The sequence below is a fragment of the Equus asinus genome, chromosome 13 (genome assembly GCF_041296235.1).
Source record: "Equus asinus isolate D_3611 breed Donkey chromosome 13, EquAss-T2T_v2, whole genome shotgun sequence".
NCBI classification, from domain to species: domain Eukaryota; kingdom Metazoa; phylum Chordata; class Mammalia; order Perissodactyla; family Equidae; genus Equus; species Equus asinus.
The window spans coordinates 30,794,538-30,866,626 of NC_091802.1; the positions used below are offsets into that span (position 1 = coordinate 30,794,538).

At 43.0% G+C, this 72,089-nt stretch overlaps 1 protein-coding gene across 3 annotated transcripts; it reads left to right on the top strand.

Annotated features, from left to right (window-relative positions):
* Nucleotides 1–29,196: 29,196 nt before the first annotated feature.
* Nucleotides 29,197–50,036, top strand: LOC139039712 (E3 ubiquitin/ISG15 ligase TRIM25-like). Of its 3 annotated transcripts, XM_070482953.1 has the most exons (8): nt 29,197–30,134; nt 34,088–34,183; nt 37,205–37,438; nt 39,458–39,629; nt 43,695–43,721; nt 44,051–44,119; nt 44,199–44,297; nt 45,172–50,036. In XM_070482953.1, the coding sequence occupies exons 1-8, from the start codon at nt 29,496–29,498 to the stop codon at nt 45,693–45,695; spliced, it is 1,860 nt and encodes a 619-aa protein (XP_070339054.1). In that variant the 5' UTR covers nt 29,197–29,495; the 3' UTR covers nt 45,696–50,036. The 3 variants fall into 3 exon arrangements, with proteins under 3 accessions (XP_070339054.1, XP_070339055.1, XP_070339056.1); XM_070482954.1 differs by lacking the exon at nt 43,695–43,721; XM_070482955.1 differs by lacking the exon at nt 34,088–34,183 and having other exon boundaries at nt 29,353–30,134.
* Nucleotides 50,037–72,089: the final 22,053 nt, after the last annotated feature.

A 72,089-nucleotide genomic window follows, 5' to 3' on the forward strand; every position in this document is an offset into this window, starting at 1 on the left:
TGTGGCAGCAACCCACATAACAAAATAAATGAAGATTGGCACTGATGTTAGCTCAGATCTTCCTCATGAAAAAGAAAAATCAGGTCAACAGAAATGATGCTATCTGAAGAATAAAAAGAAAAATGATTAACAAAGCCTCCATAACCTATGGGACAATATCAAACAAGCTAACCCTGTATTTAATTGGAGAGAGAATGGGGACAAAATAATTAAAGACACAAAGTCCAAAAATTTGCCTAAATTTGGAGAAAAACATCAGGTTACAAATCTAAGAAGCCTAGAAAACCCAAAGCAGGATTAAACAACAAAAAAAGACAAGGGGCTGACCCCATGGCCAAATGGTTAAAGTTCTGCTTGCTCTGCTTTGGTGGCCCAGGTTCATGGGTTCCGATCCTGGGCGTGGACCTACTCCATTCCTCAGCCATGCTGTGGAGGCATCCCATATAGAAAATAGAAGAAAGCTGGCACAGATGTTACCTCAGAGATGTTAGCTCAGTTTGCTTCCTCAAGTAAAAAGTAGAAGATTGGCAACAGAGGTTAGCTCAGGGAGAATCTTCCTTACCAAACAACAACAAAAGGACACCTAGGCATATAATAGTTAAAATGTTGAAAATCATAGTTAAAGGGACAATCTCAAAACCCACCAGAGGAAATAAGATACATTACCTATAGAGGCACACCAATACAAACAACAGTTCCTGTCTCATCAGAAACAATGGAGGCCAGTAGACAATAGAATGACATCTTTAAAGTGTTGAAAGGAAAGAAAGTCAACCTAGAATTATATATCCTGTGAAATTATCCATCAAAACGGAGCATGAAATAAAAACATTTTCAGATAAACAAAAGCTGAAAGAATTCGTTGTCAGAAGGCCTGCACTACAGGGTATGCTGGAGTAAACTTGTATCCGTAGGAAGGAATGAAGGGTACGGGCAATGGTAACTATGTGGGGAATATACCTATCTTTTCACATATAACTATATTTTCTTCTTCTTCATTTTCTTCAAAAGTTAACAGACTATTTAAATTAAATGTAATAATATGGTACTGTTAAAAGATAAACCGAGGCACATTAAATTTTTGAAGAGCTTATTTGAGCAAACATCGATTCGAATCAGGCAATGCTGCACTGCAAATGGTTAGGGGCGCTCTACTGGTAGGAGGTAGAGGAAAGTCTTTTATTATTTAATTGGCTATAGCTTAAGCAGTTGTCTCGTTTGGGAAAGCCTGATTGGCTATTTGTGATTGTTTCTTCTTAAGTTTGCTTTCTTAAACTTGAGGCAGTTATAGGGTTTGACTCCGGCTGAGTTTTAGGCTTGCTTATGTTGGCTGCCAAAGCATTAGAGTCACTTCAGTCTATCACCTCCTTGTTAACGACTTTCAGAAGAGTATGGGGTTTATTATATATGTGCATGTAAAATATATGACAACGATAGCAAAGAGGTGGTAAATAAAATTTTAATGTAATAAGATTCTCATATTTTATATGAATTATTCAATACTAATTCTAAATAGACTGTAAGTTAAGATGCATATTATAATCCCTATAACAACCGCTAGAAATATAACAAAAAGAAATATAGATAAAAGGCCAATAAGAGGAAATAAAAATGAAATGTAAGGTGTATTTGATTAATCCAAAAGAAGAGTGGAAAAGAGGAAGATAGGAACAAAAACCAAAGAGCAAATAAAAAACAAGACTTAAAATCAATAAGTACATTAAATACAAATGGACTAAACACTCTAATTAAAATGCTGCGATTGTGAGACTGCATAAAAAAGCAAGAGCCAACTATATTCAGTCTATAAGAGACTCATTTTAACGAGAAGTTGAAAGTAACAGGATAGTAATAGGATATGTAAATAGAAAGATAAGAAAGCTACTGTGCCTATATTGCTATCAGACAAAATAGATTTTAAGAAAAAAGATTATTATGAGAGATAAAGGGAGACTTTTCATAACTATAAAAAGGTTAAATAGCAAGAAATACATAAAATCCTTAATGTGTGTGTACCTGTATTAGTTTCCTAGGGTTGCCTTAACAAAGTGTCTGAAATTAGGTGACATAAAAAAACATTTATCCTCTCACAGTTCTAGAGGCTAAAAGTCTGAAATAAGGCATCAGAAGGGCCATGTTCCCTCTGGAACCTGTAGGAGGGACTTCGTTCTTGCATCTTCCTGGATTATGATGCTTGGCCAGCAGTCTTTGGTGTTTCCTGGCTTGCAGGTACAGCACTTCAATCTCTGCCTCCATTGTCACATGGTGTTCTCTCCTGATGTGTGTTTGTCTTCACATGGCATTTTCTTAAGTCATATTCCATTAGAGTTCACCCTAATGACACCATCTTAATCAATTACATCTGCAAAGACTCTATTTCCAAATAAGGTCATATTCACAGATACCAGGTGTTAGCACGTCAACATATTTTTGGGGGGATACAATTAAACCCCTAATAGCACCTAATAACAAAGCTTCACAATACATGAAGAAAAAAGGGACAAATACAAAGTGAGAAATAGACAAGCTCATTATCACATTGAAGAAATTGACATGTCCTCTCAGAAATTGGTAGAACTACACAGAAAAGTTGAGAAGGATATAGAAGATCTGAACCTTGGTATAATCGAGATTTATACATTCAACAACTGCAAAACACATTTTTTTTTAAGGAAGATTGTCCCTGAGCTAGCATCTGTGCCCATCTTCCTCTATGTTATATGTTGGATGCCTGCCATAGCATGGCTTGATAAGCAGTGTGTGAATCTGCGCCTGGGATCTGAACTGGCGAAACGCGGGCTGCCAAAGTTGAGCACGTGAACCCAACTGGTATGCCACCAGGCCAGCCCCAACACATACGGTTTTTTTTTAAGTGCATTAGGAATGTTCACTAAGATAGACCAAATGCTGAGCCGTTAAATAAATCTCAACATATTTCAAAAGACAAACATCTTAGATAGTAGAGCTGACTAAAATGGAATTAAATTAGAAATCCATTACAATAAGATATCCAGGAAAGCTCCAGATTTTGGGAAACAAAGCTGTATCCTTCTAAGTAGCTAATGTATCAAAGAAAAGATTATACTCATGTGCTACATAATGACATTTCAGTCAATAATTGACACCATATATGATGGTGGTCCCATAAGATTAATACCATATAGCCTAGGTGTACAGTAAATGTTACCATCTAGGTTTGTGTAAGTTCACATAATGACAAAATCATCTAACAATGCATTTCTCAGACTGTATCCCCATCATTAAGTGATTCCTGACTATCCAATGGAAATTAGAAAATATTTTGAATGGAACGATAATGAAAACACTTGTGGAATATAATTAAAGCAGTGCTTAGAGAGAAGGTTATAGTTTTAAACACCTATATTAGAAAAGAAGAAAGTTTAACAATAATGATCTAATGTTGCAACTTAATAAACTTGGAAATAAGAACAAATTAAACCAAAAGTAAATAGAAGGAAATAATAGATAAGAGAAGCAATCAATGAAAAAAAGAGCAAATGACAGAGGAAATTAAAGCCAAAAGTTGGTTCTTTGAAAGAAGTAATAAAATTAATGATCTATTAGATGGATTAGTCAAGAAAAAAGAAAAGAAAACACAAATTCCTCATATCAAGAACGAAAGAGGAGTTATTACTGCAGATTCTACTGACATTAAAAGAATAATATGATGGGGCTGGCCCCGTGGCCGAGCGGTTAAGTTCGCGCGCTCCGCTGCAGGCGGCCCAGTGTTTCGTTGGTTCGAATCCTGGGCGCGGACATGGCACTGCTCATCAAGCCACACTGAGTCAGCGTCCCACATGCCACAACTAGAAGGACCCACAACGAAGAATACACAACTATGTACCGGGGGACTTTGGGGAGAAAAAGGAAAAAAATAAAATCTTAAAAAAAAAAAAAGAGGCTAATTAATAAACTCCAGCTCATTAACGTTCAGGAGGAAAAGTCACAACTGGGTATTGATATCGAACCTGAAGTGAGTTCACTTACCCGTTGCGCAGCAAGCCAATCTCTGACACCGGGTGTGGTGGAAGAATGTAGGAATTTTATTATTGCACAGCACTGAGCAAGGAGAGAGGGCAGCTAACGCTGAAATCCCAAACTCCCTGAAAAGCTAAAAGGAAGGGATTTTATTTGGGGTTTTAGGTAGGGGAGGGGGAGCATATGGCCTTGCTGGTCAGAGCTTTCCCACCAGCCTGTCTTTGGCCTTGAGACTACTTGATGAGAGGAGGGAGCCCGTGACCTTGCTGGTCAGCAGCTTTCCCACCAGCCTGTATCTCTTTGTGGGGAGGAGATAATGAATTCAGGTGCTTGTCCTTGGCGGTGTCTGTCTCCATGGAGGATGGTGGATTCTGGAGCCAGGAAGCCAGGGAGTAAGCAGGGAATGAGTGTTTTGGTTTTAACACCACATATGCCGGTTTAATGTAGGGAAACTGCTATCAGGGTCGGTATCAGTATCAGCGTGGGACAGTCTTCATGGTGGGTTCACTTCATGTTGCAGTTGATTTAGTCAAAGGGCTGTTTAAGTGATTCAGGTACCTCCATGGGAATGTGACAGCCATGAGAATATCAGCTCTCTGTGCCCCAGTGGACTCGGGGAGAAATAAAGCTCTGATCTAAACCGTGAGCCTTCACTGAAATCTCTGCATTCAATCTTTGGTCACTGTAGGGTCATAAAGTGTTAAAGCCAGAAGCCCTCTTTGAATAGTGAAGCCCAAGCTCCATTTTACTCTGAGACAATGGTCCCAGAGGAGGTGAAAGAACAGTGTGCAGTTAGAATGTGGGCTCTCGAGTTGGATGACCCGGGTGCAAATTCTGCCTTGGCATCTTAGTCACTTCACCTTGGACAAGTTATCTAACCTTTCTAAGCTCAGTTTCCCCATCACAGTACCCACCAATAGGAGTGTGGTGAGGATCAAACGAGATGATAATGCATGGGAAGCATTTAGCACAGGACCTGGCACATAGTAAGTGCTCAATGAGACATTAGTTATCATTTGTTTACATTCCTATTATGTAACTTGCCCAAGATCCCACTCCAAATTTTTGACAGAACTTGAATCCTCTTCTTTTTAATTTATTTTCATCTGTTAGAAACAGCTTGTGCCATATTTTGTATTATAGCTGCCATGTTTTAGACCTTCTTTAATTACATCTTTAGGTAGGAGGAAGTCAGTCACCTATTTCTCATCAGTGATGCTTTTATTCTAGAAGGCTTGGAGATTTTTGCTAATGACTCCATCCATCCATTATCTCCGAACCGTTGTGTCTTATCTTAATATTTAAGCCGTATATGACTCCCCCCCAGGGCTCTAGGCACTTACAACACAGGATCCCCCTTTCAAAGAGGTTCTATTAAGAAAACAACTTAGGTATTTTGTTTTTGTTTTTGTTTTTTTTCAGTTAATGGGATAAAAGTCGTTCAGAGATGAACTGGTGAGGGATTAGGAACATAAGTACGATGAAACCCCAGAAAAATGCATTTGGGATATAATGGGATTGGGAATCGGCTCCTGTCCTCTCTGCAAGACACTCAGCCTAGTGGATTTGTTAACCTTGCAGTAATGCCACCCTACGTGTTAAACGATTGGATTCGGGAACACTATTTATAGGGTTTTACCATATGAAATGTGGTTATAAGGTAATATTTGATTTATTAAAAAAACAAACCCACCATAACAGAGTCCAAAGGCCCTGGCATTGGTTGTGTTGGTTACATAGCTTGGCTAGCTCGTTTCCACTACTGCTGGTCAGTTTCACTGAGCTAACCCCGTGTTGTCAACAGCCCCTGCCAGCCCATTTGCTCCTGGGCTTTTCCCCTCGAATCTGCCTGGTGGAAAGACGCCTGGTTGAGCCTTAAGGGAAAGGGCAGGGTGAGCTAAGTCAGGACCTTGCTGCTCCAGTGGGTCTGCAAATCAGCAGCCACCACTTCCGGGGAGCTGATTAGGAATGCAAGGTCTCAGCCCCACCCCGGACCTGCTGGACTGGAAGCTACATTAACTGATCCCCAGGTGCCCATGACTCTGGGCAGCACCGAGTTAGAGGAGAACCCAGTTGGGACATTGGTGCTCTCCCTGCTCATTAGACTAATAAAAGTTACTTCTGCCTGACTAAACCTGGTCTCTGTGGAGCTTTTTTGCAGGGCTACCTGGCAAACCTGAGATTCTCTTTCACTGTAGAGGAAAAAGGGAGTGACACAGCCTCCAACTAGGGGCTGGCTCAGGGCTTTCAGGAGGCTGAAGGTTTTATTTGGGCTGGGACTGACACATTCAGTTGAGTACTGTAAGCAGCGCTTCCCAACCTTTTTCGTATCAGGGCACGCATAGAAAATGATATTTGTGGGGCACGTTGGGATAAGCAAATAATGCTATCAGTGGCCATAGGCCACCACCCATGGGTTCCGGCTGCCCCAGAGCTGGGATCAAAGTCTTGGAACACCGATGATATGAGCCGTTTGAGCCCGCGGTGTTTTATGACACGGCAGTTAGTTCAGGAGCAGGAAACAGACCCAGCAAGCCCTGAGCAGCCCTGAGCACGCCGACCTCCACGCTGGCCTGGTCACTGTCGTAGCCTAGTAAAACCACCACTGCCATTCTGGCTCCAGATCGAGACCCACAGCCGGAGATGAGATGATCATCACAAGGAAGCTTGGAGAACAGAAATGACAACAATAGCTATGTGCCAGCTGTTTTTCTAAGCACTTTACGTGTATTAATTCATTACATATTAACCTTGTTAGATAGGTGCTATTATCTCTCTTTTACAGCAGAGGAAATTGAGGTCCAGAGGTTAAGTTCCTTCATTCACAACTCGTGAATGAAGGAGCCTGGGTCCAAGTCCAGTTTCTCAGCTCCAGAGGCTGTTCTCTTAAGCGCCCTGCCCTGCCACCTCTCCAGCAGTAGAAGATTCTAGAGAAGAAACAGATGTAGCATTAAGTGAAAAAGCAAATTGTGGCATGTTATATATTTATAGAGTATATTTCCCATTTGCATTAAAAAAGAGGCTCCTTATATGGGATATGTATAGAAATGTTCTGCAAGGACATCTGTGAAACTCAATAGTGGTCACCTCTATGCAGAGGACTAATAGGGAGGGAGCTTTTTACTGTTTTATCTCTTTCTTCTCTGTAAATGTTTTGCTACATGCATGGTCTACTTTTATGATTTTGTAGTATGTTGTAAAAGGGGTATGGTATCAGTAGGAATGTTACTTAGGAAGACATCAGGAAGTAGAACCATCAGGCAACAAGATGGCTAGCCTGTAGAGTTGGAGGGTGAGGGGTGAGAAGAGGATGTAGAAACAGCGAGTGATACAGGCCCTGATGGCGTTCCAGGAAGAAATAAGAAATGTCCAGCAGACCTTGGCCATCATTGATATTTCTCTCTTCCTGAGGTTCCACAGTTATCTAAGGGGACTGAGGGGAAAGAATAAGGGATCTGCTAGTGCTCCAAAAGCATATCCCTTCTGTGGAGGTGGACAGGGTAAGGAGCCTCAAGGAGTCGCAACTCAGGGCCAGCATCTGCCTCAATCGTGCCTCCGCAGACATCCAGACCTGACAGCGGCCAGTCGGCCAGGTGAGAGGTCATCTGCTTCCGGGCTGGTGGGGTGTGGCCAAGCATGTAAGTTCCCACCTCCTCATCACCTGGTTAGTAACAGAGCAAGAGGAAACAAACACAAAATTCCACCATTAGGATTTGAGCAAAAGGCTTGGAGCTGAATCTCTTAAGAAGGTGTTCTTGCAAAATCATTAAGTGAAAAAAGCCAAACATAATTGAGCTCAAGAATGTGTTTCGGCTCATTGACAGATAATCAGAACCAGCTTCTCTGTCTGTGCAACATGAGTGATTTTTTTTTTAAGCTTCTTTATGGAAATGACCAATGCAATATTTTAAAAGTTTTTTTCCCCTTCAATATAAATTCACATGTATGTTGTTTCATTGCCTGGTCACATTAAGACTTTTAACAACTGCATATAGAACATCCTCCCCATTCCCATTTTTAAAAAACAAAAACTGTCTTACAAAAAACCTCTTGGAATTCCAAACACTTATTCCATTAATGCTACCAGTTTGCCAACCATCTTTGGATCTCCTTTTGGGCAACAATCTTGAGAACTCTTGTCGAATAATCATAGTAATAACATCAGTAGAAATATAGCTAATTGACTTTTTTGAATTCTCACCTTTTAAGCATAGATTTAATTTTGGGAAACAGCCAAATTTGGTGACTCCTAATCCATTTTTAAAAATAGACTTTATTTCTAGGACAGTTTCAGGTTCACAGCAAAATGGAACAGAAAGTACAGAGAGTTCCCATATACCCCTTGACACCTCCCCACCCCACCCCGACAACCGCAGTGGTACATTTGTTAAAATTGATGAACCTACATTGACACATCACAATCACCCAAAGTCCAGAAGTCCATAGTTTACATTAGTGTAACTAATTACTCTTGGAGTTGTACATTCTATGGATTTTGCTACTTGTATAATGACATGTATCCACCATTACAGTATCACACAGAGGGGTTTCACTGCCCTAAAATTCCTGTGCTCTGCCTGTTCATCTATCCCTTCCCACCTTGCCCCTGGCAACCACTGGTCTTTCTACTGTCTCCATATGTTTTACCTTATCCAGAATGTCATACAGTCGGAATCACATAATATGTAGCCTTTTCAGATTGGCTTCTTTCACTTAATAATATGCATCTAAGTTTCTTTGATGTCTTTTCATGGCTTAATGGCTCATTTCTTTTCAGCAGTGAATAACATTCCACTGCCTGGATGTACCACAGTTTATTTATCCATTTACCTACTGAAGGACATCTTGGTTGCTTCCAATTGTTGGCAATTATGAATAAAGCCACTATAAATATCCATGTGCAGGTTTCTGTGTGGACATAAGGTTTCGACTCCTTTGGGTAAAATGTCAAGAGCATGGTTGCTGAATTGTATAGTAAGAGTATGTTTAGTTTTGTAAGAAATCGCCCCACTGTCTTCCAAAGGGCTGTACCGTTTGGCATTCTCACCAGCAATGAATGAGAAATCCTTTGGCTCTGCATCCTTGCCAGCATTTAGTGTTGTTAGTGTTCCAGGTTCTGGCCATTCCAACTGGTGTATAGGGTATCCCGTTGTTGTTTTAATTTGTAATTCCTTGTTGACATATGTAACATCTTTTCACATGCTTATTTGCTATCTGTATGTCTTCTTTGATGAGGTGGCTGTTTGGATCTTTTGACCATTTTTTATTCAGGTTGTTCTTTTTTTTATTGTTGAGTTTTAAGAGTTCTTTATATATTTTGAATCACAGCCTTTTGTCAGATATGTCTTTTGAAAATATTTTCTCCCATTTTCTGGCTTGTCTTCTTATTCTCACGATCCTAATCCATTTTTAGGGTTAGGAGGCAGAGTCAAAAAAAGGAAAGAAATGGAATAGTGTGCAAGATAGAAAAACACCTGGACAAGGAGAGCAGATTGGTAGTTAACAGAGGGGAAGGGCGTGTGGGGGGGCAAAAGGGGTAAAGGGGCACATATGTATGCTGATAGATGAAAACTAGACTGTTGTTGGTGAACACGATGCAGTCTATACAGAAACTGATGTATAATAATGTACACCTGAAATTTGCACAGAGTTACAAGCCAATATGAACTCAATAAATTAATGTTTTTAAAAAAGAAATGGAGTAGGAGACAGCATGGTGCTGGATTACCCAAATGGAGGACTAAGCCTAAGTTCAGGGCATCACTAGAAAGGAGTGTCAAAAACATGAGAAAAAGAAAGTTTTGAAAGAATCTGATGTCAGGAAAACCTAATAACGTCCACCTTTGGTTATAACAGAGTAGTTGGCACAGGCCTTGCCTTCCTTCTAAGCAACTACAAACTGAAGAAAATATATGGTGTAACTGTTTCAGGCATTGGGCAAAAGGTAGCGTAGGACTACGATTGTGGAGAGGAGGGAAACGCAGGAGGTAAGCCTCACGATCACTCAAGATTTCCGCAGGGAGGTGGAGCCCAAGTGGAAAGGTGTCTTGCTGAGCTGAGGAGGCAGAGTCTGGATTAGTGGGCTGTTGAAGCAGCTAAAAATCGAGGGGCAGACAACTGAAGAAGAGGCAGCTGTGTGGGGGGAGGGGATGCGGGAAGTCTGCACGGGGGCTCTGAACGGGCCCTTGACTGAGGACTGCGCTGCACAGGCTCAGGGCAGGCTCTGCGAGGCCTCGCAGAGGTGATCTGTTGCGAGGCTGGGAGGCGAATGGTGATGCTAGGGACTGAGCAGTTGTGGGCGATGGTGGTGTTCTGGCCTAGCCAGAGAGGAGACACTTCCATGAGCAGCTTGGACTTTCAGGTGAAACTCCAGAAAAGACATGATTTAAGAGTCAGGAATATGTCTTCGTTTAAGGGCCGAGCCCTAAGATTAAAGCCCAAATGAAAATATGCCCATTCGAATAAAGACTAAAACCAAGGCTGACAGGGCCAAAAGGACATGCCTGTAATGTAACTGCCTACCAGAAAAACAATTAATGCCCTTTAAAGGAAGACAATATGATGCATATTTCCAAAACATATCACCCACAATGTCCAGCATACAATAAAGAAATGATTAATGTGAAAAAGCAGGGAGATTTGATCAAGCAAAAGAAAAAAATAATCAATAGAACAGGCTCCAAGATAACCTCAATGTTGGAACTAACAGAGAAGGATGTTAAAGCAGCTATTATAAATATTATTGAGGTCTTAAAGCAACATACTGTCATAAAGAGTAGATGTATGGGAAATCTCAGCAAAGCAATGGACACCACAAAAAGAACCTTGTGCAAATTCTAGAATGGAAAAGTAAAATATCTGAAATGAAAATTTAACTGTAGGAGATTAACTTCAAATTAGAGACTTAGGAAGAAAACATTAGTAAACCTCAAATCAGGGCAATCAATGGTGCTGGCCCCATGGTGTAGTGGTTCAATTTGCGTGCTCCCTCTGGCAGTCCAGTGTTCGTGAGTTTGGATCCCAGGTATGGACCTACACACCGCTCTTGAAGCCATGATGTGGCAGCAACCCACATAACAAAATAAATGAAGATTGGCACTGATGTTAGCTCAGATCTTCCTCATGAAAAAGAAAAATCAGGTCAACAGAAATGATGCTATCTGAAGAATAAAAAGAAAAATGATTAACAAAGCCTCCATAACCTATGGGACAATATCAAACAAGCTAACCCTGTATTTAATTGGAGAGAGAATGGGGACAAAATAATTAAAGACACAAAGTCCAAAAATTTGCCTAAATTTGGAGAAAAACATCAGGTTACAAATCTAAGAAGCCTAGAAAACCCAAAGCAGGATTAAACAACAAAAAAAGACAAGGGGCTGACCCCATGGCCAAATGGTTAAAGTTCTGCTTGCTCTGCTTTGGTGGCCCAGGTTCATGGGTTCCGATCCTGGGCGTGGACCTACTCCATTCCTCAGCCATGCTGTGGAGGCATCCCATATAGAAAATAGAAGAAAGCTGGCACAGATGTTACCTCAGAGATGTTAGCTCAGTTTGCTTCCTCAAGTAAAAAGTAGAAGATTGGCAACAGAGGTTAGCTCAGGGAGAATCTTCCTTACCAAACAACAACAAAAGGACACCTAGGCATATAATAGTTAAAATGTTGAAAATCATAGTTAAAGGGACAATCTCAAAACCCACCAGAGGAAATAAGATACATTACCTATAGAGGCACACCAATACAAACAACAGTTCCTGTCTCATCAGAAACAATGGAGGCCAGTAGACAATAGAATGACATCTTTAAAGTGTTGAAAGGAAAGAAAGTCAACCTAGAATTATATATCCTGTGAAATTATCCATCAAAACGGAGCATGAAATAAAAACATTTTCAGATAAACAAAAGCTGAAAGAATTCGTTGTCAGAAGGCCTGCACTACAGGGTATGCTGGAGTAAACTTGTATCCGTAGGAAGGAATGAAGGGTACGGGCAATGGTAACTATGTGGGGAATATACCTATCTTTTCACATATAACTATATTTTCTTCTTCTTCATTTTCTTCAAAAGTTAACAGACTATTTAAATTAAATGTAATAATATGGTACTGTTAAAAGATAAACCGAGGCACATTAAATTTTTGAAGAGCTTATTTGAGCAAACATCGATTCGAATCAGGCAATGCTGCACTGCAAATGGTTAGGGGCGCTCTACTGGTAGGAGGTAGAGGAAAGTCTTTTATTATTTAATTGGCTATAGCTTAAGCAGTTGTCTCGTTTGGGAAAGCCTGATTGGCTATTTGTGATTGTTTCTTCTTAAGTTTGCTTTCTTAAACTTGAGGCAGTTATAGGGTTTGACTCCGGCTGAGTTTTAGGCTTGCTTATGTTGGCTGCCAAAGCATTAGAGTCACTTCAGTCTATCACCTCCTTGTTAACGACTTTCAGAAGAGTATGGGGTTTATTATATATGTGCATGTAAAATATATGACAACGATAGCAAAGAGGTGGTAAATAAAATTTTAATGTAATAAGATTCTCATATTTTATATGAATTATTCAATACTAATTCTAAATAGACTGTAAGTTAAGATGCATATTATAATCCCTATAACAACCGCTAGAAATATAACAAAAAGAAATATAGATAAAAGGCCAATAAGAGGAAATAAAAATGAAATGTAAGGTGTATTTGATTAATCCAAAAGAAGAGTGGAAAAGAGGAAGATAGGAACAAAAACCAAAGAGCAAATAAAAAACAAGACTTAAAATCAATAAGTACATTAAATACAAATGGACTAAACACTCTAATTAAAATGCTGCGATTGTGAGACTGCATAAAAAAGCAAGAGCCAACTATATTCAGTCTATAAGAGACTCATTTTAACGAGAAGTTGAAAGTAACAGGATAGTAATAGGATATGTAAATAGAAAGATAAGAAAGCTACTGTGCCTATATTGCTATCAGACAAAATAGATTTTAAGAAAAAAGATTATTATGAGAGATAAAGGGAGACTTTTCATAACTATAAAAAGGTTAAATAGCAAGAAATACATAAAATCCTTAATGTGTGTGTACCTGTATTAGTTTCCTAGGGTTGCCTTAACAAAGTGTCTGAAATTAGGTGACATAAAAAAACATTTATCCTCTCACAGTTCTAGAGGCTAAAAGTCTGAAATAAGGCATCAGAAGGGCCATGTTCCCTCTGGAACCTGTAGGAGGGACTTCGTTCTTGCGTCTTCCTGGATTATGATGCTTGGCCAGCAGTCTTTGGTGTTTCCTGGCTTGCAGGTACAGCACTTCAATCTCTGCCTCCATTGTCACATGGTGTTCTCTCCTGATGTGTGTTTGTCTTCACATGGCATTTTCTTAAGTCATATTCCATTAGAGTTCACCCTAATGACACCATCTTAATCAATTACATCTGCAAAGACTCTATTTCCAAATAAGGTCATATTCACAGATACCAGGTGTTAGCACGTCAACATATTTTTGGGGGGATACAATTAAACCCCTAATAGCACCTAATAACAAAGCTTCACAATACATGAAGAAAAAAGGGACAAATACAAAGTGAGAAACAGGCAAATTCATTATCACATTGAAGAAATTGACGTCCTCTCAGAAATTGGTAGAACTACACAGAAAAGTTGAGAAGGATATAGAAGATCTGAACCTTGGTATAATCGAGATTTATACATTCAACAACTGCAAAACACATTTTTTTTTAAGGAAGATTGTCCCTGAGCTAGCATCTGTGCCCATCTTCCTCTATGTTATATGTTGGATGCCTGCCATAGCATGGCTTGATAAGCAGTGTGTGAATCTGCGCCTGGGATCTGAACTGGCGAAACGCGGGCTGCCAAAGTTGAGCACGTGAACCCAACTGGTATGCCACCAGGCCAGCCCCAACACATACGGTTTTTTTTTAAGTGCATTAGGAATGTTCACTAAGATAGACCAAATGCTGAGCCGTTAAATAAATCTCAACATATTTCAAAAGACAAACATCTTAGATAGTAGAGCTGACTAAAATGGAATTAAATTAGAAATCCATTACAATAAGATATCCAGGAAAGCTCCAGATTTTGGGAAACAAAGCTGTATCCTTCTAAGTAGCTAATGTATCAAAGAAAAGATTATACTCATGTGCTACATAATGACATTTCAGTCAATAATTGACACCATATATGATGGTGGTCCCATAAGATTAATACCATATAGCCTAGGTGTACAGTAAATGTTACCATCTAGGTTTGTGTAAGTTCACATAATGACAAAATCATCTAACAATGCATTTCTCAGACTGTATCCCCATCATTAAGTGATTCCTGACTATCCAATGGAAATTAGAAAATATTTTGAATGGAACGATAATGAAAACACTTGTGGAATATAATTAAAGCAGTGCTTAGAGAGAAGGTTATAGTTTTAAACACCTATATTAGAAAAGAAGAAAGTTTAACAATAATGATCTAATGTTGCAACTTAATAAACTTGGAAATAAGAACAAATTAAACCAAAAGTAAATAGAAGGAAATAATAGATAAGAGAAGCAATCAATGAAAAAAAGAGCAAATGACAGAGGAAATTAAAGCCAAAAGTTGGTTCTTTGAAAGAAGTAATAAAATTAATGATCTATTAGATGGATTAGTCAAGAAAAAAGAAAAGAAAACACAAATTCCTCATATCAAGAACGAAAGAGGAGTTATTACTGCAGATTCTACTGACATTAAAAGAATAATATGATGGGGCTGGCCCCGTGGCCGAGCGGTTAAGTTCGCGCGCTCCGCTGCAGGCGGCCCAGTGTTTCGTTGGTTCGAATCCTGGGCGCGGACATGGCACTGCTCATCAAGCCACACTGAGTCAGCGTCCCACATGCCACAACTAGAAGGACCCACAACGAAGAATACACAACTATGTACCGGGGGACTTTGGGGAGAAAAAGGAAAAAAATAAAATCTTAAAAAAAAAAAAAGAGGCTAATTAATAAACTCCAGCTCATTAACGTTCAGGAGGAAAAGTCACAACTGGGTATTGATATCGAACCTGAAGTGAGTTCACTTACCCGTTGCGCAGCAAGCCAATCTCTGACACCGGGTGTGGTGGAAGAATGTAGGAATTTTATTATTGCACAGCACTGAGCAAGGAGAGAGGGCAGCTAACGCTGAAATCCCAAACTCCCTGAAAAGCTAAAAGGAAGGGATTTTATTTGGGGTTTTAGGTAGGGGAGGGGGAGCATATGGCCTTGCTGGTCAGAGCTTTCCCACCAGCCTGTCTTTGGCCTTGAGACTACTTGATGAGAGGAGGGAGCCCGTGACCTTGCTGGTCAGCAGCTTTCCCACCAGCCTGTATCTCTTTGTGGGGAGGAGATAATGAATTCAGGTGCTTGTCCTTGGCGGTGTCTGTCTCCATGGAGGATGGTGGATTCTGGAGCCAGGAAGCCAGGGAGTAAGCAGGGAATGAGTGTTTTGGTTTTAACACCACATATGCCGGTTTAATGTAGGGAAACTGCTATCAGGGTCGGTATCAGTATCAGCGTGGGACAGTCTTCATGGTGGGTTCACTTCATGTTGCAGTTGATTTAGTCAAAGGGCTGTTTAAGTGATTCAGGTACCTCCATGGGAATGTGACAGCCATGAGAATATCAGCTCTCTGTGCCCCAGTGGACTCGGGGAGAAATAAAGCTCTGATCTAAACCGTGAGCCTTCACTGAAATCTCTGCATTCAATCTTTGGTCACTGTAGGGTCATAAAGTGTTAAAGCCAGAAGCCCTCTTTGAATAGTGAAGCCCAAGCTCCATTTTACTCTGAGACAATGGTCCCAGAGGAGGTGAAAGAACAGTGTGCAGTTAGAATGTGGGCTCTCGAGTTGGATGACCCGGGTGCAAATTCTGCCTTGGCATCTTAGTCACTTCACCTTGGACAAGTTATCTAACCTTTCTAAGCTCAGTTTCCCCATCACAGTACCCACCAATAGGAGTGTGGTGAGGATCAAACGAGATGATAATGCATGGGAAGCATTTAGCACAGGACCTGGCACATAGTAAGTGCTCAATGAGACATTAGTTATCATTTGTTTACATTCCTATTATGTAACTTGCCCAAGATCCCACTCCAAATTTTTGACAGAACTTGAATCCTCTTCTTTTTAATTTATTTTCATCTGTTAGAAACAGCTTGTGCCATATTTTGTATTATAGCTGCCATGTTTTAGACCTTCTTTAATTACATCTTTAGGTAGGAGGAAGTCAGTCACCTATTTCTCATCAGTGATGCTTTTATTCTAGAAGGCTTGGAGATTTTTGCTAATGACTCCATCCATCCATTATCTCCGAACCGTTGTGTCTTATCTTAATATTTAAGCCGTATATGACTCCCCCCCAGGGCTCTAGGCACTTACAACACAGGATCCCCCTTTCAAAGAGGTTCTATTAAGAAAACAACTTAGGTATTTTGTTTTTGTTTTTGTTTTTTTTCAGTTAATGGGATAAAAGTCGTTCAGAGATGAACTGGTGAGGGATTAGGAACATAAGTACGATGAAACCCCAGAAAAATGCATTTGGGATATAATGGGATTGGGAATCGGCTCCTGTCCTCTCTGCAAGACACTCAGCCTAGTGGATTTGTTAACCTTGCAGTAATGCCACCCTACGTGTTAAACGATTGGATTCGGGAACACTATTTATAGGGTTTTACCATATGAAATGTGGTTATAAGGTAATATTTGATTTATTAAAAAAACAAACCCACCATAACAGAGTCCAAAGGCCCTGGCATTGGTTGTGTTGGTTACATAGCTTGGCTAGCTCGTTTCCACTACTGCTGGTCAGTTTCACTGAGCTAACCCCGTGTTGTCAACAGCCCCTGCCAGCCCATTTGCTCCTGGGCTTTTCCCCTCGAATCTGCCTGGTGGAAAGACGCCTGGTTGAGCCTTAAGGGAAAGGGCAGGGTGAGCTAAGTCAGGACCTTGCTGCTCCAGTGGGTCTGCAAATCAGCAGCCACCACTTCCGGGGAGCTGATTAGGAATGCAAGGTCTCAGCCCCACCCCGGACCTGCTGGACTGGAAGCTACATTAACTGATCCCCAGGTGCCCATGACTCTGGGCAGCACCGAGTTAGAGGAGAACCCAGTTGGGACATTGGTGCTCTCCCTGCTCATTAGACTAATAAAAGTTACTTCTGCCTGACTAAACCTGGTCTCTGTGGAGCTTTTTTGCAGGGCTACCTGGCAAACCTGAGATTCTCTTTCACTGTAGAGGAAAAAGGGAGTGACACAGCCTCCAACTAGGGGCTGGCTCAGGGCTTTCAGGAGGCTGAAGGTTTTATTTGGGCTGGGACTGACACATTCAGTTGAGTACTGTAAGCAGCGCTTCCCAACCTTTTTCGTATCAGGGCATGCATAGAAAATGATATTTGTGGGGCACGTTGGGATAAGCAAATAATGCTATCAGTGGCCATAGGCCACCACCCATGGGTTCCGGCTGCCCCAGAGCTGGGATCAAAGTCTTGGAACACCGATGATATGAGCCGTTTGAGCCCGCGGTGTTTTATGACACGGCAGTTAGTTCAGGAGCAGGAAACAGACCCAGCAAGCCCTGAGCAGCCCTGAGCACGCCGACCTCCACGCTGGCCTGGTCACTGTCGTAGCCTAGTAAAACCACCACTGCCATTCTGGCTCCAGATCGAGACCCACAGCCGGAGATGAGATGATCATCACAAGGAAGCTTGGAGAACAGAAATGACAACAATAGCTATGTGCCAGCTGTTTTTCTAAGCACTTTACGTGTATTAATTCATTACATATTAACCTTGTTAGATAGGTGCTATTATCTCTCTTTTACAGCAGAGGAAATTGAGGTCCAGAGGTTAAGTTCCTTCATTCACAACTCGTGAATGAAGGAGCCTGGGTCCAAGTCCAGTTTCTCAGCTCCAGAGGCTGTTCTCTTAAGCGCCCTGCCCTGCCACCTCTCCAGCAGTAGAAGATTCTAGAGAAGAAACAGATGTAGCATTAAGTGAAAAAGCAAATTGTGGCATGTTATATATTTATAGAGTATATTTCCCATTTGCATTAAAAAAGAGGCTCCTTATATGGGATATGTATAGAAATGTTCTGCAAGGACATCTGTGAAACTCAATAGTGGTCACCTCTATGCAGAGGACTAATAGGGAGGGAGCTTTTTACTGTTTTATCTCTTTCTTCTCTGTAAATGTTTTGCTACATGCATGGTCTACTTTTATGATTTTGTAGTATGTTGTAAAAGGGGTATGGTATCAGTAGGAATGTTACTTAGGAAGACATCAGGAAGTAGAACCATCAGGCAACAAGATGGCTAGCCTGTAGAGTTGGAGGGTGAGGGGTGAGAAGAGGATGTAGAAACAGCGAGTGATACAGGCCCTGATGGCGTTCCAGGAAGAAATAAGAAATGTCCAGCAGACCTTGGCCATCATTGATATTTCTCTCTTCCTGAGGTTCCACAGTTATCTAAGGGGACTGAGGGGAAAGAATAAGGGATCTGCTAGTGCTCCAAAAGCATATCCCTTCTGTGGAGGTGGACAGGGTAAGGAGCCTCAAGGAGTCGCAACTCAGGGCCAGCATCTGCCTCAATCGTGCCTCCGCAGACATCCAGACCTGACAGCGGCCAGTCGGCCAGGTGAGAGGTCATCTGCTTCCGGGCTGGTGGGGTGTGGCCAAGCATGTAAGTTCCCACCTCCTCATCACCTGGTTAGTAACAGAGCAAGAGGAAACAAACACAAAATTCCACCATTAGGATTTGAGCAAAAGGCTTGGAGCTGAATCTCTTAAGAAGGTGTTCTTGCAAAATCATTAAGTGAAAAAAGCCAAACATAATTGAGCTCAAGAATGTGTTTCGGCTCATTGACAGATAATCAGAACCAGCTTCTCTGTCTGTGCAACATGAGTGATTTTTTTTTTAAGCTTCTTTATGGAAATGACCAATGCAATATTTTAAAAGTTTTTTTCCCCTTCAATATAAATTCACATGTATGTTGTTTCATTGCCTGGTCACATTAAGACTTTTAACAACTGCATATAGAACATCCTCCCCATTCCCATTTTTAAAAAACAAAAACTGTCTTACAAAAAACCTCTTGGAATTCCAAACACTTATTCCATTAATGCTACCAGTTTGCCAACCATCTTTGGATCTCCTTTTGGGCAACAATCTTGAGAACTCTTGTCGAATAATCATAGTAATAACATCAGTAGAAATATAGCTAATTGACTTTTTTGAATTCTCACCTTTTAAGCATAGATTTAATTTTGGGAAACAGCCAAATTTGGTGACTCCTAATCCATTTTTAAAAATAGACTTTATTTCTAGGACAGTTTCAGGTTCACAGCAAAATGGAACAGAAAGTACAGAGAGTTCCCATATACCCCTTGACACCTCCCCACCCCACCCCGACAACCGCAGTGGTACATTTGTTAAAATTGATGAACCTACATTGACACATCACAATCACCCAAAGTCCAGAAGTCCATAGTTTACATTAGTGTAACTAATTACTCTTGGAGTTGTACATTCTATGGATTTTGCTACTTGTATAATGACATGTATCCACCATTACAGTATCACACAGAGGGGTTTCACTGCCCTAAAATTCCTGTGCTCTGCCTGTTCATCTATCCCTTCCCACCTTGCCCCTGGCAACCACTGGTCTTTCTACTGTCTCCATATGTTTTACCTTATCCAGAATGTCATACAGTCGGAATCACATAATATGTAGCCTTTTCAGATTGGCTTCTTTCACTTAATAATATGCATCTAAGTTTCTTTGATGTCTTTTCATGGCTTAATAGCTTATTTCTTTTCAGCAGTGAATAACATTCCACTGCCTGGATGTACCACAGTTTATTTATCCATTTACCTACTGAAGGACATCTTGGTTGCTTCCAATTGTTGGCAATTATGAATAAAGCCACTATAAATATCCATGTGCAGGTTTCTGTGTGGACATAAGGTTTCGACTCCTTTGGGTAAAATGTCAAGAGCATGGTTGCTGAATTGTATAGTAAGAGTATGTTTAGTTTTGTAAGAAATCGCCCCACTGTCTTCCAAAGGGCTGTACCGTTTGGCATTCTCACCAGCAATGAATGAGAAATCCTTTGGCTCTGCATCCTTGCCAGCATTTAGTGTTGTTAGTGTTCCAGGTTCTGGCCATTCCAACTGGTGTATAGGGTATCCCGTTGTTGTTTTAATTTGTAATTCCTTGTTGACATATGTAACATCTTTTCACATGCTTATTTGCTATCTGTATGTCTTCTTTGATGAGGTGGCTGTTTGGATCTTTTGACCATTTTTTATTCAGGTTGTTCTTTTTTTTATTGTTGAGTTTTAAGAGTTCTTTATATATTTTGAATCACAGCCTTTTGTCAGATATGTCTTTTGAAAATATTTTCTCCCATTTTCTGGCTTGTCTTCTTATTCTCACGATCCTAATCCATTTTTAGGGTTAGGAGGCAGAGTCAAAAAAAGGAAAGAAATGGAATAGTGTGCAAGATAGAAAAACACCTGGACAAGGAGAGCAGATTGGTAGTTAACAGAGGGGAAGGGCGTGTGGGGGGGCAAAAGGGGTAAAGGGGCACATATGTATGCTGATAGATGAAAACTAGACTGTTGTTGGTGAACACGATGCAGTCTATACAGAAACTGATGTATAATAATGTACACCTGAAATTTGCACAGAGTTACAAGCCAATATGAACTCAATAAATTAATGTTTTTAAAAAAGAAATGGAGTAGGAGACAGCATGGTGCTGGATTACCCAAATGGAGGACTAAGCCTAAGTTCAGGGCATCACTAGAAAGGAGTGTCAAAAACATGAGAAAAAGAAAGTTTTGAAAGAATCTGATGTCAGGAAAACCTAATAACGTCCACCTTTGGTTATAACAGAGTAGTTGGCACAGGCCTTGCCTTCCTTCTAAGCAACTACAAACTGAAGAAAATATATGGTGTAACTGTTTCAGGCATTGGGCAAAAGGTAGCGTAGGACTACGATTGTGGAGAGGAGGGAAACGCAGGAGGTAAGCCTCACGATCACTCAAGATTTCCGCAGGGAGGTGGAGCCCAAGTGGAAAGGTGTCTTGCTGAGCTGAGGAGGCAGAGTCTGGATTAGTGGGCTGTTGAAGCAGCTAAAAATCGAGGGGCAGACAACTGAAGAAGAGGCAGCTGTGTGGGGGGAGGGGATGCGGGAAGTCTGCACGGGGGCTCTGAACGGGCCCTTGACTGAGGACTGCGCTGCACAGGCTCAGGGCAGGCTCTGCGAGGCCTCGCAGAGGTGATCTGTTGCGAGGCTGGGAGGCGAATGGTGATGCTAGGGACTGAGCAGTTGTGGGCGATGGTGGTGTTCTGGCCTAGCCAGAGAGGAGACACTTCCATGAGCAGCTTGGACTTTCAGGTGAAACTCCAGAAAAGACATGATTTAAGAGTCAGGAATATGTCTTCGTTTAAGGGCCGAGCCCTAAGATTAAAGCCCAAATGAAAATATGCCCATTCGAATAAAGACTAAAACCAAGGCTGACAGGGCCAAAAGGACATGCCTGTAATGTAACTGCCTACCAGAAAAACAATTAATGCCCTTTAAAGGAAGACAATATGATGCATATTTCCAAAACATATCACCCACAATGTCCAGCATACAATAAAGAAATGATTAATGTGAAAAAGCAGGGAGATTTGATCAAGCAAAAGAAAAAAATAATCAATAGAACAGGCTCCAAGATAACCTCAATGTTGGAACTAACAGAGAAGGATGTTAAAGCAGCTATTATAAATATTATTGAGGTCTTAAAGCAACATACTGTCATAAAGAGTAGATGTATGGGAAATCTCAGCAAAGCAATGGACACCACAAAAAGAACCTTGTGCAAATTCTAGAATGGAAAAGTAAAATATCTGAAATGAAAATTTAACTGTAGGAGATTAACTTCAAATTAGAGACTTAGGAAGAAAACATTAGTAAACCTCAAATCAGGGCAATCAATGGTGCTGGCCCCATGGTGTAGTGGTTCAATTTGCGTGCTCCCTCTGGCAGTCCAGTGTTCGTGAGTTTGGATCCCAGGTATGGACCTACACACCGCTCTTGAAGCCATGATGTGGCAGCAACCCACATAACAAAATAAATGAAGATTGGCACTGATGTTAGCTCAGATCTTCCTCATGAAAAAGAAAAATCAGGTCAACAGAAATGATGCTATCTGAAGAATAAAAAGAAAAATGATTAACAAAGCCTCCATAACCTATGGGACAATATCAAACAAGCTAACCCTGTATTTAATTGGAGAGAGAATGGGGACAAAATAATTAAAGACACAAAGTCCAAAAATTTGCCTAAATTTGGAGAAAAACATCAGGTTACAAATCTAAGAAGCCTAGAAAACCCAAAGCAGGATTAAACAACAAAAAAAGACAAGGGGCTGACCCCATGGCCAAATGGTTAAAGTTCTGCTTGCTCTGCTTTGGTGGCCCAGGTTCATGGGTTCCGATCCTGGGCGTGGACCTACTCCATTCCTCAGCCATGCTGTGGAGGCATCCCATATAGAAAATAGAAGAAAGCTGGCACAGATGTTACCTCAGAGATGTTAGCTCAGTTTGCTTCCTCAAGTAAAAAGTAGAAGATTGGCAACAGAGGTTAGCTCAGGGAGAATCTTCCTTACCAAACAACAACAAAAGGACACCTAGGCATATAATAGTTAAAATGTTGAAAATCATAGTTAAAGGGACAATCTCAAAACCCACCAGAGGAAATAAGATACATTACCTATAGAGGCACACCAATACAAACAACAGTTCCTGTCTCATCAGAAACAATGGAGGCCAGTAGACAATAGAATGACATCTTTAAAGTGTTGAAAGGAAAGAAAGTCAACCTAGAATTATATATCCTGTGAAATTATCCATCAAAACGGAGCATGAAATAAAAACATTTTCAGATAAACAAAAGCTGAAAGAATTCGTTGTCAGAAGGCCTGCACTACAGGGTATGCTGGAGTAAACTTGTATCCGTAGGAAGGAATGAAGGGTACGGGCAATGGTAACTATGTGGGGAATATACCTATCTTTTCACATATAACTATATTTTCTTCTTCTTCATTTTCTTCAAAAGTTAACAGACTATTTAAATTAAATGTAATAATATGGTACTGTTAAAAGATAAACCGAGGCACATTAAATTTTTGAAGAGCTTATTTGAGCAAACATCGATTCGAATCAGGCAATGCTGCACTGCAAATGGTTAGGGGCGCTCTACTGGTAGGAGGTAGAGGAAAGTCTTTTATTATTTAATTGGCTATAGCTTAAGCAGTTGTCTCGTTTGGGAAAGCCTGATTGGCTATTTGTGATTGTTTCTTCTTAAGTTTGCTTTCTTAAACTTGAGGCAGTTATAGGGTTTGACTCCGGCTGAGTTTTAGGCTTGCTTATGTTGGCTGCCAAAGCATTAGAGTCACTTCAGTCTATCACCTCCTTGTTAACGACTTTCAGAAGAGTATGGGGTTTATTATATATGTGCATGTAAAATATATGACAACGATAGCAAAGAGGTGGTAAATAAAATTTTAATGTAATAAGATTCTCATATTTTATATGAATTATTCAATACTAATTCTAAATAGACTGTAAGTTAAGATGCATATTATAATCCCTATAACAACCGCTAGAAATATAACAAAAAGAAATATAGATAAAAGGCCAATAAGAGGAAATAAAAATGAAATGTAAGGTGTATTTGATTAATCCAAAAGAAGAGTGGAAAAGAGGAAGATAGGAACAAAAACCAAAGAGCAAATAAAAAACAAGACTTAAAATCAATAAGTACATTAAATACAAATGGACTAAACACTCTAATTAAAATGCTGCGATTGTGAGACTGCATAAAAAAGCAAGAGCCAACTATATTCAGTCTATAAGAGACTCATTTTAACGAGAAGTTGAAAGTAACAGGATAGTAATAGGATATGTAAATAGAAAGATAAGAAAGCTACTGTGCCTATATTGCTATCAGACAAAATAGATTTTAAGAAAAAAGATTATTATGAGAGATAAAGGGAGACTTTTCATAACTATAAAAAGGTTAAATAGCAAGAAATACATAAAATCCTTAATGTGTGTGTACCTGTATTAGTTTCCTAGGGTTGCCTTAACAAAGTGTCTGAAATTAGGTGACATAAAAAAACATTTATCCTCTCACAGTTCTAGAGGCTAAAAGTCTGAAATAAGGCATCAGAAGGGCCATGTTCCCTCTGGAACCTGTAGGAGGGACTTCGTTCTTGCATCTTCCTGGATTATGATGCTTGGCCAGCAGTCTTTGGTGTTTCCTGGCTTGCAGGTACAGCACTTCAATCTCTGCCTCCATTGTCACATGGTGTTCTCTCCTGATGTGTGTTTGTCTTCACATGGCATTTTCTTAAGTCATATTCCATTAGAGTTCACCCTAATGACACCATCTTAATCAATTACATCTGCAAAGACTCTATTTCCAAATAAGGTCATATTCACAGATACCAGGTGTTAGCACGTCAACATATTTTTGGGGGGATACAATTAAACCCCTAATAGCACCTAATAACAAAGCTTCACAATACATGAAGAAAAAAGGGACAAATACAAAGTGAGAAATAGACAAGCTCATTATCACATTGAAGAAATTGACATGTCCTCTCAGAAATTGGTAGAACTACACAGAAAAGTTGAGAAGGATATAGAAGATCTGAACCTTGGTATAATCGAGATTTATACATTCAACAACTGCAAAACACATTTTTTTTTAAGGAAGATTGTCCCTGAGCTAGCATCTGTGCCCATCTTCCTCTATGTTATATGTTGGATGCCTGCCATAGCATGGCTTGATAAGCAGTGTGTGAATCTGCGCCTGGGATCTGAACTGGCGAAACGCGGGCTGCCAAAGTTGAGCACGTGAACCCAACTGGTATGCCACCAGGCCAGCCCCAACACATACGGTTTTTTTTTAAGTGCATTAGGAATGTTCACTAAGATAGACCAAATGCTGAGCCGTTAAATAAATCTCAACATATTTCAAAAGACAAACATCTTAGATAGTAGAGCTGACTAAAATGGAATTAAATTAGAAATCCATTACAATAAGATATCCAGGAAAGCTCCAGATTTTGGGAAACAAAGCTGTATCCTTCTAAGTAGCTAATGTATCAAAGAAAAGATTATACTCATGTGCTACATAATGACATTTCAGTCAATAATTGACACCATATATGATGGTGGTCCCATAAGATTAATACCATATAGCCTAGGTGTACAGTAAATGTTACCATCTAGGTTTGTGTAAGTTCACATAATGACAAAATCATCTAACAATGCATTTCTCAGACTGTATCCCCATCATTAAGTGATTCCTGACTATCCAATGGAAATTAGAAAATATTTTGAATGGAACGATAATGAAAACACTTGTGGAATATAATTAAAGCAGTGCTTAGAGAGAAGGTTATAGTTTTAAACACCTATATTAGAAAAGAAGAAAGTTTAACAATAATGATCTAATGTTGCAACTTAATAAACTTGGAAATAAGAACAAATTAAACCAAAAGTAAATAGAAGGAAATAATAGATAAGAGAAGCAATCAATGAAAAAAAGAGCAAATGACAGAGGAAATTAAAGCCAAAAGTTGGTTCTTTGAAAGAAGTAATAAAATTAATGATCTATTAGATGGATTAGTCAAGAAAAAAGAAAAGAAAACACAAATTCCTCATATCAAGAACGAAAGAGGAGTTATTACTGCAGATTCTACTGACATTAAAAGAATAATATGATGGGGCTGGCCCCGTGGCCGAGCGGTTAAGTTCGCGCGCTCCGCTGCAGGCGGCCCAGTGTTTCGTTGGTTCGAATCCTGGGCGCGGACATGGCACTGCTCATCAAGCCACACTGAGTCAGCGTCCCACATGCCACAACTAGAAGGACCCACAACGAATAATATCCAACTATGTACCGGGGGGCTTTGGGGAGAAAAAGGAAATAATAAAATCTTTAAAAAAAAAAAAAGGAATAATATGATGACATTAGCAGAAATGGTAGAAAAAGGACCTCTGAAAATTCTACCTCCATAAAACAAAAGTAACAAAAATTATCAGGATCAACTTTTTCAGAAATCGGGAAATTAGGAAAGAGCTTGCAACAATTCAGGGAACACTTATTCAAGAAAAGTGGCCAAATCTTGGTAAGAACAGCAAGCCTTGTGGTGTTTTAACTTTCCCTATTCTCATTGCCCCCACCCCAAACTCCATGGTGTCTTGAAAACCAACAGTCTGCAAACAACTCCAAGCCCTTGGGAAACTTACTGGCTCTTGGCATTTAAGGAAATGTCTATCCAGTCATTAGCCGATCACCAAATTAACTGAGTTAGACTTTAGTAGCGACACATGACATAGAAGACAGAGTTTACAGAATTAATTCAGCAAAGTCACTAAGCAAATAACAACAACAACAAACAGCCACCACCACAAACCCTGGGGAGAGGGGAATCTGGTGTCCACAGTGCTAAACTGTATTGTCTTAAGTGTCCAGTTTTGAACAAAAATTTGTGACACATACAAAGAAACAAGAAAGAATGGCCCATAGAAGAAGAAAGCAATCAGTGGAAACTGCCCCTGAGGAAGTGCTGATGTTGGACTAACTAGACAAAAGCTTTAAATCAGCTGTTCAAAGAGCATTAGGAAACCATGTCTAAAGAAATAAAGGAAAGTATGAGAATGATGTCTCTCTAAATAGAGAATAACAGTAAGGAGATAGATTTTTTTTAGAAAAATGAACCAAATGTAAATGCTGGAGTTGATAAGTACAGTAACTGAAATGAAAAATTCACTAGAGGGGCTCCACAGCACATTTGAGCAGGCAGAAGAAGGAATTCATGAATCTGAATATGGATCAACTGAGGTAATCCAGTCTGTGAAATGGAAAGAAAAGGAATAAAGAAAACTGCACAGAGCCCCAGAGACCTGGGCACACCAACAATCCTACCAACATCCACATGATGGGAGCTCCTGAAGGAGAGGAGAGAGAGGGAGGGCACATGGAATGTTTGAAGAAATAACAAAGGAATGAAATAGTAGACTAGAAAAAACTTAATACAAAAGAAGGCAGTAATGAAGAAAGAGAAGGGCGAAATGATGTAAGACATAAAAATAAATAGCAAATGGCAGATATAAATCCTACCTTATCAATAATTCAGTGTAAATGGGTTAAATGTTCCAGTTAAAAGGCAGAGATTGGTAGGATGCATAAAAAGCATGATCTGACCCTATGCTGTTGTTAAAACCAAAAGCAAATGGAGACCAGTCTTGAAGCTTCTCTGAGTCGACAAGTCAGTTTAGTCACTAATTTTCTTAATTACCAATTACTATGAAGACACTGCCTTCTCACTATACAAGCTGCTTTGTAACACTATACCTGTGGGCTTCATTCCATGTTTTGGTTTGAGTGCTGCCGGTTTGCAAACTATCTTTTTGGGGTGTGCACAATAAATTTTTACTAATTACTATTTCAGCAATTCCTTGGTTTTATTTTGGCTATTTCTGAACCTTTGATCCTGTCTATGAGGCATAATTTAGATTCAAAGACACTAATAAGTTGAAAGTAAAAGGATGGAAAAAGACATACCATGCAAACAGTAACTGATAACAAGAGAGACCATATTCGGGTAATAAAACGAGTCTCCATAAATTTCAAGAGACTGACATAACACCAAGTGCATGCTTTATCCACAATGGAGTGAGTGTAGCATGACAGGTCTTAGTAAATATCTACTGCATGGAATTTGAAAACATAGTCTGTCCCTCCTAGTCATCCTCACTGTCTAACCAGCGCTTCTGAACTTCTCCGCCTGGAGAGGGACTTCGAGAAACGTTCCGGCGCGCATCACCAGGCCACCTCACCCACAAAAGCTAGCTCACAGGGGACTTCATGGTCTTATTTCCTGGAAACTGCTCCATCCCTCCCCTTGGGAAGCAGCACTTTCTAGCAGGAAATGCTTGGCTTCTGGAAACAGATAGTTTAGATGCCAGTATTCATAGTCTTTGGCAAGTTATTTAGTTTCTCTAAGCCTCAGTTTCCTCATCTGTAACACGAGATAATGACACCCACCTCAAAGGGACTTAAAGGAGATACTGTGCCTAAATCCTAATTTCCTACTCTCCCCACCCCCACTCTCCTGTCTTCCTCCTCCCCATGCAAACACTACCACCACACTATGAGAGAACAGATGGGGTAAAGGGTCCTGGAGGAACAGAGGTAGGACAGCCAGGAGTTAGCATGCTGAGTAAAGCCATCCTGAGCTGGAATCCGGTCCTACTTTGTCTAAAATATGTGACACCACCCCCCCCTCCGTAAGATGGATGTAATGACTTCTGTCTTGTAGCGCTTATAGAGATTCTGAGAGAGAATATGTGTGACTTGTCTAGCACACAGTAGGTGCCCCATAAGTGGTAGCTGTTACCTTTAGTGGTAGTCTAAGACATTTTTTCTCATTTTTTGCTGCCCACCCTGTCCCCACTGCCAACTCCAGCTAACTCCTCCCAAAACACTGTCTTTTTCTTTGTCCCCCATCCCCTCTCTTGAACACTTCTCACCTCCTGTACACCCACTTTTCCTGCATCCAGGCCAGAGGGGGAAAACAGAGCCTGAAAAATGAAAGAAAAAAATCTATACATACAATTTTCAGAAAAATCTGTAATGCCAACATTATTTTTTGAGTGCATGTGTGTATAAATGCAAGTGTGTATGCTGAGAGAAAACCTTTGTTAAACCGGAAGGTCTCCAAACCGCAGCGAAGTAGAAATGGAGAAAAAAAGCCTGTTACATGGGAGTATGGAAAGAAATCACCAAGCTTAAGGATAAGTGTGTGATTATGTACTCCAGTCTATAGAGATCAGGGATCGTATGCCAATACGCCAGAGCCCAGGACCAGGAAACAGGAAGGAAGGATTTAAAAAGTAAGAGAAAGTTCGTCGTTTAACTGTTGCTCCGGTTATTTGATAAGGCGGGTCCTGATATGACAGCCTGGCCCGCGGGGGCGGTGGGACGTCTCCGGTCTGGCTGAGTTCTCCGAAGGAAGGGACTTGCTGCAGGCGCCTTAGTGCAGAAGCCGGGCTGGATCCTGCCTCTGACCCCGGGGATCCAGGGTTCTCCACCCGACGCGTCAGTTTCCTCATCCGCAGAGACACCCTAGGAAGCCTCCTGGGGGGTCGGAGGATCATCTGAAACCGTGCTCAGCGCCCCGTTAGTTCGACTCGGACCGCAGAACCTTGGCTCCCCGGGTACCCTGACAGGCCCGCCCCACCCCCTCGCCCATCCTTCCCCCGCCCCGGCCCGCCCTTTGCCCTCAGGTGACTTTCTGAAAGGTAGTGGGGACCTGCCCTCCGGTCGCTCAGTTTCATTTCCTGGCGACCCGGGTCGACAGTGCAGCAGTCGCGGCCGTGGTTCCAGCGCGTCCCCTCGTTCGCCCCAGGAGAACCATGACGGAGCTGTTTCCCCTGACCGAGGAGCTGTCGTGCTCCATCTGCCTGGAGCCCTTCAAGGAGCCGGTCACCACCCCGTGTGGCCACAGCTTCTGCGGGGCGTGCCTGGACGCGTCGTGGGCCTCCCGCGGCGCGCCGTACGGGTGCCCGCAGTGCCGCGCCGTCTACCAGGCTCGGCCGCAGCTGCGCAAGAGCACGGTGCTGTGCGCGGTGGTGGAGCAGTTCCTGCAGGCGAAGCCGACCCGGGAGGAGCTCCCCCATGGCTGGACGCCGCCCGCCGGTGGCGCCGCCCACACCCGGGTCAAGGCCGGCGCCAAGACCCCCGCCAAGGTCTCTGACCCCGTCGCCCAGGTGATCTGCGACCACTGCCTGAAGGAGGCCGCCGTCAAGACGTGCCTCGTGTGCATGGCCTCCTTCTGCCAGGAGCACCTGCAGCCGCACCTCGACAGCCCAGCCTTCCGGGACCACCCGCTGCAGCCGCCCGTCGGCGACCTGATGCGCCGCAAGTGCCCCCAGCACAACAGGCTGCGGGACTTCTTCTGCCCAGAGCACGGCGAGTGCATCTGCCACATCTGCCTGGTGGAGCACAAGAGCTGCTCGCCTGCGCCCCTGAGCCAGGCCAGCGCCGACCTGGAGGTAGGGGTGGTGGGTGAGGGCGCAGAGGGGCAGCCTGGGCCTGCTGGGCTTGCTGGGCCTGCTGGGTTGTGCCACTCTGGCATGCCGGCATACCCTGGATCGCCTGGGTTCCTCGCTGGGCCAGGAACATCCCCGATGTCACAGTGGAAAGGGGCTGGGAGAACATACAGCACTGCTCTCTCCCGCGTGGCCCATCCCCACCCTCTACTCCCCATTTTGCGGAGGGGACCAGCAAAGACACAGATGATGTTGCTTGCCTTAAGCCTGGTACTTGTCTGATGGTGGTTGGTAGAGGGTTTTGAACGTCGACTATGAGCCCTGGAGGTTCATGCCTCTGTTCCCTCATTAAAACCTGGCAGCACATGAGGTGGGTATAATTAGTTCCATTTAGCAGTTGAAGAAATGGAGGTCCAGAGCTAAGCCAGTAAGAGGCCATGTGGGCACTGGGACCCCAGCTGGTTCCACTCCAGTTTGCGTTTCTCCCCATGGACCAGCCTGCTGTCCGAGTGTGCAGAGTCCAGAGCATGGGACATTCCTGGAGGTTTGAGGTCACGTGAGCAAAAGCCTGTGGTCAGCTGGAAGGTTGCAGTGACCAGAGAGGATGGTGAGGAGAGGGAGGGTCGGCAGAGTCCCCAGAATCCCTGGATGTGACCCCAGGTGGAGACGAACTCTTGCACCATAGAGGCCTCCTTCCTGGCAGTGCGACTTTGAGCCCAGGATGTGGCCCCTGGGTCCGAGTGGTCATCAGCAAAAGAGGGAGGTTGGACCAGCAGGATTGCTAAGGGGCCTTCCGGGTCTGTGATGATCGGAGTGGTTTGGGGGATCGGAATTTCCCTGTGGGCCCAAGGCAGAGGCTGGAAAGGTGTAATCAGACTGCGTTTGCTCTGTCGGTCTAGGCTCCTAAGCGTGGCCTGATTTCCTTTCGTTCTTGCAGCAATGTCAGGGAGAACAAGGGCTGTCCTTGTGTTGTCAAAGGAGACGTGAGGCCTGCAGGAGGTTTGCAGTAGCGCCAGGACGAGGATGCGGGCCCTGCTCCCGTCTGGCCATAGCCCTTCCCCGGGCTGGTCTGCTTCTCCTGGTCTGAGCTGGGTTCCTCTGGACTTGTTCCCCGAGTCTCAGGAGCCAGACCTCCAGGTATGGCCTGAAAGGTCACCTCTGAGACACAACAGAGTTGACATCAGGTCCAGCCACCTGGGTCTCCCCCGTCACCATGCAGAACCTGCCTGGCCTTTGGAGCCAGGAGCCCCGCTCTGCCTCACATCAGCCTGTGGTTTAGGGCAAGTGATGGCAGTTCTCTGAGCCTTGGCTTCCTCATCTGTGAAATGAGGTTAATGACGTGCCCTGCCCTCCTCCGAGGTGGTTGGGAGCCTCTGGAGGGACGAGCTGTGTGGTGAGTGTTCCGTGTCAGGCCCAGTGTCAGGCAGCGTGGCTGGTCGACCCGGGCTCCGAGCAGAGCTGGATGTTGAGGCCTGGGTTTGAATTCTGGCTCTGCTTCCTAGCTGGGACATCCTGAAAGCGGGTGACAGTAGTCCCTATCTCAGAAGGTATGGGCAGGATTAGATGAGGCATCTATAGACAGCGTAGGCAGCAAACACTCCATAAGAACCGCCACCGTCATTTCCGCTACTCAGGCCCAGGGGAGAGGACAGCTTTCTGGGCGGAGTAGGTCAGGCTGCCCAGGTCTTCTTTGCCTCAGCCCCTGAGGACCAGGGCAGCCTAGCTTCCGCCGAAAGGCCCTTCTAGGAGTTCTTATCCATGGAGACAGAAGGCAAGTGTGGGCAGGAGGGCCCTTCTCGGCCTGGCCCGGAGCCTCCACTCTTTTTCAGCCTCCAGGGCCGGGAGCCTGCAGTCGGTGCCCAGTTTATTTGTGTGCCCTATACACTTGGCTTTTTAATCCTCGTCTTCCCCTGCCATCTCCCCCCATTGTCCTGCCCGAGTCCTTTAACTGGTCTCCTTTGCCAACCCTGCTGCTGCTCACTGCTGGTGGCAGAGCCAGGTCCAGCTGTGCAGAGCCCTGGCCGGGGGCAGCCAGCATGTCTCGGCTCCTGGTGCGGGGTGGACTTAGGACTCTTGTGCCTCCCACGTGGAGGACCCAAGTCCCCAGTCCATGAAGGATCCTCAGACTTTAAAAAGTTCTCTACTGTTGATTGAGAGATTGTCATGTCTGTCGAAGTCCTGAAGTCCTCGGGCCACTTTCCTTTTGTCTGGAGCTCTGAGGGCCCCTCCCTACCATAAGGGGACTGTCCTGTGCATTTGATTCGTGGTGGGTAAAATCTTTTGAAACTAGGGTTCAGGGGGGCACTGCTAACAGTGACTCTTGGAGGTGCAACAGTTCTCAGCCCCCGGGTGTTCTGGAGTCTCTTCCAGCTCTGAGACCTTCGAGGCTGGATCTGCATGGGCCTAGCCTTCTGCCTTTGACCCACAGTTTATTTTGGCTACTATTAAGCGGCTGGGTCAAGGGCATTGTCACAGAGGTCAAATCTGAAACATACTCTGTGACTTGGGCCTTTGGGGTGTGGTTAGTGTGTCCTTAGTTTCTGTTTCCCGCCCTACATGTGACTGTCACTGAGTTGTTCAAACTCAGAGTCAAGGTCAGGTTCAGCCCTGAATGCTCGAGTGGAGTGGGAGAGGCAGGAAAGTGGAGGGGAGGGCCACAGTATGTTGAGTCAGCTAGTTAGGGGAAGTTCAAGTTTTTTTTCTAGAAATTTCCAGCATTCTCAGTTGGGACCTGTGTCTGTAATTGTAAGGCCAGGCTCTGGTAACACGAGTTAATAGTGATGTGACCCCGGGCAAGCCACCGAATTGCTCTGTACCTCAGTGTCCTCATCTGTAAGGGTGGGGGCCTCCTGCCTCCTGTGTTGTCCTCAGCCTTAAATAAGTTAATCCATGGAAAGCGTTAGAGCGATGGCTATAGTAAGTCCATGATAAACACTGGCTCTATTCTTATGGTGCTGGTGATTTTCCTTCCCTTTTCTAAGTGCCAGTATTCCATGAGCGGGGGGGTAGGACACTCAGCTGTTGATTATGAAAATGTATAGGAATTCTGTGAGGCCTCGGATGATATCCTCTTCCTTCCTGCATCATTTACCCTTGTTTCTGGAGGCGACTAGGGGCCTAGAGCTTCTGAATCACTTTGATTCAGTTTCAGGGATTGAGCTGACTGGGGGCTGGTCTACCGCTGGCTCTTCCTTGTCCGAGGGTGCAGCTCATGGAGGTACCCACCTGTGGGGCTTACCGAGTGAGCCGTGGACTCTGATTTTTTTCCCTCCGCTTCCTGGCTTCTGGAATCGGCAGATGGCCCTGGGAGAGCATCCCAGATGCTCGGCTTATCTCCCTGGGTTAGCTTCTCCCGGATCTTGGCTCTCATCTTCCCTGCTTCGTTTGCACTCCATTATATCTTAGCAGATGTCCCCTCCAGTATTTTGTTTGCTTTCTGGTTGTTTGCAGTGGAGGAGTTGGTTGGAATGACCTCATCTGTCATTACTGAAGCAGCTGTCCCAGCCTGTTCTGTCTCTGTGTGAGCTTGGCCACTTTGCTGTCCTCCTTTCCTCAGTTTCATCATCTGTAAAATGGGTCCTAGTGAAGAAGCTCATAATATTAGCAGCGAGCATTCAGTTTGTCCTTACCAAGATCCAGGCACTGGGCCGAGGACTTGCATTTTCAGTTCATCCTCCTGCTAGGCCTATGAGGTGTTTCTTGGCCAAAGGAACTGAGCTGAGAGATAGCTGCACAGCGAAAAATCAGAACTGGAACTCTGGTCTGTCCTGCTCCAAATCCTGTGACTTCTTTCCTGTCCCCCTGACAGGATGGAAGGAGGCAGTCAATACGAGAACACTTTCAAAAGCTCCAGGCAGGCGGTGGAAACACCTGTGGGATAGATTCAGGGGACGGTCCCTGGTGTTGGGTGGGGACTGGGCGAGGTGCTGTCTCATCCTAATTTGTTTGCTCCACAGAACAAGCTGAAGCATAAGTTGACTGTCATGTATGGTCAGATCAATGGTGCATCGAGAGCGCTAGAGGATGTGAGAGCCAGGCAGCAGGATGTGCGGGTGAGTGACAGGGCTCTACCGGCAGCCCGGCCTTGGAGGCCTCCAGGCAGGACAGTCTCAGCTTTGACCTCCACAAGGCTTGTGTCAGGTCCGCTTGCAAGTGTCAGAATGAAACGTCAACCTTGCGAAACGTACAAAAAACTGTGTGCACAGGAGAGAGCCTTCACAGACCCAAACTGAAAACTGCAAGCAGGCCCAACTTTTAGGGGTGGGGGGGGGGGGGTCATTAAAAATTACAGTTAAAGTTAAAAAGTAGTAATATAAAAAGTGGTTAGGTTTAAGTGGGAGAAAAACGGGAAGCGGAAGTGTATGCTCACTAGAGTGCCTCTATTTCTAAAAAGGAAGTGTATTAGTTTTCTAGGGCTATCGTGACAATTTACCACAAAGTCGGTTTACAACAACAGAAATGTGTTTGCTCACCGTTCTGGAGGCCACTAGTCCAAAACCAGAGCGTTGAGGGGGCCATGCTCTCTCTGAAAGTTCTAGGGAAGAATCCTTGCTTGCCTCTTGCAGCTGGCAGTCCTTGGCTTGTGGCTGCATCACTCCGGTCTCTGCCTCCATCTTCACACGCCCTCTCCTCCCTCTGTGTCGTCTCCCTTCTCTCTCTAAGAAGGACACTTGTCATTGGATTTAGGGTACCCAGGATGATCTCATCTCAAGGTTCCTGCCTTAGTTACATCTGTGAGGACTTTTGCTAGGTAAGGTCACATTCACAGGTTCTGGAATGTGGACTTATCCTTTTGGGCCACCATTCAATCCATTACAGGAAGTACAGGAAAAACGACTGGAAGCAGGTATAGTAAAAGGCTAGTAGTGCAAGTGTTGGAGAGGCAGGATTAGGCTGTTTTTTTCCCTCTAGTTTCACAGTTTTTAGAAGATTACGTTGCTTTTTTACGGAAAGAGGGTTTGTGTTTTCATATCCTGTCCTGGAGCTGCAGCGTCCAGCTTTATGTGGCAGCCGTGGCCTCATTAGGTGAGATCTGGGTGAGGATGCCAGCTCTGTCACACCCTAGTCTGTAACACTTTGATCTGGTGCCGGGTATCTGAACCTTAGTTTTTCTTTTTGCACAATGGAATCACAACTACTTTCTGAAGGTGCCCTAGAGGCTAAATGAAAGGATGCACATGAAAGTCCCTGTATGGTTGGGGGCAGGTAACAAAGATACCCCCGAAGGTCAGACGCTAAAAGAAGATAGAAGTTTATTTTGCTCACTGTGATAGCTCAAGGCCAGACATGAGCACCCCGGACTGGTGGGCCGGCTCTGCTCCACGTGATCATTCAGGGATTCAGGGTCTTTCCTTTGTGTTGCCCCACTACTCCATAGAGGGTTTGCCTCATCTCTCTGGTTGAAGCTGAGTCGCCATGACGTCTTTGTTCCAGCCTGTGAGAAGGGGGACAGGGAAGAAGTGTGTTGCACATATCGCTTCTGCTCCCACTGCACTGGGGACAGCGTGCCACATGACCAAGCCTAGCTGCAGAGGATGCTGGGCAATGTAGTCTGTGGCTGGGCAGCCACCTGCCCGTCTAAACTCCAGGGGTGGTCTGTCACTGAAAGGAAGAAGAGGAGAACACTCAGGGACATTGGCTGTCCCATTGGACGTGGCAGAGCAAAAGTTGGGTAAAGAAATAATTGAACGCCATTCTCCTGCATACGGCCCCTCTCCTGTGTGTTTCTCTCTGTGGTATTTGGTTTTGAGCTATTGAGGTTACCCAACCTGTAAAGGGAGACTAACTCCTGGAGCAGTGCCGTCCAATAGCAAGATCATGTGAGCCTCAGGTGTAGCTCTAAGCACATTTGGTTCACACGTGTAATTAATTCTAATAATACATTTTAACTCAGTGTATCCAAAATGCTACCATTTCAACATATAACCAATAAAGGGGCACTAATGAGATATTTTATGTTCCTTTTTTTGTACTAAGTCTTTGAAAGCCAATGTGTATTTCACACTTAGAGCACATCTTACTTTGGACTAGCCATATTTCAGGTACTTTGTCGCCACGTGTAGCAGGTGGCTATGGTATTGGACAGGACGGTTTTAGAGGATGATATTTTCTAGAACAGCTTTATACTCTTTCTTTAAAAAAATTACCAATTTACTGCTTCCCAGCTTAAGAAACCAAATATCACCAAGGCAGTTAAAGCCCCCACTTTGCTTCTCCTTTTATACCCCCCGTCCTCTCTTCCAGAAGGGACCACTATCCTGAATTCATTTGTTCGTTCCCATGTGTTTCTTTATCCTTTTATTCTGTATGTATGCATTCCTTTAGTAATAAATACTGCTCTTCTGTTTCTTTCTAATCTTTATAAAAAGAGCATGACACTGTGCGTCTTCTACAAGTTATTTGTCCCTCACGGGAATTTATCCCAGTTCATTAATTTTCATTTCTCTTTACTATCCTGTCCTCTGGATAACTTGCAGCCTATGTATCCAGGCTCCTATTGGTAGACATTCAAGTTGTTTGCAGGGTTTTGCTAATTCATACGATGCTGCCATGAGCATTCTTGTGTGTGTCTCTGGGGCAGGTGTCTGAGAATTTTTCTTTTTTTTTTGTTGAGGAAGATTAGCCCAGAGCTAATAGCCACCGCCAACCCTCCTCTTTTTTGCTGAGGAAGCTTGGCCCTGAGCTAAAATCCATGCTCATCTTCCTCTACTTTATATGTGGGACGCCTGCCACAGCATGGCTTGATAAGCGGTCCTAGGTCTGTGCCGGGGATCCAAACTGGTGAACCCTGGGCCACCAAAGCAAAGTGCAGCAGCTTAACCACTACACCACCGGGCTGGCCTCATGAGAATTTTTCTAGAATATATTCCTTGGATCAAGACGTTGGGTCATAGGGAATGAGCACCTTCACATTCACCAGATATTGCCAACTTGCTCCCCAAAGTGGTTGTGCCCATTTGCACTCCCATGAAGTCCAGGAAAGAGCTCGTGCTGCTCCACAGCTCGCCACCGTGGTCCTGCAGGCTTCGCTTCCTGCCAGTCTGATGGATGCCCTCTTGTTTTCGCCCTTTTAGGAGACTACACAGAGGAGGATGGAGCAGCTTAGGGAAGAATTCACGGAAATGAAAGCTCTCATCAGTGCCCTGGAGGCCAAGTCGATACAAAAGATAGAGGAAGAGGAGAAGAGGGTCAGCAGCAAGTTTGACCACATCTACCAGGTCCTCCTCAAGAAGAAGAGTGAGATCCAGAATCTGAAGGAGGAGACTGAACTTGCCCTGAATAAGGGGGACGAGTTTGAGTTTCTGGAGGTGGGTCTTGATGAGGGTGTTGTTGAATGCTCTTTCTGCCTGGCATTCTGATGTTGAGTATAGGTGCAGTGGGGCTCTCCAGGAGTTGGGGCTGTGAGAGATCGTTGTAAGCATCCCTGAGACACACACTGTATTAGTTTTCTCTGCTGCTTGACAACTTACCACAAATGCAGTGGCTTAGAAGAACATCCACTTATGGTCTCATACTTTCTGTGGCTCAGGAGTCTTGTCTTCTTAGGGTCTAACAAGGCTGCAATCTGCATGTCGGCTGGGCTAGTGGGCTGCGTTCCTTTTGGAACTGAGGGATGTCTTCCAAGCTCACGTGATGTTGATAGAATTCAGTTCCTTGTGGTTGCAGGACTGAGGTCCCAGTGTTTAGCTGGCTGTTAGCTGGTGTCCACTCTCAGTTCCTGGGGGCTGCCACACTTCCTTGTCATGTGTCCCTCTCTCAACTTGGCAGCTTACTACTTCAAAGCCAGTGGAGACTTTCTACCTCCAGGAAGGCCCAGGCTGTCCTTTAAGGGGTTCTCCCTGACTAAGTCAGGCCCACTGGGATAATCACCTTTCTGGTTAACTCAAAACCACCAGGTTCAGGATCTTAATTACATCTGCAGCATTCCTTCAATTTTGCCACGTAATCTAACCTAATCTAAGGAGTGAATCCTATCCTATTCACCATCCTGTCTATCTCCAAAGGGGGCGGATTATGTAGGCAGTGTACCCAGGCAGGGGGGCACCGTGGGAATATTGGGAGCCATCTTAGAATGTTGCCTACTACGTATGCCTCCACCCACTTCTACCCATTGTCCTCCGCAAGGCCCCTGAAGTGTCTTTCTAGAGCACAGACCCCCTGCCCTTTGTGGCTTCATGTTCCTTAAGGTGGCCCACAAGGTCCTTGGTGACCAGGCCTTGCCTTTGCCAGCAGCCTCATCTCTTGCCACCCAGCCCCGGCCCGTGCTGTAATCACAGGCACTCACCATTCCTCAGACTCAACAGGCATTGCATGGGAATGCCACGGCCGACCTTCACTGCCTAGGGAATCCTGTCCTTTTTCTGGGGCAACTCCAGTTTCCCTGTCTTCCTTGGGCCCCATTGTTCTGCCATTACTGTGGTCCAGAGCATGTTACACTACAGCCTCTGCTATAGCACTAGACAACATCTCATCTTGCTTGATTTCTCATCCTTTTCTGCAGGGCCCATCCCTTCTTACCGCCCTTCTTCCTGCTGGCATGTCCAGCGTGAAGCAGAGTGCCTGGCATGCAGTGGGTGTTCCACTGAGCCCATCAACTGGGTGACGTGCTGTGACACCTCCAAGGTCCGTAATCCTTGTTCAGGTCATGGGGAAGGTATAGGAGTGAGAAGGGAGCCTTCTCTTCTCCCTGCTCAGACTTCTATCCATGACCGGGCTGGGTGGCATTCAGTTTCCTCTAAGGTGCTCATTCCTGTTTGTGCAGTGGCTGCACCAAGCTCTCTGAGAAGGATTCAGGCCCATGTGTGGGCCTCTTGATACTGTCTGACCTGATGTTGTCTCAAGGTTGGGGCTTTTAGTCAGACCATCCCTCTCCGTCAGATGTGCCCCAGCCGCATCCCTTGAGGCATCCTTGAACGCTCAGAACATGTGTTCAGAGCTGGTCCTCGAGGGATGGAGACGGTCCTGCGTCCCCCAGACTTTTTCAGCCACAGCTGGAGGAGAGGAAAGAGCATTATCCATGGGGGTCGGGGGACTCGTCCCAACTTTGTCTGTGACACTAACTGGTAGCGTTCCTGGCAGGACACTTGTCATTTCTTGACTTCAATTTCCCCGTCTGTCTGGTGAGTGACTTCCAGGGCCCTTCCCGCTCCAGATCGCTGTGTCTGAAAGTGGCAGTTTCACCCTGGGACCTCTGGTCTGTAATTTGAGAAGGCTGATTTGACTTAGTGCCCTTGGGCACAGGGAAGCTCCTCCCGCAGTTCATGAGACCTGAGCCCTGGCCCTGGCTTCACCAGAGTTCCCTGCCCTAACTCCCTGGATTGTTCCAGAAAGCGGCAAAACTGCAAGGAGTCTCAACGAAGCCAGTCTACGTCCCCAAGGTGGAGCTGAATCAGGAGCTGATCAAGGGCGTCTGCCAGGGTACCTTAGACCTCAAAAGCAAGCTGAAGCAGTATATCCAACAGTCCCAGGACAAGAAGCCCCTTGAGCCCCCTGGCTCAGGTAACCACTGGGCCCCCTGAGATGGGATGAGTCCCTTGGGGGCTCTGGGCTAGGGGGAGGGTCATGATCTGGAGCAGTGGGGCTTGAGTTCAAGGGTCCTGGCTCATCTGCCCTTCCTCTGGGGGGACGTGGGGAGTCTCTGCTTCATCCTGAGATTGTCGCGGTCCTTCCTAAATCATTTCTGGGGGCTGGATCTTATGCTGGGCCTTTCTGGATGGGCTTGTTTAGCTGTGATCTTGCGGCCGACTCAGATGGGTCCTGAATGGAAGCTGGGTTGTCAGGGTATTTGGTGGGGGTGTGGCTAGTTTTGGCATCAGAGAAACCTAGAACTTCTCCTTCCATCTGTTTTCCTTCCCCTCCTATCCAATCCATCCCCCAATTTTGCATCTTAAATATCTGCTGACCAGGTCCCTGGTCCTATATCAGCCAGCACCGGCCTGCTCTCTGTTGCCATCACCTGTGGCAGCTTCCTAAATAGTCCCTCTGCATCCACTGCTGCAGCCCTAGAGAGCTTTTCAGGATACAAATCTGACCTGCTGGGACCTTGTCCCCCTCACCCCTTTCAGGGAATTTCCACTGCTCTTAGATTACAGACCAGACTCTTGACCTTGACCTACAAGTCCCTGCCTCAGGCCCTGTCTGTCTCTCCAGCCCTGAAGTGCCACCTCCTGCCATGCATCTCTCTGCATTCAGTTCCTCAAATATGCTAATCTTTCTGCCATAGGGCCTTTGTATGTGCCCTTCGTGCTGTCTGGAAAGCTCATACACCACCGTCTTCACAAGTTAACTCCTCTCATCCTTTGAAGATCTGTTAAAACATTACATTTCTCAGCCAACCTCCCCTGTCACCCTTCTCGTTCCCCTGACTAGGTCCCAGGATCTTCATCACCCCTTGGGCCCCTTTGTAAATCTGTCATTTTACTCTTCCTTGCTGATCCCGTCTGTCTCGCCTATCGGATTGTGATCTTTGTTGGGCAGGCGCTGGAGCAGTTTCCCATTGAACACTCTCTCCGCGGTGCCTAGCACCGAGCCTGGTTCGTAGTGAATCTTTGCTGTGGAGTCCAGGGGGTGGGCTTGAGTTTCAGCTCGGCAAGCCGAGTGTCCTTGCCAAAGGGCTTCTGAAACAGGTGTGCGTGGCTCCGCTGTGGAGGGTGAAGCTGTTGGTGGATTAGCCACACATACTTGTTTTCCTGTTGCACCAGCGATCCCTAGTCAGGGGGCAGGGGGAGAGAGAAAACCAGAGGGAAGGGAACTAGCACTACACGCCAGGCGTCTGATCCCAGCTCCCTCGAGCGAGGGGAATCATCCCCACCATATGCTGGAAGAAACGGAAGCACAGCGAGCGTTCAGAGCTCCCGGAGCTGGGTGCTGGTGGAGACTCAGCCTTGGCTATGTTTTAAGCCAGAGAGGAGAGGGAAAATCCCAAGCTGGTCCTTCTCTTTTCCTGTTTCTAGTTCTTGTAAATGAATGGATGGGGAAGGTCAGTGGAAATGAGTGTTTTTGCCAATCCTCTACCTGCCCGCCTGTGGCAAAGCTGGCTCTGACGGTTGCTTTGAAACAGCTGAATGAGTTGACCCCTTCTTTTTGGGACAAGGGACCGTGGAGAGCATGGCGATTGCTCATACCCAAACCCTTTGGCCCTGTGAAGAATGTCCTGAGTAGGTAACACCACTGCTATCCCTGTGGCAACAGCATGGCTGTGAGTGGCTGGTCCTCTGGCTGACACAGGCGTCGCATACCTCCAGAGGGGCACACCCATCCCGAGTCACCTTAGGTGCCCAGGTGCTTCTGGAGAGAAATGTGGCTACAAGACCCCCTGAGGAGAAGTTGAAGGGGCTGTTGCAGGAGCTCCCCTGGTTCCCTGAGGGGTCCGGCCCATCAGCATTAGATATGCAGGCTGTCTGGAGCAGCAGGATCACCCAAGCTGGCTGTCTTGAGAAATACTTAGGACACCCAAGTTCTAGCCCTGGGCAAAGCCTCCTGGAGGAGACGGATGGTGGTCCCAGAGCAGCGGAGGCTACACTGAGCTGGCAGCTCAGAGCTGCCCCGTCTTCAGCTGTAATGTGCTCCTGTTGTTAAGCGCTCCCCGACCTGCTTTTCACTATTGCCCTCTTGTCGCCTTACTCCCTGAGCCACGTTAGACTCTTTTTTTCTGATTGCCCCTGCCCATGAAATTTTAATGCCACACTTATGTGTATATCTGTTTGTGTACTGTGCTTTTGTACATAAAAAGAGTAAGACTTCCCCCTCTCCCCCCGAGAATCAATTCTTGTCCCCTGAGGGGCTGTGTCACCTTGTTGAGAAGGCACCTGGTCCTCAGTTTCCTCATCTGTCAAATTTGGACATTAACGGTATCGACTGTGCGGGATGATTGTGAGTGACATTTACAACGGACACTGATTGTGACAGCTCTTTAAAGACCCTAACTGTGCCCCGGAACTCTTGGCTGTTGCTGCTTCCCTGAAAAGTCCGTGTGCACCGAAGAGTGATGCCCACAGCGCTGGGTGTTGGTGGGTGAGAGAACTCTGGGCTTGTTTGTGTGGTCGGTTGTGTCAGTGTTTGGGTTGTCTTTGGCAGACAGGTGTGTGGAGTCCATCCCTGAAGCAGAGTCAAGGGCTGGGATGCAGATGGAGAGGGAGCCCGTAGCTGAGCTGGAAAATGTAGAAAGGCACTTTGTAGGCAAAGGGAAGCGGAAGAGTAGGTGAAAAACACTGTAGGCCTGTATCCTTCTCAAGCCACACGCCCCCTGAGAGCTCCCTCGCTGCTGCCCCAGATCACAGGCCCCAGCCTTAGCCCGCGGGAGCTGTGGATGCTGCCACCAGGCGGAGATGGGGAAATAGGCAAGGAGGGGTGGACTAGTCACAGTGTAGATGAGACTCCTAAGGCTTGTGATGACCCGGGCGGGGGCCCTGTGCCCTAGGCCGGCCTTGCAGCCTGGGGACCTCCCAAGATGCTGGTTCAATGAGGGTGGGCAGGAGAGGAGTGGAGGGTGAGGAAATGAGGGAAGAGTGAAGACAAATGGGCCAGGTGGGACGGAGGGAGGGTCTGTTGGGGACAAGAGGAGAGAGCGAGGCTAGTCTGTAACATAAAGTCTCCTGCAGGCGGGCAGGGGTAAGATCTCAAACCCCCTTTTGATGCCAGTGGCAGGGAAGGTGGCCGAGTGAACCCGAAATGTAGCCCACTTCAACTTGAGTCTGTATCAGAGTCACCTGGGGAGCTCGTAACACAGATTGCTGGGCCCGCCCCAAATGTTCAGATTCAGCTGGTCTGGGGTGGGGCCTGAGAATTTGCATTTCCTACAGGTTCCCAGGTGATGGAGATGCTGCTGGTTTGGGGACCACACTTTGAGAACCACTGTTTTAGCTAAACTCAGTTCCCATCCCTGCACACTCTAGAGAGTTTGTAAAGACCATTGTGATACTTGGCCAGCATGTTTTTTTGCTGACTTTCTATTTGTCTTTTTTGCATTTTTTTCTTTTGTGAAGATATAATTCACTTACAGTAAAATGCACAAATTGTAAATGTACAGTTAGATAAATTTTGACAAATACCTATGTGTGTGTTACCCAAATCAAGATAAAGAATTTCCACTGGGACTGGTCCCATGGCCGAGTGGTTATGTTCGTGCCTCCGCTTCGGTGGCCCAGGGTTTCACTGGTTTGGATCCTGGGTGCGGACCTTGCACTGCTCATCAGGCCATGTTGAGGTGGCATCCCACATGCCCCAACTAGAAAGACCCACAGCTAAAATATATAATTATGTACTGGGGGGCTTTCAGGAGAAGAAGGAAAAATAAAAAATAAAATCTTAAAAAGAGGTATTTCCATTACCCCAGAAAATTTCTTCATGCTCCTTATTGGTCAGTCCCTGCCCCCTCAACCACTGATGTGGGTTTCTGTCACCACAGAATCATTCGCCTGTTGACCTCTTATATTTTTCAAGGCAAAACATACCAGCTTTATTTTTATGGGTAGAATTCATGCAAATGATTGTTATTACAGTGTTTTGAAAGTTCCATTGCATTGTGCTTTAAAATACCTGAATTCTGAAAATTTTCTTCTTCAGAAGGCAAAAAGAATACCAAGAAACCTGGTAAGTTGCACGTTTCTGCATCTGTTGTTTCTTGAGACTGCCTGAGCACAGAACTCAGTGCCGGCAGGGACAGCTGACCTGTCTTGTCAAGAGTCTGTGACGGGGCCTGCGTTCTATGAGTGTGTTCTGGAAGAGCGGACAGGCCTGAGGTTGGAGGAGAAGACAAGTATGAGGCAATCAGATGACTGTGGCCCTGTCTGGATGCACATGTGTTGTCCCAGTTATCTGAGTGTGTTTTGTGGAAGTGGTTCTTGAAAATCAGCTTGGAAGGGAGCAGAGGCCATTTTGTGTCATGTCCCCAATTCATGTTTCTCCTCCCTCATTTCCAGCCCCACCCAGAACATTTCCCTTTGAAGCCCTGGAATTGATAGTGGATTCAAAAGAAGTTGGCCTGGAGGGTGAGTTATTGTGAACAAGGGGCAGTGGGGTGTCCACTCTGAGTTTGTTCTAGAAGCCACTCTCTGTTTTCTTACTCAGCTGGAGCCAAAACCACCACCCCGCAGGCGAACTCGAGGTCTCTGAGGGACGAGGTGCTGGAGGCCTTTCTAGCCAGGTCCAGACCTGAGCTCCTGAAGTGTGAGTACTTCGGCTCTGGCAAGCGGTCCTGCTGGCTCTCGGTCTCTCCTGCGTGGCTCTGCCCAGTTTCTCGCCTCGCCTCTGTCCAGCGTGGTCAGCCTCTCCCTTGTCAGCTGCTCGCCTGTTCTCTGCTTTGTTGCACCCTTGCTTTCTCCCTTCTGTCAGCACCTGCCTTCCTTCACCTCCCGTCGTAGGCAGCCTAGATTCCATAATCAGTTCTTTAAATCCTCGTCTGGCTGTCCATTCTGGCTCAACCCCAGCTCTGCTTGAACACAGTTCATCCTTTTCTCTGTGCCCCGGATATCACTGGGCATCCCACTGCCGGCCCTCCTGCTCTGGTTTTCCTGCCGACGCCCCTGCCATTCGAAGACCTTCCCAGTTGCTGAAACCTCAGCCCTCTTCCGGTGCTCCCCAGCATCCTCTGCTTCACAGAGAAGAGAGGCGCTCTGGGAGGGGCTCCCTCATCCTCTTAGTTATTGTCATCTCACTTGATTCTATACCCTCTTCCTCCTGCCCTCGCTGTCCTGTCTCCCAAGGTCAGTCCCCTGGCCAGGAGTCTGGCTCTCATTCTTCCTGCTGTCTCTGGAATTTTACACTCTCAGTTAGGCCTCGGTTATGGATGTATGGATAGATGGGTTGATGTATGGGTGGATATGTGGATGGATGCACAGATGGATGGATAGTTGGGCGGATAGATGGATAGCCGGGTGGATGGATGGAGGGAGGGATGGCTGGATGGATGGATGGAGGGATGGACACATGGATGGATGGATAGATAAAAGAAATGAAACTATACTACCTGTTGGGGAAAAGTTTAAAAGTGAGAGTGCTTTGAGCCCCTACTAATTGATTCCTTGGGGTAATGCTTTCTTAGATGCTGTTAGAGTCATCCTGGACTGCAACACCGCCCACAGCAATGTGGCTCTGTCAAAGAACTACACCGTAGCTTCTGTGGCTGACGTACCCCAGAGCTATGAGTCCCATCCTCAGAGGTTCACTTACTGCTCTCAGGTGCTGGGCCTGCACTGCTACAAGGAAGGGGTCCACAACTGGGAGGTTGAGCTGCGGAAGAACAACTGTGGGGTGGGCATCTGCTATGGCAGCATGCAACGGCAGGGCCCCGGGAGCCGGCTCGGCCGCAACAGCTCCTCCTGGTGCGTGGAGCAGTTCAACACCAAGATCTCTGCCTGGCACAAGAGAGTGGAGAAAACTCTGCCCTTCAAGGCCACGCGGGTTGGTGTGCTTCTCAACTGCGACTACGGCTTTGTCATTTTCTTCGCTGTCACTGACAAGGTCCACCTGATGTATGCGTTCAAGGTGGACTTTACTGAAGCTCTGTACCCGGCTTTCTGGGTGTTCTCTGCAGGTGCCACGCTGTCCATCTGCTCCTCCAAGTAGGCAGGCCATGGACAATGTCTCTGGCTGACTACCAGTGGAGTGCCCAAGACTCTAGTGAAAATGCTGCAGGTGGAGCTCTCTCGGAGGACTTCCCTGAGAGTCCCTAAGTTGAAAGGATGGGAGGGGAGTGGGTGGCAGGTGGGAAGGTGGGGAGATGGGATAGAGGAGGGATTTGGCCAAGGCAAGGGGTGGGGTGGCAGTGATTGTGTTGTGGGTGAGGAAGCATTTCTACCTCCCGGCGCCCATCAGGGCAGGGGGACCTCCTCCCTCTTGTTTTGGTAGCTCTCCAGGCTGCTGGGCAGCTGGATGGGGCTTTTGGGGACAAGTCCTTACTGCCCCTTTCCTCCTGGAGAAATCTGTAGCCACTGCAGGATCTTTCTTGCGTCCCTTGGTGTATGTCCGGTTGCTCTCCGGAGTGGCCTTCAGATTTTCGTGTTTTGATTACTCTCTATAGGGCTATTGAACTCTATAGATTTTTTAAAATTCCACAGTCATGGGATTTCAATGTTAGTCAGCCCCCACTACCCACGTGTCGGGCGTGGGGTGAGCGCTCAGACTCCTGGTTATTTTTGGTGCTTGAGGGAAACCACCACAGCAGACCTCCTCCCAGACCAGACTCTCCCCGAGAAGCGTGTCCTCCTCCTCCACTGGAAGGTAGCCCTGCTTCCCTGGTCTCCTGCTCCCCTCATCACCCCAGTTGATGGTTTTGAAAGGTTTAATCGAACAGGAACTTTTTCAGCCTAAGGCTTCAAAGCATGATCTGAATCAGCCAATGCTGAATTTGCGATTCGATGTCAAGGTGACCCAGGTCCCGTGTGGACAGAAACCCTTCCCACTCCCCAGTGTCGTGAAAGGCATCTCCGTAGCCACCCTCTGGCTGCAGCTCTGGAGCCTGGCTGGAGGCCTTCTTCCCATAGCCTAGGCTTTGGGGCAAGGAAGTCCTCAGGGCAAGAGGGACACTGACCTGGGTTGACGGAAGTGTGATGATTTTGCTCTTAGTGTCTTGCCTTCTTTCTTAAAGATTGGCATCTGGGCTAACAACTGTTGCCAACCTTTTTTTTTTTCCCCAAAGATTGGCACCTGGGCTAATAACTGTTGCCAATCTTTTTTTTTTTTCTGCTTTATCTCCCCAACCCTGCCCTGTACACAGTTGTATATCTTAGTTGCAGGTCCTTCTAGTTGTGAGATGAGGGATGCCACCTCAACGTGGCCTGATGAGCGGTGCCACGTCCGCACCCAGGATCCGAACCCTGGGCCGCCACAGTGGAGCATGCGAACTTAACCACTCGGCCCCAGAGCCGGCCCCTAGAGTGTCTTGCCTTCTTAAGGATAACTCTCCTCAGTGACAGCCTCCCCTCCCCAGGATTGTGAGATGCTGGACTGGCTGGTTAGATACCACTGTGGCCAACACAGTGGAGTGACAGCTAAGCCCAACATCTGAAGCCTGTGTCATGCAGAGAGACCATGTGTAGTTGCCTCAGGGACCATCCTAGGTCACCTGCTGGGATGACAACCTATAGCCAAAAGGGCCTTCAGGCAGATCTCCTGGGAAACAGCAACATTCCTGTTCATCCTTGGCCACGCACTGCAGACCCAGCGCTGGCCCTTGCATGGACCTGTCACCGGCTCTAGCCGCTTCTGCTCTCTTCCTTGTCTGAGGCAGTTCCAGATGGGGGATTGACCAGGCTAGGGCTCAGGAAGACTTTAAGGACCAGGGAGGGAACAAGTTACAGTGCTCAAGCACAAGGGGCTATTTTTCCTGCAGTGTTTCTGTGCGGTGAAAATAACCCCAGTCCACTAAGGGCAGGAGTGAATGGACTGCTGGAATTTCCCAAGCTCCTCATATCCTGATGTTGTCATCCCCAAAGTGGTAGAAATTTTACCTCTTGTGGTGAAATGAGTCCAGCTCTGGGCTTTCCAAGAGGAGAGCTCAGGTCAGGCTCCTTGTGATATGCAAAAGAGGTCATCACTGGGGAAGGAAGGGGGACCCCAGACCTTCTCACATGGAAATTTGAGAACATAACGCATCTCTGGCCTTGTGCTGGAATTCCAGGGCACGCCATTCGGGCCAGGAGCACTTGGCCTTCCCGGCAGATGTGTTGATCTGTGTCCTCTCCCAAGGACTTTCACTTCCTTGGGAGAGAGATCATCTCTGTAGGGAAGACATCCCTGCAAGAGCCGAAATGTGGTTCTTTAAAGTTTTCTTCCTTTGTTACTGGGAAGAGGAGTTCCTTGGGGATTTTCTCTGCTTTTGGAGATGATGAAAAGCAACTTCATTGATCTTCTGAAAGAAAAACCTGTCTGAAGCCAGTTCATACTTGGGAAACAGCCGGGCTTAGGGGAGGAGAGTGCCAATGACTTATCCTCGGGTCGTGCCGCGGCTCTCTTCTGCACAAGTAGGGGCCACAGAGAGGCCTCTTCTCTGGTGAACACACAGCTCAGGATGGGGAAGACTCCTCCTTCTGTTTATGAGAGCAGGTAGGTGACCCAAGCCGAGCTCTGTGACAGGCGCTTTGGAGATGTCAATCGAGGAGCGCACCTCGCGGTCTCCAGCCTCACATTCCCTGGCCTTGCAGGGCCGCTGAGTCCTAGAGTGGGAGGAAACTTTATATCCCTCTGATTTTTCATTTTGCAGAATATGTCTGATGGGGAGGTATTGGATGACTCTGCTCACTGCTCTCCCCATCCCATCGTGGAGGAGATTCCTCCTGGAGTGTGTGAGGGATCAACCCTGAACCCTGGGGACGTGTTAGAAATTCCCAGAAACACAAACATAAAAATACTCTTCAGGTATTAGGGACTGTCCCAGTCACTCTGACATGACAAACCCAAGGTCAGGGTCAAATCTGTATTATTTAAGATTTCTTGGTTGATTCCCCAGCTTTTTTCTTTTTGAGGAAGATTAGCCCTGAGCTAACATCTATGCCCATCTTTCCCAGTTTATATGTGAGATGCCTGCAACAGCATGACTTGATAAGCGGTGTGTGAGTCTGTGCCTGGGATCCAAACTGGTGAACCTAAGGTTGCTGACTTGGAGTGTGTGAACTTAACCACTGCACCACTGGGCCAGCCCCTTGGTTGCCCTGTTTTCATTACTCTGAAATGGATCTGTAATCTATAACTAATACTGACATTGTATCTCTTACCTATTCAGCACCCCCCCCAATTGATTTTAATTAATTAGGAGTATTTGAGCTGTTATTCCTTCGGCTTATTTTGTTAGATTTGGTTCTTTAGGAGATAATCAGGGCTGTGGACACGAACCTTTGGAATCCCACGAGAAATACCAGGGCGAGGCTGATGACATGCCTTAGAAGCCTTGAATGTAATCCAGTGGTGCTTGGTGTTCTCTCTGGCATCGCAGTGCGTGTAGAAAATGGTACTGATCTGTATGCTGGAGTCAGCCAGTGAGGTGCCCACCGTGGGAGGCTGCTGCCCAGGGCCTCTGGAAGCTCACCCCCAGGGAGTTGAGATTTCAGCGTGCCTATAGCCCATGTGAAGACTGCCGTGGGTGCAGCACCCCCTGGGAAGCTTTTGATAAAGAATTCTCAGAACCATAGGATGTCCTTCTGGGCTTTGCTTCAGGATAATCTGAGGATGAGCGGTATGGAGAAGGGCAGGGGGGTGTGCATGAAAGGGTAAGCCACATGCAGATAATCAGCGAGACGCTGATGGGAATGTGTGGGTTCATTATATTCTTTCTATCGCTGATTATGCTTGAGCGTTTCTATAATAAAGATTTTTAAGAATGACACAAAAAACAGCTGAGGCCAGCAATGGGCCCTGTCCAGTGGATTTTATTGCTGTTGAATAGGGGTAGGAGTTACAGGAGGTGTGGACTTGAGGTTGTTGTAGAATAAAGACTTCGCCCGGCCTTTGTCCTGGTTCCTGGTGGGGAGATGTTAAATTCTTGGAATTTCCCAAGTAATAGGGGTGTCTGTTATTCCTGAGCCCCTGGATCACACTTGAGTTTAGGCCAAGAGGTGAGATGACTCAGGATTGGGCCTGGTCACAGAAAGATCAGCCTTGGAGGGTTGGGACTCTGAGCCAGCCTGACCACCAGGAAGGAGAGAGGGACTAGAAATTGAATCGAATCCTGTGGCCAGAGAGTCAGTCAGTTATGCCTACGTAACGAAACCCCGACTAAAATCTCTGGACCCTGAGGCTCCACTGAACACACTGAGGAGCCAGGAAGGTGATGCACCCTTTTTCTGCAGGGAGAGAGTGTGGAAGCTCTGTATTTCGCTCCCTCCTAGACCTCACTCTATGTCTGTCCGTTTGGCTGGTCTGATTTGTATCCTTTACAATAAAACTGTAATCATAAATATAGTGCTTTTCTGAGCTCTGTGATTCTAGTGAATTACTGAACCTGAGGAAGGTCATGTGCTATAGACTGAATGTCTGTGTTGCCTGGAGATTCAAATGTTGAAACCTAACCCTGAATGTGAGGGTGTTCAAGGTGATCAGGAAGGTGATAAGGTCCTGAAGTTGGAGCCTCGTGAATGAGATTAGTGCCCTTAAGAAAGAGACACCACAGAGCTCCCTCACTCTTTCTGCCGTGTGAGGACAGAGCAAGAAGTCAACTGCCTATGAACCAGGAAGCAGGTCCTCACCAGATACCGAATCTGCCGACACCTGGATCTTGGACTTCCAGCTTCCAGAACTGTGAGAAATAAATGTTTGTTGCCTAAGCCACCCAGTTTATGGCATTTTTGTTATAGCAGCCCAAACAGACTAAGACATCATGGGAACCTTCTGGGTTTGTAGCCAGTTGGTCAGAAGTGTGGGTGGCCTGGTGACCCCTGAAGTGTGGCTGGTGTCTTGAGTGAGTGCAGTCTTGTTGGGACTGTGACCCTTTGGCCTGTGGAGCCTAATGCTGACTCCAGGTGGTTAGCAGCAAAATTGCATTGCAGTACGCCAGTTAGTGTTAGAATAGAGGTGGTGGAACGTGCAAACTTCGGATGAACCCTTCTTGACCAACCTGTCAGAATAAAACACACTGTTCTTACAAGCAGCTCCCAAGTTTCTTCTCTCTTGTGTCAAGTCCCCAGGGTGTAAAGTCCTGGGTTTTGCTCACTCTCATCTCGCCTCCCCCTCTTCTTGTGATTTCTTCTTCCTCACTGTCACTGTACCCAGAAAAATACTCAGTATGTCAGTTACAGATTTGTCCTCCCATTTAGAGATGCCGCTTAAACTGTCATGGGATGCTCTTCTGTTCCAATAAAAAGTTCAAGACGGTACTTTCAACTTCTCAGTAAAGCACAGCAAGGCTGTGAGTGCTGGTATGTGTGTGTGTGTGTGTGAGGGCCTAATTTTGAAGTCACTTGTGCCCTGCTGGAGTGACCCATTCATAATATTTGATTCTTTCATGGGTCTTACATCTTCTTCTTGCTACTTCCTAGGTGCTCTTGAAGTGCCATTGCATCTTAAGTAATGGATGGATCCCCAGCCTTTATTGACCCTGGCCTGGTAGCTTGCCTGCATTTTACTGTGGAACAATCTTAACTCATAAACTGTGAGAAGGCTCTAAGAAAGTGGATCTAGGAGTGAAGGGGAAGTGAAGAGATAGCGATGCAATAAGAAAGACTCACTGAAGGGGTAATTTGGGTGAAAATGCCTAATGACTGATGATTTCCCACGCCCATCTTTTGTGACAAGATTTTCCGTGTTGAACAGTTACTTCCTCTCAGAAGTTCAGACAACTGAGTTTTTTTACTTTTCCCCATATGCTCCTGGATTTTCTTGATTGAAAATGTAGGTGGGGACGCATCTCCTCCCAGCTGGATTTTGAAAAGTTCCCAATGGAATGTGCATAGTGGCTCCTGCTGGACGGTCCCCAGTCTCCTCCCTCACAAGTTTGCTGATGAGATGCTGATGCATGGGGCTGGGGAATGGTGCACGCTGTGGTGCTTCTAGGATGTCCAGCTGATGTGTCCACTTCATGGGCTACAGTGTCTAATAGTCCTGGGAGACACCCCAGGCTCATTGGCTTCTGAAGAATTTCCATGGGATCCCCATGACTGACTTGGTGGGTGGACACAAATGTAATGTGACTTTAGGTCCCTCTTAGTTGATTGTCTGACTCTATAGAGATTTCCCAAAAGATTTATGTCCTAAAACCTACTCTCCTATAGATGGAATGTGAATATAGGATTTGAGAACCTGCTTCACTGCTAACTGGCTCTCAACCGTTTGTCATACACCATTTCCAAATGTTTCCCTTAGTGACCAATGATGCTTTTAGGTATCCATGGAAACATCAATTCATCTTATTAAAGGATTCATCTTGTTAAAGGATTAATCTTATTAAAGAATTCCATTTTGAAGACCCTACCTTGTACTCATTTGAGTTTTCCACAAGGATCCCATGGCCTTGAAGGGTCCCATTCCAACTCAGCCTTCTCAGAGCTGTCTCCATAACAAGAGATATTCTTCACTTTTCCTACACTCTGGCTCATGGCTTCTCCTCTTTTGATCTCTGTCAGCAACACCAGGTACCCACACTCAGGCTAGTCCTCCATCCAGTGTCATATGCAAAATGCAGATTGTTGCCCTACTCTTACTGTATTGCTGTCTATTTCTCCCTTTAGGTCTGTTCATGTTTGCTTTATATATTTAGGTGCTCCCATGTTGAGTGCATAATCATTTACAAATGTTATATCTTATTGTTGGATTGACCTGTTTCTCATTATGTAACGCCCATCTTTGTCTCTTACTACAGTCTTTGTTTTAAAGTCCATTTTTTCTGATATAAGTATAGCTACTCTAGCTTTCTTTTGGTTTCCCTTTACATGGAGTATCTTTTTCTATGCCTTCACTTTCAGCCTATGTGTATCCTTACCTCTAAAGTGAATCTTTTGTAGGCAGTGTATAGAAGGCTCTTGTTTTTTCTCCATTCAGCCACTCTATGTCTTTTGATTGGAGAATTTAGTCCATTTACATTTAAAGTAATTGCTGATAAGTATGTACTTATTGCCATTTTTTGAATTTTTTCTGGCTGTTTTTGTAGTTCTTCTCTTCTTCTTTTGCTCTCTTTCTTTGTGGTTTGATGATTTTCTTTAGTGGTATACTTATATTCCTTTCTCTTTCTCTTTTGTTTATTTACTATAGGTTTTTGCTTTGTGGTTACCATGAGGCTTACCTATAACAATTTATATGTATAACAGTCTAGTTTAAGTTGATAAAAGCTTAAGTTTGGTCCCTTAAGTTTCATTCTAAAGCTCAACATTTTTACTCCCCTCTCCTATTTTATGTTTTTGATGTCACATTTTACATCATTGTATCTTGTGCATCCCTTAACTACTTATTGTAATCATAACTGTTTTTACTACTTTTGTCTTTTAACCTCCATACTAGCTTTTTAACTCATTAATCCACTACCTTTACTATATGTTTACCTTTCTAGTGTGCTTTATTCTTTCATATGTTTTCTTGTTATTAATTCAGCACACTTTCTTTTCAGCTTAAGAAGTTCCTTTAATATTTCTTGTAATTTGAGTAAGTGGTGAAGAACTCCTTTGACTTTGGCTTATCTGGAAAATTCTTTATCTCTCCTTCACTTCTGAATGATAACTTTGCTGGGTAGAGTGTTCTGGGTTGGAAGTTTTTTCTTTCAGCACTTTGGATATATCATACCATTCACTTCTGGCCTGCAAAGTTATGTTGAAAAATCTGCTGATAGTCTTATAGGTGTCCTTGTATGTAACAAATTGTTTTTTTCTTGATGCTTTTAATATTTTATCCTTGTCTTTAACTTTTGACATTTTAATTATGATGTGTCTTGGTGTGGGTTTCTTTGGATTCCTCTTATTTGGGACTCCCTGGGATTCCTGGATCTGGATCTTTGTTTCCTTTCCCAGGTTAGGGAAGTTTTTAGCCACTATGTCTTCAAACAGGATTTTTGCCCCCTTTTCTCTCTTCTCTTTCTGAGATCCACTGTAATATGAATGTTAATCCATTTGATGTTGTCCCATAAGCCCCTTATGCTATCTTCACTTTTTTCATTCTTTTCTTTTTGCTGCTCTGATTGATTGAGTTCCATTGCTTTGTCTTTGAGTAGACTGATCCTTTCTTCTGTTTTATCTAGCCTGCTATTGAACCCCTCTAGTGTACTCCTTAGTTCAGTTATTGTATTCTTCATTTATGTGACTTCTATTTGGTACTCTCTTGTATTTTCCATCTCTTTGTTGAAGTTCTCACTGTGTTGATCCAGTCTTCTCTTCAGTTTGGTAAGCATCTTTATGACCATTACTTTGACGTCTTTATCAGGTATATTACTTGTCTCCATTTTGTTAAGTTTTTTTCCTGAGGTTTATCTGTTCTTTCAATTGGAACATATTCCTTTGTTTCTTCATTTTGCTTCACTCTCTGTGATACCACTTACCTCAATAGATAGATCATGCAGACAGAAAATCAATAAGGAAACATCGGCCTTAAATGACACAATAGACCAGGTGGACTTAACAGATATATTCAGAACATTCCATCCAAAAGTAACAGAATACACATTTTTCTCAAGTGCACATGGAACATTTTTCTGGATAGATCCTATGTTAGACCAAAAAATAAGTCTTAAGAAATTTAAGAGGATTGAAATCATATCAAGCATTTTTCTGACCACAATGATATGAAATTAAAAATTGAGTATGAATATGAAATATGAAGACAACTAGAAAATTCACAAATATATGGAGATTAAACAACATGCTACTGAACGACCATTGGGTCAAAGAAGAAATTGAAAGAGAAATAATAACAATGCCTTGAGACAAACAAAAATGGAAATATAACAAAATTTGTAGAATGCAGCAAAAGCAAATCAAAGAGGGAAGTTCATAGTCATAAATGCCTACCTCAAGAAACAAGACAAGTCCTAAATAAATAACCTAACTTTATATCTCAAGGAACTAGAAAAAGAGCAAAAAAAGCCCAATTTTAGTAGAAGGCAGGAAATGATAGAGCAGAACAGAAATAAGTGAAATAGAGACTAAAAAGACAATAGAGAAGATCAATGAAACTAAGAGCTGGTTCTTTGAAAACATAAACAAAATTGATAAATCTTTTGCTAGACTAACCAAGAAAAAAGAGGGAGGACTCAAATAAATAAAATCAGAAATGAAAGAGGAGATGTCACAACTGAAACCACAGAAATACAAATGATCTTAAGAGACTACTATGAACAATTATAGATCAATAATTTGGGCAACCTAGAAGAAATGGATAAATTCCTAGAAACATACAACTTACGAATACTGATTTATAAGGAAATAGAAAATCTGAACAGAAAATTACCAGTAAGGCAATTGAATCAGTAATCAAAAATCTCCCAACAAACCAAAGTCCAGGACCAGACAGCTTCACTGATGAATTGTACCAAACCTTCAAAGAAGAATTAATACCAATCCTTCTCAAACTCTTCCAAAAAAGAAGAGGAGGGAATCCTTCCAAACTCATTTTATGAGGCCAGCATTACCCTGATATAAAAATTGGACAAGAATGTGACAAGAAAAAAAAAATTACAGACCAATATCCCTAATGAACATAAATTAAAAATTCCTCCACAAAATATTAGCAAACTGGATTCAACAATACATTAAAAAGATCCTACACTGTGATCAACTGAGATTTATTCGAGGATTGGAAGATGGTTCAACATCTGCAAGTCAGTCAGCGTGATACATTGCAGTAACAAAAAATGAAGGACAAAAATTGTATGATCATCTCACTAGATGCAAAAAAAGCATTTGACAAAATTCAACATCCACTTATGATAAAAACTCTCAACAAAGTGAGTATAGAGTAGATAGATATCAACGTAATAAAGACTATATATGATAAACCCACAGTTAACAACATAGTGAACAGTGAAAAGCTGACAGCATTTCCTCTAAGATCAGGAACCAGACGAGGATGCTCACTCTCACCACTTTTATTCAACATAATATTGGAAGTCCCAGCCAGAGCAATTAGGCAAGAAAAAGAAATAAAATCTTCCCAATTGGAAAGAAAGAAGTAAAACTGTCATTATTTGCAGATGACATGATATTTATATATAGAAACCCCTAAATACTCTGTCAAAAAACTGATAGAAGTAATAACTTCAGTAAAGTTGCAGGATACAAAATCAATACAGAAAAATCTGTTGCATTTCTATAGACTAATAATGAAGTATCAGAAAGAGAAATGAAGAAAACAATCCCATTTACAATTGCATCAAAAAGAATAAAATACTTAGTATTAAATTTAACCAAGGAGGTGAAAGACATGCATATTGAAAACTACAAGACATTAATGAAAGAAATTGAAGAAGACACAAATGGAAAGATGTTTTGTGCTCATAGATTGGAAGAATCAATATTGTTAAAATGTCCATACTATCCAAAGCAATCTAGAGATTCAGTGCAATCCCTATCAAAATTCTAATGGCATTTTTCAAAGAAATAAAATAAATAATCCTAAAATTTGTATGGAACTGTAAACATCCCTGAATAGCCAAAGCAATCTTGAGAAAGAACAAAGCTGGAGGCACCACACTCCCTGATTTCAAACTATGTTACAAAGTTATAGTAGTTGAAACCATATGGTATTGGAATAAAAAACAGACCCATAAATCAATGGAATAGAATAGAGACCCTAGAAATAAACCCATGCATATATGGTCAATTAATTTTTGACAAAGGGGCCAAGAGTGTACAATGGAAGAGGACAATCTCTTCAATAAATGGAATTAGGAAAACTGGACAGCCATGTGCAAAAGAATAAAACTTGACCACTATCTTAGATCACACACACAAAATAACTCAAATTGGGTTAAAGACTGGAATGTAAGAACTGAAACTATAAAACTTGTAGAAGAAAACATAGGTAGTAAGCTCCTTGATGTATGTCTTGGTGATGATTTTTTGACTCTGACACCAAAAACAAAAGCAACAAAAACAAAAATAAGTGACACTATGTCACATTAAAAAGCTTCTGCACAGTAGAGGAAACCATCAACAAAATGAAAGGGCAACCTACTGAATGGGAGAAAATATTTGCAAATCATATATCTGATAAGGGAGTAATATACAAAAAATATAAAGAACACATACAACTTAATAGCAAAAGAACAATTTGATTAAAACATAGACAGAAGAGCTGAAGAGACTTTTTTTCAAAGAAGACGTACAGATGGCCAATAGGCACATGAAAAGATGCTCAACGTCACTAATCATCAGGGAAATGCAAATCAAAATCACCATGAAATATCATCTCATACCTGTCAGAATGGCTATAATTACCAAGACAAAAAACAACAAATGTTGGAGAGGATGTGGAGAAAACGGAACCCTCATACACTGCTGGTTGGAATGCAGCCACCATGGAAAACAGTATGGAGATTTCTCAAAAAATGAAACATAGAAATACCATATCACTCAGCTATCCCACTACTGGATATTTATCCAAAGAACCTGAAATCAACAATTCAAAGAGACTTATGCACCCTTGTGTTCATTGCAGCGCTATTCACAATAGCCAAGACATGGAAGCAACCCAAGTACCCATCGGCAGATGAATGAAGAAGATGTGGTGTATATATACAATGGAATACTACTCAGCCATAAAAAAGACAAAATTGTACCATTTCGAACAACATGGGTTAATCTTGAGGTTGTTATTTTAAATGAAATAAGCCATACAGAGAAAGCCAAACACCATATGATTTCACTCATATGGGAAGATAAACAAATATATGGACAAAGAGAACAGATTAGTGGTTACCAGAGGGGACAGGGTGTTGGGGCATGGGCATCAGGGGTAAAGGGGTGCATACATATGGTGATTGACAAATAGTAATGTACAACTGAAATTTCACAATGTTATAAACTATTATGACCTCAATAATAAAAAAAAGAATGTGCTTTTGGCTCATTGACAGATAATCAGAACCAGCTGCTCTGTCTGGGCCACGTGAATAAGGATCTTGGTGATTTTTTTTAAACTCCTTTATAATAATGACCAATGTAATATTGTAAAAGTGTTTTCCCTTCGATATAAATTCAAATGTATGTTGTGTCATTGCTTGGTCATATTAAGATTTTTAACAATTACATATAGAACATCTTCCACATTCCCATTTTTTAACAAAACACACCCTGTTTTATAAAACCCCTGGAATTCCAAACACTTATTTCATTAATACTGCTAATTAGGCAGCCATCTTTGGACCTTGTTTTAGGGAACAATCTTGAGAACCCTTGTCAAATAATCATAGTAATAACAGTAACAAAAATATAGCTAATTGACTATTTTGAATTCTCACCTTTTAAGCATAGATTTAATATCTAGAAAGAGCCAAGCTTGGTGACTCCTCATTTGTTTTGAAAAATAGACTTTATTTCTAGTACAGTTTTAGGGTCACAGCAAAATGGAAGAGAAAGTACAGAAAGTTCCCATGTATCCCTTGACCCCTGGCCCCCTGGTAACCACAGTGGTACATTTGTTAGAATTGATCAACGAACACTGTCATATCATAATCACCCAAAGTCCACAGTTTACATTAGTGCAACTAATTACTCTTGGAGTTGTACATTCTATGGATTTTTCTAAATGTATAATGACATGTATCCACCATTACAGTATCACACAGAGGGGTTTCACTGCCCTAAAATTCCTGTGCTCTGCCTCTTCGTCTATCTCTCCCCCCTTGTCCCTGGCAACCACTGGTCTTTTTCCTGTCTCCATATGTTTTACCTTATCCAGAATGTCATACAGTCGGAATCACATAATATGTAGCCTTTTCAGATTGGCTTCTTTCACTTAATAATATGCATCTAAGTTTCTTTGATGTCTTTTCATGGCTTAATGGCTCATTTCTTTTCAGCAGTGAATAACATTCCACTGCCTGGATGTACCACAGTTTATTTATCCATTTACCTACTGAAGGACATCTTGGTTGCTTCCAATTGTTGGCAATTACGAATAAAGCCACTATAAATATCCATGTGCAGGTTTCTGTGTGGACATAAGGTTTTGACTCCTTTGGGTAAAATGTCAAGAACATGGTGGCTGGATCGTATGGTAAGAGTATGTCTAGTTTTGTAAGAAATCGCCCCACTGTCTTCCAAAGGGCTGTACCGTTTGGCATTCTCACCAGCAATGAATGAGAAATCCTTTGGCTCTGCATCCTTGCCAGCATTTAGTGTTGTTAGTGTTCCAGGTTCTGGCCATTCTAATTGGTGTATAGGGTATCTCGTTGTTGTTTTAATTTGTAATTCCTTGTTGACATATGTAACATCTTTTCACATGCTTATTTGCTATCTGTATGTCTTCTTTGATGAGGTGGCTGTTTGGATCTTTTGACCATTTTTTATTCAGGTTGTTCTTTTTTTTATTGTTGAGTTTTGAGTTTTTTATATATTTTGAATCACAGCCTTTTGTCAGATATGTCTTTTGAAAATATTTTCTCCCATTTTCTGGCTTGTCTTCTTATTCTCACGATCCTAATCCATTTTTAGGGTTAGGAGGCAGAGTCAAAAAAAGGAAAGAAATGGAATAGTGTGCAAGATAGAAAAACACCTGGATAAGGAGAGCAGAGTGGTAGTTAACAGAGGGGAAGGGCGTGTGGGGGGGCAAAAGGGGTAAAGGGGCACATATGTATGCTGATAGATGAAAACTAGACTGTTGTTGGTGAACACGATGCAGTCTATACAGAAACTGATGTATAATAATGTACACCTGAAATTTGCACAGAGTTACAAGCCAATATGAACTCAATAAATTAATGTTTTTAAAAAAGAAATGGAGTAGGAGACAGCATGGTGCTGGATTACCCAAATGGAGGACTAAGCCTAAGTTCAGGGCATCACTAGAAAGGAGTGTCAAAAACATGAGAAAAAGAAAGTTTTGAAAGAATCTGATGTCAGGAAAACCTAATAATGTCCACCTTTGGTTATAACAGAGTAGTTGGCACAGGCCTTGCCTTCCTTCTAAGCAACTACAAACTGAAGAAAATATATGGTGTAACTGTTTCAGGCATTGGGCAAAAGGTAGCGTAGGACTACGATTGCGGAGAGGAGGGAAACGCAGGAGGTAAGCCTCACGATCACTCTAGATTTCCGCAGGGAGGTGGAGCCCAAGTGGAAAGGTGTCTTGCTGAGCTGAGGAGGCAGAGTCTGGATTAGTGGGCTGTTGAAGCAGCTAAAAATCGAGGGGCAGACAACTGAAGAAGAGGCAGCTGTGTGGGGGGAGGGGATGCGGGAAGTCTGCACGGGGGCTCTGAACGGGCCCTTGACTGAGGACTGCGCTGCACAGGCTCAGGGCAGGCTCTGCGAGGCCTCGCAGAGGTGATCTGTTGCGAGGCTGGGAGGCGAATGGTGATGCTAGGGACTGAGCAGTTGTGGGCGATGGTGGTGTTCTGGCCTAGCCAGAGAGGAGACACTTCCATGAGCAGCTTGGACTTTCAGGTGAAACTCCAGAAAAGACATGATTTAAGAGTCAGGAATATGTCTTCGTTTAAGGGCCGAGCCCTAAGATTAAAGCCCAAATGAAAATATGCCCATTCGAATAAAGAGTAAAACCAAGGCTGACAGGGCCAAAAGGACATGCCTGTAATGTAACTGCCTACCAGAAAAACAATTAATGCCCTTTAAAGGAAGACAATATGATGCAGATTTCCAAAACATATCACCCACAATGTCCAGCATACAATAAAGAAATGATTAATGTGAAAAAGCAGGGAGATTTGATCAAGCAAAACAAAAACATAATCAATAGAACAGGCTCCAAGATAACCTCAATGTTGGAACTAACAGAGAAGGATGTTAAAGCAGCTATTATAAATATTATTGAGGTCTTAAAGGAAAATACAGTCATAATGGGTGGATGTATGGGAAATCTCAGCAAAGCAATGAACACCACAAAAAGAACCTAGTGGGAATTCTAGAATGGTGATGTAAAATATCTGAAATTAAAATTTAACTGTAGGAGATTAAAAGTAAATTAGAATAAAAGATGAGTAAACCTAAAATCAGGTCAATAGAAATGATCCTATCTGACGAACAAAAAGAAAAAAGATTAACAAAGCCTTGATAACCTATGGGACAATATCAAGCGAGCTAATCTACCTTTAATTGGAGAGAGAGGATGGGGACAAAATAATTGAAGAAATAAAGTTAAAAAAATTGCTTAACTTTGGAGAAAAACATTACAAGTTACAAATCCAAGAAGCCTAGAAAACCCCAAGTAGGAATTAAAAAAAAACCGAATCACACCTAGGCACATATAGTTAAAATATTGAAAATTATAGTTAAAGAGACAATCTCAAGACCCACCAGAGGAAATAAGATACATTACCTATAGAGGCACACCAATGCAAACAGCAGTTCCTGTCTCATCAGAAACAATGGAGGCCAGAAGACAATAGAGTGACATCTTTAAAGTGTTGAAAGGAAAGAAAGTCTACCTAGAATTATATATCCTGTGAAATTATCCATTAAAATGGAGCATGAGGGGCTGGCCCCGTGGCCGAGTGGTTAAGTTCGCGCGCTCTGCTGCAGGCGGCCCAGTGTTTCGTTGGTTCGAATCCTGGGCACGGACATGGCACTGCTCGTCAGACCACGCTGAGGCGGCGTCCCACATACCACAACTAGAAGAACCCACAACGAAGAATATACAACTATGTACCGGGGGGCTTTGGGGAGAAAAAGGAAATAATAAAATCTTTAAAAAAAAAAAAATGGAGCATGAAATAAAAACATTTTCAGATAAACAAAAGCTGAAAGAATTCATTGTCAGAAGGCCTGCACTACAGGACATGCTGGAGTAACCTTGTATCCGTAGGAAGGAATGAAGGGTACGGGCAATGGTAACTATGTGGGGAATATACCTATCTTTTCACATATAACTATATTTTCTTCTTCTTTATTTTCTTCAAAAGTTAACAGACTATTTAAATTAAATGTAATAATATGGTACTGTTAAAAGATAAACCGAGGCACATTAAATTTTTGAAGAGGTTATTTGAGCACACATTGATTTGAATCAGGCAGTGCTGCACTGGAAATGGTTAGGGGTGCTCTACTGGTAGGAGGTAGAGGAAAGTCTTTTATTATTTAATTGGCTATAGTTTAAGCAGTTGTCTTGTTTGAGAAAGTCTGATTCGCTATTTGTGATTGTTTAAGTAGTTGTCTAGTCTGGGAAAGACCACCTGGCTATTTGTGATGGTTTCTGCTTAAGTTTTGCTTTCTTAATTTTGAGGCATTTATAGGAATTGACTCTAGCTTAGTTTTTGGCTTGCTTACGTTGGCTGCCAAAGCATTAGAGGCACTTCAATCTATCACCTCCTTGTTTAATGACTTTCACAAAACTATGGGGTTTATTATATATGTCTACGTAAAATATATGACAATGATAGCAAAAGAGGTGGTAAATAAAATTTTAATGTAATAAGATTCTCATATTTTATATGAATTATTAATGTAATACTAATTTTAAATAGATTGTGATAAGTTAACATGCATATTATAATCCCTATAACAACCACTAGAAATAGAATAAAAAAGAAATATAGGTAAAAGCCCAAAAAGAGAAAATAAAAATGAAATGTAAGGTGTATTTGATTAATCCAAAGTAAGACTGGAAAAGAGGAAGATAGGAACAAAAGCCAAAGAGCAAATAAAAACAAGTAGCAATTGGTAGACTTAAAAATCAATAAGTACATTAAATACTAATGGACTAAACACTCTAATTAAAAGGGTGAGATCACCAGACCAGATAAAAAAGCAAGAGCCAACTATATTCAGTCTACAAGAGACTCATTTTAACGAAAAGTTGAAAGTAACAGGACAGTAATAGGATATTAAACAGAAAGATAAGAAAGCTGCTGTGCCTATGTTACTATCAGACAAAGTAGATTTCAAGAGAAACATTATTATGAGAGATAAAGGGAGTCTTTTCATAACTATAAAAGGGTTAAATAGTAAGAAGTACACAAAATCCTTAATGTGTGTGTACCTGTATTAGTTTCCTAGGGTTGCCATAACAATGTGCCACAAATTAGGTGACATAAAAAAACATTTATTCTCTCACAGTTCTAGAGGCTAAAAGTCTGAAATAAGGTGTCAGAAGGGCCATGTTCCCTCTGGAACCTGTAGGAGGGACTTCGTTCTTGCGTCTTCCTGGATTATGATGCTTGGCCAGCAGTCTTTGGTGTTTCCTGGCTTGCAGGTACAGCACTTCAATCTCTGCCTCCATTGTCACATGGTGTTCTCTCCTGATGTGTGTTTGTCTTCACATGGCATTTTCTTCAGTCATATTCCATTAGAGTTCACCCTAATGACACCATCTTAATCAATTACATCTGCAAAGACTCTATTTCCAAATAAGGTCATATTCACAGATACCAGGTGTTAGCACGTCAACATATTTTTGGGGGGATACTATTCAACCCCTAATAACAAAGCTTCACAATACATGAAGAAAAAAGGGACAAATACAAAGTGAGAAATAGACAAGCTCATTATCACATTGAAGAAATTAACATCTCCTGTCAGAAACTGGTAGAACTACACAAAAAAGTTGAGAAGGATATAGAAGATCTGAACATTGTATAACTGACATTAATACATTCAACAACTGCAACATACACTTTTTCCTTTGAGGAAGATTGGCCTTGAGCTAACCTCTGTGCCCACTGTCCTCTATTTTACATGTGGGATGCCTGCCTCAGCATGGCTTGATAAATGGTGCATGAATCTGTGCCTGAGAACCTAACTGGCAAACCATGGGCAGCTGAGGTGGAACACGCAAACCCAACTGGTATGCCACCAGGCCAGCCCCAACCCATACTGTTTTTAAGAGCATTAGGAATGTTCACTAAGATAGACCAAATGCTGAGCCGTTAAATAAATCTCAACATATTTCAAAAGACAAACATCTTAGATAGTAGAGCTGACTAAAATGGAATTAAATTAGAAATCCATTACAATAAGATATCCAGGAAAGCTCCAGATATTTGGAAATGAAGCCATATCTTTATAAGTAGCTAATGTATCAAAGAAAAGATCATACTCATGTGCTACATAACAACATTTTGGTCAATGATGGACCGCGTTTATGATGGTGATCCCATAAGATTAATACCATATAGCCTAGGTGTATAGTAAGGATTACCATCTAGGTTTGTGTCAGTTCACATTACAATGAAATTGGCTAACGATGCATTTCTCAGAATGTATCTCCATTTTTAAGTGATTCACAACTATCCAATGGAAATTAGAAAATATTTTGAATGGAATGATAATGAAAACACTTGTGGAATATAATTAAAGCAGTACTTAGAGAGAAGTTTATAGTTTTAAACACCTATAGAAGAAAGTTAACAATAATGACCTAATGTTCCAACTTAATAAGCTTGAAAATAAGAGCAAATTAAACCAAAAGTAAATAGAAGGAAATAATAGATAAGAGAAGCAATCAATGAAAAAAAGAGCAAATGACAGAGGAAATTAAAGCCAAAAGTTGGTTCTTTGAAAGAAGTAATAAAATTAATGATCTATTAGATGGATTAGTCAAGAAAAAAGAAAAGAAAACACAAACTCCTCATATCAGGAATGAAAGAGGAGTTATTACTGTAGATTCTACTGACATTAAAAAAATAATATGATGACACCGCAGAAATGGTAGAGAAAGGACCTCTGAAAATTCTACCTCCATAAAAGAAAAGTAATAAAAATTGTCAAGATCAACTTTTTCAGAAATCTGGAAATTAGGAAAGAGCTTGCAACAATTCAGGGAACACTTATTCAAGAAAAGTGGCCGAATCTTGGTAAGAACAGCAAGCCTTGTGGTGTTTTAACTTTCCCTATTCTCATTGCCCCCACCCCAAACTCCACGGTGTCTTGAAAACCAATAGTCTGCAAACAACTCCAAGCCCTTGGGAAACTTACTGGCTCTTGGCATTTAAGGAAATGTCTATCCAGTCATTAGCCGATCACCAAGTTAACTGAGTTAGACTTTAGTAGCGACACATGACACAGAAGACAGAGTTTACAGAATTAATTCAGCAAAGTCACTAAGCAAGTAACAACAACAACAAACAGCCACCACCACAAACCCTGGGGAGAGGGGAATCTGGTGTCCACAGTGCTAAACTGTATTGTCTTAAGTGTCCAGTTTTGAACAAAAATTTGTGACACATACAAAGAAACAAGAAAGAATGGCCCATAGAAGAAGAAAGCAATCAGTAGAAACTGCCCCTGAGGAAGTGCCGATGTTGGACTTACTAGACAAAAGCTTTAAATCAGCTGTTCAAAGAGCATTAGGAAACCATGTCTAAAGAAATAAAGGAAAGTATGAGAATGATGTCTCTCTAAATAGAGAATAACAGTAAGGAGATAGATTTTTTTTAGAAAAATGAACCAAATGTAAATGCTGGAGTTGATAAGTACAGTAACTGAAATGAAAAATTCACTAGAGGGGCTCCACAGCAGATTTGACCAGGCAGAAGAAGGAATTCACGAATCTGAATATGGACTAATTGAGGTAATCCAGTCTGTGAAACAGAAAGAAAAGGAATAAAGAAAAATGCACAGAGCCCCAGAGACCTGGGCACACCAACAATCCTACCAACATCCACATGATGGGAGCTCCTGAAGGAGAGGAGAGAGAGGGAGGGCACATAGAATGTTTGAAGAAATAACAAAGGAATGAAATAGTAGACTAGAAAAAACTTAATACAAAAGAAGGCAGTAATGAAGAAAGAGAAGGGCGAAATGATGTAAGACATAAAAATGAATAGCAAATGGCAGATATAAATCCTACCATATCAATAATTCAATGAAAATGGATTAAATGCTCCAAGCAAAAGGCAAAGATTGGTAGGATGCATAAAAAACATGATCTGACCCTATGCTGTTGTTAAAACCAAAAGCAAATGGAGACCAGTCTTGAAGGGTCCCTGAGCTGACTAACCAGTTTAGTCATTAATTTAGCTTAATTACTATGAAGAATCTGCCTTCTCACTATATAAGCTGCTTTGTAACTGTATACCCCTGAGCATCATTCCATGTTTTGGTTTGAGCTCTCTTGGTTTGCAAACTGTCCTTTTGGGGTCTGAACAATAAACTTTTACTAATTACTACTTTGGTGATTTATTGGTTTTATTTTGGCTATTTGCAAACCTTTTACATTTCATGGCGCCTAACATGGAGCCCAAAGATGATGAGCTTCTGCAACCCCGAGGCTGGTGAGCAAACAGGTGCTGGTACCCACAGAATCCTTTGTCTCACTGCTTTCTCACCAACCATGGAGCTCTTGGGTAAGTCTCCCTTGGATTTGAGCTCGGCCCTCTTTGCGTTCTGAGCTCTCCAACTTTATTGTGTGTACTTGCTTTCAGTTTCGGTGTTGCTTTCTAGTTTTTATTTCTGTTTGTTTCTTCTGTTCTGTTTCTTTTTCTATCCGTTGAAGCTTTTTGCTAAGTCACCCATTTTATTGAAAATGGGGAGAAACACATCATTCCAGTGTTTTTGAACAGCTGTTAGAAACAGGGCCCCTCATTCTTATCGATTCAAGAAGTCTTTTTTAATGTACTGAGAATAAGTGGCACTTAGACTTTTGCGAAGCGAAAGTCAATTTATCTCTGGAAGATGTTTTAGGGAATCCAAAGGCAAGATAGGTTCTTCCTGGTCCTCGGACTAGGATTTTGTGCCTTCCTGAAAAAATGGGTGAACTTTTGGATAATTTGGAAGTGTAATTGCCATTCTGGGAAACCTTGTTATAGATAAATCCACTTTAAGGGGAACCCTTAAAAAGAGGATTTCTAACCTCTCAGAGACAGTTGAATGCATTCTTTGATTCTTAAAGACAAAGTCACTCCAAAAATAGGTCTAAAAGGATCCTTACAGCATGCAAATAAAAGTCTTTAGTTAAAAAAAATCTTTGGCCATCTGAGCAAGTAAGCTTAATTTAGTCCAGCTGTCAGAAACATAATTTGGATGAATTTTTAAAGTGAGATATGCCTAAAGTTTTTAAAAGATCTCTGTTGTGTCTGTCTGTGTGTCTGTGTATGTGCATTACAGATATGTGGTATTTTTCTACCTCCAGATGGTATTACCGAAGTTAATTTGTAAAGAGCTCGATTCAGTTAGCTTAAAGAAAAACAAGTGCCATACAAATTAAGTATACTTTCAGAAATATAGAAACTAATCCAAATGTTTTTTACACGATCTGAGATAATCTTTGATGAATAAAAGCTGGTTTAGGTTTGATTGGGATAGGCATATCTCAGCGTTGTCAGCACTAAATCTAATGCAGCTGATTGATTATGCATAAAATTTTTTGACTAATCTAAATTTAATATACTGTTAAAACTATAGGAAGTATGATTGTTGGGAGCAAGTGTATCAAATAGATGTAAGTGAGATAAGAGTTCTTAGGTGAACTTTTTAGCAATTTATGATCTATCTACTTAGGTGGATTCCCAGATCTCTTTGGTACCTTACAGTCTTAGAGTTTTGACTCTTTTTTGCAGAGGAACTGGGGATATTTAGATCTATTAGTGAACATGTTTCATGGCACGTTGAAAGATTTACTATGAGGATAGACAGTTCAAAATTGCCTGTTTCCTAGTTTTTACTGTAAAGCAAAGATTAAAAGTGTTGGAAAGATATCTGGTTGTCCACCACTCTGCTAGCCTAGGGGCTGGCAGACAAGGTGGGAAAGCAGGATAAGAAGTTAGAGACCTTAGCATTCCATTTTATAAAGCTAGAGAGGTACAAGATGCCACAGATTAAGATCTGGGTGATGACAAAGCCTGACTAGGACGCTAAGAGATGGAATTTCTGGAAAAGTAATGAGAAAGAAAAGGAATACAAGACATTTTTAAAAAAATGCAACTGCTGTAATCAAAAATTGATTTGTACAAAACTATTAGAAATAATAAGGATGAAAGAAATGACTGCATAGGAAAAGTAGGTCCTATGTCTTCAGTAAAAGAAGGTATGAGGAATGGAGATGCAAAATGGAAAAAAGTAAGTAACTTTGTCCTAAAACAAAATGATTGTTCCAGAATAAGATAAAAAGAAGGAAAAAAATAGATGTGCTATTTTGTAACAAGTGTTGGATTCTGTTAAAACCATCTCTATGTCTTGAGAAAACCACAGTGGATGCTAGGTCTTGTAAATATGGGGATGGAGAAAAGCAGATGATTACCAACAAAAAGGAAAATTTCTGAAAAGAAGTTAGACAGAGATAATCTCTAAGTCAAGTGAAAAAGCATTAATAAACATCTGTTTGAGATTAGATCTTTAATAGTCCTTTTTATATGTTTCATGTTTAAAAGTTTGTTTCAGTCATTTTTGAAAAGCTATTGCTGCTGCAGCCAGCCCTGCTGGGCTAGTGGTTAAGCTTCAGCACTCTCACCACCGTGACCCAGGTTCATTTCCTGGCCAGGGAACCACACCATCCATCTGCCGGTTGTCATACCGTGGCAGCAGTGTGTTGCTGGGATGCTGAAAGCTATGTCACCAGTATTTCAAATGCCAGCAGAGTCATCCATAGAGGACAGGTTTCAGTGGAGCTTCCAGAAGAAGACAGACTCAGAAGAAGGAGCAGGTCACTCACTTCTGAAAAAGCTGGCCATGAAAACCCTAGAAGAGCCACAGAGCCTTGCCTGATATGGTGCTGGAAGGTGAGAGGATGGAGCGAGAAGACCAGTCAGGGTTCTGCTCTGCTTTACCTAGGTCACTAAGAGCCAGAATCGACTTGATGGCACTAACAACAACAATTGTGCTGCAAGCAGCTATGTAATTTACATTCTAAGGCTCAGCAAATTTCTTTGTTTAAGAGCATCTTAATCTACCTTACGCATCCACTTGAAGACTGTCTTTTTTGTGGTCTGGGATGACAATAGACTTCAAAAAAATGTACTCTAGGCTTCTTAAGTTAGGTCTTTAACATTCTCCATGATCCAAGACCAGTAAAAAGAAAAGTCTTATTTATGGAAGGAATTATCGTGAGGGAAAAATCCAGGGTCAAGGTGTATCTTTTCCCAGTATATTGCATGTAATCATCATAGAACCTGTTTGGGGTATAAAACTATGATAGAAAATATATTTGGTGAGTTTCTTGATAATAATCCAGAATATGTGCACATTGGTAAAGTAATCAAATGTACTACAGAATTCTCTGTTGGCTCAGGCAAGTTCTTAGGTTATTTGTCTGTTTGTAATAAGAAATTATAAACAAAGGTTTTCCTTTACCTTTAATGTAATTTGTCTAAGAAACAAAGATTCTGTGTTTTGTCTTTATCAGTTATTTGATTACTTAAAAACAAAACAAAACAAAACTAAGTCTTACAACTATATAACTTTCTGTATTTGTCTGTGAAATCTTTTGTTTGTTTTACTACTTTTTTTTGTTGAGTTAATGATAGGTTACAATCTTGTGAAATTTCAGTTGTACATTAATGTTTGTCAGTCATGTTGTAGGTGCAGCACTTCACCCTTTGTGCCCACCCCCCACCCCACCTTTCCCCTGGTATCCACTAAACTGTTCTCTTAGTCCTGTCTGTGAAATCTTTAATTGTCACTTTGATTATGACCCTATTTGATCAAATGCCCAAACCTTTTGATATTTTTGACAAACTTCCCCAAATAAAATTCTAAATGAAGTCTTATGACTTTGACTTTGAACTAACTTTGGAATTTTCCAGATGGCCCCTGGAACATCTCAAAGGATTTGTTCTCTCTCCTTAAAAAAAGGCAGATAATATGTTATATTACATTGGAAGCATTGTCAAATAAGCCTATTTATGTTGTGTATGTGATAAGTGTTCCAGAAATTATGTAAAATTCCTGGAAATCTGAATTGTCCTAATATAATGTTAACTTTGATAAGTACAGTTTTCTGATAACTTTAAGATCATAAAACCAAACTGGGTAAGAATTTCCAGAACTAATGGTAAAACTGAATTCAAGCAGAACAAAAATTGATAACATGGAACTGAATGAACTGATGAGGATGATTCTGATTTTTATGACTTTTGTTTAAAACATTGCCAGCTTTAAGGAAACCTTTCCTCTTAAACTGGTTATGAGTTAGAGCAATCTGGTAAATTATACCTTTGTAAGCAGAACTGAAACGATTACTTTTTCTCCCTCCCTGATCCCTCTAGAATTTGGAAACAGTGAATATTCTTTATGGTACTATAGTTATTTGCATAACTTCAGTAAGAATCTGTTCTTCTTATAACAGGACACAATTGGAAATAGTGGTTATATCACCAAAGCGTAGACTGTAATGTCATGTGTGAGACAGGCATAGACTCATATATGACCAGATATCTTTAAGGAACAAAGGTTGACTTTATGGAGCCAAAAAAGCCCTTTGGAACTACTGGCCTGGTGCCTTGCTTACAAGGTTACAGCAGCCTTACCAAGTAAGTAAGGAAGGTCACTTCCTGGCAAGCTCAGGAATCTCAGGATATTTTGGGAACCTCAGGAGAGAGGAATTCACCCAAATCTATAGGGATTGCAGGCAAGTCTGATGGCTAGTCCTTGGCTTGGCTTTCTGACCTCAAGAGACTTTTGACAGTTCAGCTTGGGATTCCTTATGAAAAGTTCCAGGGGGGCAGATTTTTATGGCCAATTGCTCTTCTTGCTGCACTTATGTAAATAATCAGGTCAAGTTTAGTGAAAGTCCTAATTTGGCTCTCTTTAGTAGACATGAGGGTGATTTTAGAGAGAAAAATTATGTTTCAGTATACACCTTTCAGATTCCAGTACTGTTAATTGTCTTTGAGGTTTTGTTCTCTCCCTGTAAACTAGCCTGGATCCTGAATTCTTCTAGTTTCCTCCAACATTTGGCTAGAACTCTACTTGGAATCACTATGAAACCAAAACTGCTCTTTTCCCGAAGCCATACAAGCTAAAGCTGGACAACTTGATGTAAACCTCAGAGAAATCACCAGAACAGCTCATATATGAGCAATCTTCATGTCCGTTGCTATGCGGCCACTCAGAAAGATCACTAGAGACATTCAAACCACAAACCAGGAAAATGTTTCAGATCGCCACTGCTTGCCCTCACTCCATCGGAGGATGCTTCAAACCCCATGTCTAGAAATTTTCTCAACTGGATGCTCTCCAAACTCAGAAACTGAATTTAATATTTAACTGGCTCCTAGGAGTCTCTGTCCAGGGAATTTCTCAGTCTTTGGCTGTTACTATCCGTACAGTCATCATATTACCCTCTCTAGGGCACTGTATACTCCCAAGGGTTTTAAATGCCTGTTGGCAGCCACTCACATACCAAATGACATCCATTAGGATCAGACAACTGAATGAAATCAACAATAACCATAAATGATGAAGATACTGACTACTTGCCCCGCCCCCCGCCCCCCCCCCCCACCCCAGCTTGATATCTCACTAATGGAACAGCAAGCGTATGATCCTTTGGCATATGTCAACTGAGAATAAGTCTATAATAGCAGTCATACTCTCAGCCTACTCTCAGTCTCTACTCTCAGTCTTAAAGTTTCCCTGAACAGACAAAATGAGGTTAGCCATTGTTTTAGCTTAATTACCAATTACTGTGAAGACACTGCATTGTGACTATACAAGCTGCTTCGTAACAGTATACCCGTAGACCTCATGCCATGTTTTGGTTTGAGCGCTCCCGGTTTGCAAACTGTCTTTTTGGGGTGCGCACAATAAATTTTTACTAATTACTATTTCAGCGATTCCTTGGTTTTATTTTGGCGATTTCTGAACCTTTGACCCTATCTATAACAGCCATACTTGAGATTCAAAGACACAAATAAGATGAAAGTAAAAGGATGGAAAAAGACATACCATGCAAACAGTAACTGATAACAAGAGAGACCACATTTGGGGAATAGAACGAGTCTCCATAAATTTCAAGAGATTGACATAATACCAAGTGCATGCTTTATCCACAATGGAGTGAGTGTAGCATGACAGGTCTTAGTAAATATCTACTGCATGGAATTTGAAAACATAGTCTGTCCCTCCTAGTCATCCTCACTGTCTAACCAGCGCTACTAAACTTCTCCGCCTGGAGAGGGACTTCGAGAAACGTTCCGGCGCGCATCACCAGGCCACCTCACCCACAAAAGCTAGCTCACAGGGGACTTCATGGTCTTATTTCCTGGAAACTGCTCCATCCCTCCCCTTGGGAAGCAGCACTTTCTAGCAGGAAATGCTTGGCTTCTGGAAACAGATAGTTTAGATGCCAGTATTCATAGTCTTTGGCAAGTTATTTAGTTTCTCTAAGCCTCAGTTTCCTCATCTGTAACACGAGATAATGACACCCACCTCAAAGGGACTTAAAGGAGATACTGTGCCTAAATCCTAATTTCCTACTCTCCCCACCCCCACTCTCCTGTCTTCCTCC

Coding starts and splice junctions, on each gene's coding strand:
- LOC139039712 (XM_070482953.1), top strand. CDS start 29,496: ATGACGGAGCTGTTTCCCCTGACCGAGGAGCTGTCGTGCTCCATCTGC. Junction 39,630..43,694: donor CCTTGAGCCCCCTGGCTCAG/GTAACCACTGGG, acceptor TTTCTTCTTCAG/AAGGCAAAAAGAATACCAAG. Junction 43,722..44,050: donor AAAGAATACCAAGAAACCTG/GTAAGTTGCACG, acceptor CCTCATTTCCAG/CCCCACCCAGAACATTTCCC.